This window comes from Nothoprocta perdicaria, unplaced genomic scaffold (genome assembly GCF_003342845.1).
Source record: "Nothoprocta perdicaria isolate Ctin4 unplaced genomic scaffold, notPer1 scaffold_87, whole genome shotgun sequence".
Taxonomy (NCBI): Eukaryota; Metazoa; Chordata; class Aves; order Tinamiformes; family Tinamidae; genus Nothoprocta; species Nothoprocta perdicaria.
The window spans coordinates 1470560-1542648 of NW_020456165.1; the positions used below are offsets into that span (position 1 = coordinate 1470560).

General features: G+C 39.2%; 1 protein-coding gene and 1 long non-coding RNA gene across 2 annotated transcripts; both read left to right on the forward strand.

The window, feature by feature from the left end:
* Positions 1–4547: 4547 nt before the first annotated feature.
* Positions 4548–5076, forward strand: LOC112958492. Its single transcript, XR_003251431.1, has 2 exons — positions 4548–4604; positions 4704–5076. It is a non-coding gene; the product is annotated as an uncharacterized LOC112958492 (long non-coding RNA).
* An 18485-nt stretch (positions 5077–23561) lies between these two features.
* On the forward strand, positions 23562–60199 carry ITPRID1 (ITPR interacting domain containing 1). The gene is made up of 12 exons (XM_026052334.1): positions 23562–23775; positions 26441–26492; positions 27184–27270; positions 27864–28066; positions 33744–34324; positions 36451–36505; positions 51632–51714; positions 52010–53488; positions 56403–56530; positions 57357–57468; positions 58299–58649; positions 59591–60199. The coding sequence occupies exons 2-12, from the start codon at positions 26461–26463 to the stop codon at positions 59645–59647; spliced, it is 3168 nt and encodes a 1055-aa protein (XP_025908119.1). The 5' UTR covers positions 23562–23775; positions 26441–26460; the 3' UTR covers positions 59648–60199.
* Positions 60200–72089: the final 11890 nt, after the last annotated feature.

Consider the following 72089-nt stretch of genomic DNA (forward strand, 5'->3'; position numbering starts at 1 on the left):
TATTTGCCACAGTTCCTCTGTTTCTTCTTGTAAGAGTCAGCAAATACTTCATTTTCTTTCATTTTATTTCCTTTCAAGTCATGGTCAGAGTAGAGGATTCATTTGTTACCTCCCTCCTTTAAAATCTGTGAAAGCAGGGCTGGGCTGCTTCACTTTTTAAAGACTGTTTATTTACATTAATGACTTTTAATTAATAAGTTTTCAGCAGTGCTGAGGACTCTACCTGAAGCTGGGAAGGGGTGCAAATCTGTGGCAGAACCTGAGCCCATTATGCAAAACTCTTCATGCAAATATTAATATTTGGGATGGTCAGCTCTGGTGAATTTGCTTTTATATAGGTTTTGTTTCTGAGCATAATCTCTGTCCATCAAAAAGGAAGGAAAATGATGTGCAGTGAACAATGCCTGGGAAGACTGATGTGCAATGCTTTGTCCTGCTCCGGACTTCCCAAGTGGCCTGACACAAGCTGCTTAGCTTTGTGTTTTTATTATCCAGGCACATAGGGAAATTATATAAAATAAAAAGACTGGAGGACCCTAGAAGTTATTATAATGGAGATCATGTGTATAAAAATACCACAGAAATAAGTGCAACTGGCAAAGAATTAAACATGTTTTCATACCTTGCAAAAAAACCCTAATTTATCTTTGCAAAGGGATTTATTGTCCTTTGCTGAAGCTAATAGATGTCAGTAGATCTGTCTGTACTTGGAGGCTTTCAGACTTTACTACCTCTAGAGGCTTTTTTAGTTAAATCATAGAATCTTAGGTATTTAAGACTAGGCAGTATCCTATCTGTGAGTGAAGCACACAGCAGACATGAAGCTGGTTTTCAATCATTTAAAATACTGGTCTATAGCAATTTGGAAAATCCCATACGTAATTTCCTCTGTGAGACAAATGAAGTATCATTCTGCTGAGAGACAAAAATTTCTGTGCATGTGGTTATTACCCTAGCTAAACAGGGAAGCTGTAGGAAAACCAAGAAATCAACTCGGCAGATCTAGGGAAGCATCTTCCCAACAAACATTTGTGGGTAGTTACCAAATTTATTAAATATACTTCCACATTCATGGTCCCAGCTGAAGCTATTTTGCAAGAGATAAAGTGGGCACAGGTGACTTATTAGCAATTTATTGCTGTAACAGAGAAGTGGCAAGAAAGAAATGCTCAAAATCACTTCTGAGCCCTGTGGGTTCATCAAGGAGGTAACCCCAGAGCCTTTTCAGCTGCCTCTTGCATTTCCCCAACTACAAAACTTATTTGGGGCTGCTAACACAGCCAGCTTTTGAAAAGCAAGGAAGGAAAAGTGGAGATGTTTAATCCTATAATGCCTCTTTTGCCCTTTTTCCCTGCTTCCGACTCACTGAGGTTACAGTCACCTCATCACCCTTTCCAACCTGCCATTCTTGTTGGCTGTGTGCAGGACATCTGCAGCTTCCCTGTAACTGAAACCTTCTAAGCAATTTCTTTCTCTTCCTTTATCTCACCTGGGAAACAAGAGACCGCATTGCAAGCACAGTAATGAGTTTAAGGATGTAATTTGCAATAGCTTTATGTATTTAATAGAAGTATTTCATAATGATTTTGATACTTTACCTGTCAGAGTCACAACCCTTTTAATAATATTTTGTTCCTTTGTACTTCAGTGCTGGCCTGCCCACTCTCCCTCACAAGAAAATAAGGGTGAGAAAAGGAAAGAAAGCAACTGAGTAAGATCTTTTATGCTCACAAGAAGATGTGTCATCAGATTAGTTTCAAGCTCTAATGAAAGTTTAAGTCATTTCTTACTTAGTAGCATTGCTCTACTTTCCCTGAACTAATTCATTCTAGAGGCGAAGTTTTCTTTAAATCTTTCTTGGCTATGTTTTAACCTACTCACAGAAAATACAATATTCTAGTGATTTTGAAAGACCTGTGGTTTAGAGGTCTATGGAGTTTAACCTCTTTGGTCTCGGAAATTAATTAGTATTAACGCTTTGCCTGGTCTCTGTGTATCCAGGATTGAACTAGACAATAAGACAATTGAACTTGACAATACCTCTGATTTGTAAACACATTTACTTGGGCTTTTAAATCCTATGGCTAACCATGTAGTAAACTGCTGAGCTGACATGGAGTGCCAATGAAACTAATCAAACTGTGAGAACTGCTTTTCATTATAACCATGGATGTGGCATTTTTCTGGACAGAAATATTGTATATGGACTGCCCAATAAGCCTGTGGGAACCCCATGAGATACATTGCAGGTGTGCAGACAGTCTTTGCAGTAAACACTGCTCCATTCTATGCACTTAAGAGTATATCATTTCAGCTTTAAAAGTTACCATGTTTTTAATTCAGATAGAACAAATGTTAAGTGTTATTCTTACTGAGATCTGAGGATGTAGCAGCCGAAGAGAGTTTTTGCAGAACCTTTCCATAAACAGTGGCACTGCTATTGCTGGCATTGCCATATGGATTATGGAGGGGGTCACTGGTGAGGGGTAGATGTGTTTTGACTTCACTACAGACATTTCCAGTATTTGGAAATACTCTGTTAAAATTTATATAGCTTTCTTATTCTGTAGAAGATATAGATGTGGTATTATACACACAGTATTACCAAGCGTTTTATGTAGCTGAATCCACAAATGGAGTAGATTAAGACACCTCCAAACCTTGTCTCACAGCTGTGTCAATCACCATTTTCATTGCTGTCTTCATCCAATTAAATCTATGTCCTCTTTATGGATATTGGATGAGACTGTGTAAGTTCAGGTAAGTTCAGAACAGCATCACTCAATGATACAGCTCCCTGTTTCGGTCAGATAGAAAGACCTTAAAAAAGCAGGAAGAACATTTCTAGAGTTTTCTTCCATCTATTAAAAATGCAGAGAAACAAATTAAAGGTATTTTCTCAATGAATAGGAGAATATTTGGAGTAATGATTCAAATCATGCTCTTGCTGATGTACTCCAGTCCTTCAAATGAAAATATCTCCAGTGATATTGCCAGTTCCCCGAAGTGTTATTCCCTTAAAACAAGGTTTACTCTCTTCATTTACATGAATAAATATGCTGTTAGAACTTAATGTTTGGGTTTGTTACATTGAAGAAGTATTGGGCTGCTGTGTTCACTTCCCAAAATTTTTGTTTAAAAACAGGAGTTTCTTGTATCAGGGTACTAAAACTGGGATGTGTCCCATCGTACTTCAAACATTTACAGTGCAAACTGCTGTGTATGAGCTACTGAGTCGGGGTCCCTTAGTAGTCAGTTATGAGAAATGAGTGCTTTAAGGCTTTGATGTACCTGGCCTAGCTTAGAAATTCAATCTGTGTCCTAGAAGTGCCTTTTCTTCTCTGCCAACATTCTATCCACACTGTGAATAATATGTTTGCACAAGTGAATCCCATTCTAGGTGTCTGCATGCAGTCTCAGAGCCTGATAGGTGTAATGATGCTTCTGCTTGCATGTAAACAAGAGTACATTTTACTTTTTGATTTGCATGCCCTTTTTCCCTCCCTGCCTCCCTCCCTTTCTCTCTTACTGAGCTCCATCAACAGGTAAGCTGCACCTCAAACTTGGTACTTTAATATGTCATTATTCAAAAGGAAAAGTTTTTACTGATTTACTTTATAAATATGCTAACAGTATTTTATATGTACTACCTAACTATATACACCATATTTCTCATTCTTAGAGATAAGATACTTCTTTGTATTAACAGACAGATAGACATGCAGATAAAAATACAGATAAACCAGATAAATTGTAGATATTTTAGATTTTCCTCTAATTCCCTCCATTTTGCAGGGGAAAAGGAAAAAAAATACATTTCTTTAAGATTATGAAAGGTTTACACTTCTGCTTTTAGTGCAACCCATAGCATAGACATTTTCAATTCCTTTGTCGGTTTTGGAGCAAAGGCAGTTTTCAAGGAGAGATTTACTGGAACAAAGTGAGGTAGCTGTGTGAATGTCGTTAAACCTTAGGAATTACATGGGGGACATTTTAATAGGGCTTTTTCAAAAATATGCCATCAATTTGGAGGAAGATGACTTCTTCATTTGAGGTAGCATCACTTTTTCCATTCCTTGGTCTTGCTCTGTTTGGGTCTTGCTCTGTTTGGATGCCCTTAGCATCCAGGTGCTATGAATCAAGCCTCAGAAGAACAGTAGGAAGTGGCTTTGAAAATAACTGGCTTTGTATGCTTTTAATTTGACCTTCTACAGTTGCTTTTGCAAGTCTTTTTTTTTTTTCTTTTTTCTTTTTTTTTTTTTTTCTTCTCATACTTAGAAGGATTACCAACATACTTTCTGGTCTTAGTGGAAGGTCTTAGTGGAAGTGAGATTCTTAAAAGGATTCGTGAGACTTCAGCAGTTGGAACTTTAGGAAGAATGTTACGATATAGTTGTGATTTAGCTGTTATAATCACAATATATTCACGGGAGCTAGCAGCTGTAAGACTGAGGTGAAGTTGAAAGTGTGCAGGAGAACCTCTACTTTCTCAAGCTACCTTGACCTAATAGAGCTTTGACCTTCTTCCTTTGGTGTTTCCTCAGGGGACCTTCTCCAGACCAGTAACACAGCACAGTCTCCTTGCTGACTGCAGCTGGATCCAGGTTTGGCTCTGGCAAAGCTTTAATTTTTCCTGCGAACTGATTTTCCTTCTGGATTTTTCCTGCAAAGCACTCTTGTTTTTCTCCATCCTCTGGTTTTAGAGGACCTCCTTCTCAGTTGTGCGATCCAAAGCTGCTTCTGAATGTTTCATCTGGAAGAAGAGCAGCCTTCCCGAGGCTAGTTTGTTGATGCCAGTCTGGACGTGCATGTCTTGCCTCTGAGCAAGCTGGGGTGCTCCACGTGCAAGTCTGGACCTATCTCTGACTGGAGCTCAAGCAAATCAGACTGGAGAGTAGTATCTCTTCCATTTTGACATGTGGGTCTTGTAATCATAATTTCTTGTGTGCCACAGTGACCATTTACATTTTGCAAAATGTCTCCCTACAGAATTAATTTTCAGCATTGGGGAAATATGGGCAGCTTTTTATAGTTTGATAATAATTTATCAGTCTCTCTCCTGCAGTCCTTTGCTGGCTGGCTGCTCTAAACGCACACAATCAACAAGAGAGCAGTGAACAGAAATATTTTCAAGAGCAGATGGGATGTACCTTCAAAAACCAGGATTGTCCCAGTGAAACTGGGACATCTGGCAACCCTAAAAAAACCCAAACTAGATGAAATAAAAATTATGAGATGGAGGAGCAGAAAAATATGTCTTTGCATTGATTAGCAGGCAAAGTAATTAATCTCCTTCAACTCCCCTTTCGGTACTTGGTGTAAAACAAGGAGAAATAGGGATATTATTGCTTTGCCAAGCATTAATTCTTGTATAGTGATTCCCGAGCTGTGTTCTCAAACTTAGATGGCATTTTTCATGTCCTCCTACTTTCCTGATGCCCCAAGCATCCGCAATAACACACCCCATGGCATTTTTAAATAAAGCAAGTCCTGCTGTCTTTGCTGCTGGGCCTCATTCAAAGCTTTCTTGTGTTAGAGTTTGATTCAAAGCACCTTAAAGACATCCTTGCTGAGAGTGTTCAAGACATCAGCCTGTCCCTGGCTAGGCTTGGAGCTGACTTTCCATCCTGGGATTGCTTTTTGACAAGCCTATATCTTCCTTCTCAAAACACCAGGCAAACTCTCTAGCCCCATCTCGCCCCACCTCTGCGGTTTCACGTGCATCATCTAGTCCCACAAGAGATTTTTTGGGGGAAAAAGTCACTAAAATACTAACTATGAAAGACAATATCAGTTGAAGTGTCAGTTCAAGTAATTAGCAATATATCTCGTTACAATGAATAAATAAATAAACCCCACAAAACAGAAGGCCAAATTAATTCAAAAATAATTTGCTTTGCATGGTAAGAATTCAGAAATGTTGTCTACACTTCTAGAATATAATAAATACTTACAGCATTTATACAGTCTCTAATAGAGTGGGTTCCTTTCCCTGGTTGGAGTGAAGAAAAAGACTGTGTTATGTTACAGCTGATAAACCCTTTGTGTCTATCATCTGTCACCAGCTCACCCAATATGCTGAAACTCCTGGTTCCAGTAAGGAATTATATACAAAAGAGGTGCTGGCCAGAACCTGCAGCTATTTTAATAAAAGTGTGATAAGGTGGAGGGAAATGTCTTTCTAAACCTCTTGTTTATGTGTAAGCACTGCAAGGTTTCACAACAACCCTATCAATCAAAACAATCTGTAACCTGTATAGATGTGTTTTTCTCTATCATTGTATGAAGTCTCCCTCACTTAACTTATCTGAATCATTGTGTTACAATATTAAATATGCAATTGTCCAAACTAAATCAGATTTCCTTAATTTCTGGGTTTTTTTTTTCAGTTTGGCCATCATGTTTTCTCAGTTTCATCTCATAACTGTCCTCCTAGTTTTATTTTGCTTTTTTTAAAATTTTTGTTTCCCTTTCTAAATATAAGTTCTTATCTTTACTAAAGCTATAAATCTAAAATCCTGAAATATAAAGGTCTTAAAATCTAAAAAACTAAAATCTTTCCTGAAGATTTATATTCCGTTAGTATATATTAATATATGTTTTGATCCTCGAATGAATGGAATATGTTTTTGGATAGAAAGTTTGTGTGTGTCAGTGTGTACGCAGTCTATTTGTCAGACAAAAGAGCCATGGCATTTAGGTAGTATATCTGAGGGTATCATTTGGCCTTCTGTGAAAGCAGTCACAGATGATGCTTGCAGGCACATGGAATAAGAGGGAGAAAACAGATGGCTCCCATTTACTAACTACATTTTTACTGAGACTTGTAAGAAGTTTTATTGTAGCATAGGCAAGTTTTTCCCAGAAAAAAATACAATTTCTCAGCAAAAATATTTGGCATATCAGATTTGCTTAAACTGACCAAATCCATATGCATTAATAATGTGAAATGTGAATTTTGTTAATATTTCACAGTGCAGACTGAATTTGTTTGTCCAAATTGAGTACAGATTATTAAGCCTTTTAACATTCTTTATATCCAGGTCCAGATTGATGAAGAATACCCAGGTCACTGGGGCTGTTTTTTAAAGTACTCCCATAGATAAAAAGACAGGGCTTTTTATGAGATACTTTAACTCATTCTTGGGTGAAAATAACCTCTACTGGTGGAAATTTGCACGTTAGTCAAGAAATGCCTAATTCTTTTCATACATAACTGTGTCCAAATGCTGTTGCCCTGTTTTCTCAGTTGAATCAATTTTCTTGCAGCCCTATTCTGAAGGGTTTTGGACACCTCAACACTAGAGTGTTTTGTTGATGTCATAAGCTATAAGATTGCCGGTTTTCCTCAGTGACAAGAAGATATAGACCAGGAGAATATTAAGGATGATGCTGCAAATGCTGAGTTATTGAAGGATAACAGAATGACTCCCAAATATTCAGTTTTATATCAATTGTTTCAACTATGGCCCTCACTCCAGTAGTATCCCCTCCTTACTTCTCCTTAGAAGTAATTAATAGGAAAGATCAAGTTAGATCAAACTAGTGATAGTAGAATCAGTTTCATCTTTTACGCACAGAAGATGTATTTGCTTATGAAAGAAAATAATCATCATTCTGATTTAGTAATAGATTCTGCCTTTCAATGTAAAAATTATGATCTGATTCGTGCTTATAAAACGAATTCGTGCTTTAGGAATCTACGGGGGACTTAGAGGATGAACACCCAGCTTTGTATGGATGGTGATATTAATCCATATTCAGACAACGAGAAACAAAATACGGTGGCCACAAAGATCCTGTAGATCATGCTAGTTTTGAAAATGTTACAGTACGATTTTTTAGTTGTCAGTCACTGTTTTGGATGCCATTGTCTACTCAGCTTTGTTATTGACACAGATTTGAAAGTAATCAAGAAGAAAAGGCTTTTTAATTGCTGAACAATGTTTCTCAATTGAAACACAGTAAGAGAATGGGAAAGTGGGATGTGGAAAAAAATAGAATGCCTTATAAATGTCCTAATTTAAAACAAACAAAAAAATTTAAAAGAATCCCAGCTTGTGAAAGCTGCATTCTCATAAGAATTTCAGTTCCAACAGAGCTCTATTTTTCACTAGGGAAAGAAAGTTCTTCAGAAATTTCCAACTGGACGTCTCAGGGGAGAGTGTAGTCACAGGGTCTGTAATTTATATACTGTTTTCCAAGTTCCCTGTAGCACTCTGATTTGGAATCTTCTGTGCAATAGAAAGGGGGGGAAAAAGAAAAATAGAGCCCAGAAGGAGCTTTTTGGGCTGTGGGTGGCAAAAGAGCAAGTATTATCCATTCCTCCTTCCAAATGATGTTTTTCATATTTCTGGTTAACTTCACACAGAATATTGGAAAAAAAATACTTTCAACACTTCCCTATAACTCCATACTCCCACATGTGCCCATAGATACGAACTCATGCATGTATGCAAGTCATCATTATTAATGACTCTCTTGTAGAAAAATGTTGTTATTTATTTATTTTTATCCAGAAATAGGTCTGAGAATAGCTCTGCTTCAGTGTCACAGGTCATCAACTTCACTTCTTGCTTGTACAGAAGGCATGCATGGCTTGAAAAAGCCATGAAAAAGCTGAGCTATCTGATTTTTTTTTTTTTCTTTTAAATGGGAGATGAGTAAGGAAATACAAAAATATCATTGAAGGAGAGCTAACAGGCTGCTGCCAAAAGATTGAGGTACTGGATCATGCCTGTACTTCAGGCTATGCATAATTTCCAGAGTAAGTGTGCCTTATCAGCGGAAGAGTTAAAGCCAGGCCGAATACTAAGCACGTGCTTTTCAGCCATGAGAGCATTTGCAAAGTGACTCCAGCTACTGAAAATACAACCTCAGATTTGTTAGCAGAATTCCATGTCCTTTACACTGGGCAAGATGTTATCCCTATAGTTATGGAAGAGTTTTAGCAACTGGCCTTTGGAATAGCTCTTTGCTGACTTGTACGGGGAATGTGGCAGGTCTGTGGGCTCCCATCATGACATTTATTGTACCCAGAATGTAAGGGCAAATCTGTCTACCCTAAAGTCTCATATGAAATGAAAGAATACCTTGAAGGATGTGATTTTTTTCCCCTATGGATTTTTCCCTTCATTGAAAGTAGAAAGCATCCCTATAAAACTAAGGACCTAAACCTAAGTTATACTAAGGCAGTGCAATGTCACAGATGTGTTGATATTTAGTGTGTTTATTAGAAACATTTGATGTTTGTTCCTCAAAAAAAGACAAGTCTCTTGCAAGGCATAACTTTTTTTCAAAATAATCTAAGGTTAACAGAAAAAAAGAGGGAGCAATTAGACATAGGGCTGGTTAAAGCATTTTCTGTTATTTTGCTCATTAAAAGTGTTGATCTGCTAAAAGCAGAGAATTTGGTAGGAATATTTCATTTTGTCTACTTCTTGAACTCTTTAGGATACACTTTCTTGTGAACTTGTTCAAAATGTTGAATTATAGCAACTTTAATTTTTTTTTTTCTGGTCCAGAAAGTCTTTCCACATATACATGTAAACAATTAATATTTTTCAAATGTGAATGGTGGCAAAAAAAATCATTTTGGTTTTATTGAAATATAAAAGTTTAAGGCATGAATGAGTTTTTAAAAATCCAGTTACTACTTTAGGATAAAAGTGTAAAATTTGAAAATAAAAATGTGTAGAAAGATCTAAAATCTAATAGAATATTCAAATGATTATGTATATGGGGAAAATGATGTTTTGAGAGGAAATAGAATACCATTTGACACAACTGGATGCATACTGGAGGTACCTAGGGTCTTCTAAGCTCTGCTGACAATCATCATGGAAAGCTTTTCTTTTTATGTGTATGCACTAAGTTATGGTCATAGTAGTGATAAATTGCATTATATTGCTGGCTACCTTTGAGCTGGATAGAAATGTATGTAAAATGATGCTGTCGATCTCTTAATTTGTCTTTTCTCATTTTGGCTCTTTAGCACAATGGTTCACTCTATCCTGAAAATAAGAGAGAGACAATTTGCAGATAATTTGCTAACCCAAGTTCTATTTTTTTTCCACTTTTAAAGAGACTGGCTTTGTACCTAAGGTAAAATTGTAGATGAGATGTTTGAGTTGCTTATATAATAGCCTCCAAGCTGCAAGGATATATTTGTTATGTGAACATTGTGCAACACAAGTCTGCATTAGGAGATATCCCAAATCTCAACAAACAAAATGCTCCAAAAGCTTGTTAGTCTTTGGAGTATGGCAAAATGCCATGCAATAGGACCAAATAGTTAGTCTTGCACCTTAGGAGTTTGATGGAGCTTTGTGCAGGTCTACTGAGCTTCAAGTTCTGCACATCTATCCTCAGTGTAAGCAAGGAGCGAGAGCAAATTGTTGGAAATTACTCGTACATATAAAACCTCATACATATAAAACCTCATACATATAAAGTGTTTGGATGATAGGGAAACCCAATAAGTGTTCAAGATTTGGAGGAAGAAATGGGAAAGGATAAACTATACTTAGTGAATGCATGTGTTATTTATGTGTATTCATGCATGTTAACTAGCTACTTTTATAGAGGGTCAGATGGATTTCTAGTCTTTTCCTCCCTCTTGTCATTCTAGCCTTTTCTAGCCTGGTTTAATTAACCCATTAGATTCTGATTTCATGAGCAGGCTATTTTATGAAGTGTGAGATTTGAGCTTTCAATACATATTGAGGGAGAAATTATAAAGACTTTTCTGGTTAGGATTTCTGATCAAAGAGTTGCTCTGAGACATCTTTTCATGCAGGAGTGTTGCTTTTTGAGATTATGCATAGCCTACATTTGTGAAGAAGTTTCCTACCTGATGAGGATTGACTTTGAGGGTTACAAGGAATACAAAGTGGCACACCACTTTAAAGTGGAATGTATATCTTCACACACTGGGATATATGAGACAAAGTACTAACATCCTAATTTTAAATGGGTTGCAGCACAGAGTCAAAGAAGTCAAATTACCTGACAAGGTTATTTAGTGAGTGAGCCTGGCAGAGTCCATATTAGTTGGAGTGAACAACTGTAGTATACGCTGGGGCTGTTGAAATGGCCTTGGCCACAACTTTCAGATGTGCTACCCCCTGATGTGGCACATCTTGTAGCTAATATGCATTTGGTAATATCATGTTGCTGAGGGTAGCTTTGCAAGGTTGGATTTTTTGTTTGTCAGGCTGTTTATTTGCTTTTTTCAAGTTCGATGAGAGCAGCTTTGTAGGCTTTGGCCGTGTAGCTGTTTCCATTAGTTTATAAGTGTTGAGTTTGTTTTTGCCTATTTGTTTTAAACATCTTGTTTGTTCTTGGAATTGATGTTCAAGCATGCTCTGTGCCATTTCCATGTGTTATGAACCCCCTTGGAATTTCTATCACTCTGTACTATGAACTCAGTAGCCATCATCCTCCTCTGGCACTTGACTAACTGTCCCTGGGCAGATTAGCTTCTTAGGAGATCTGGATCTTCACACCTTTAGGAGATAGGCAGTCCAACTTCAGATGCTATTAGAATTTCTTCCCAGTCAGTGTCATCCTCACCCCCAAAAGATTATATCCCCCCTGGAAGGAGCAATCAGGAAGCCAAACCCTGTTGCCTTCATGAGACAGGCACACAGAGCAAGACTATTGCTTTTTTCTTGTGGGAACAACAGTGCTTGGATGCTCAAGGAGGGACAGTGGCAGATTCGTGGCCCTAGGTTATTTGAACAGCACCACTGTATGAAGGGCTATTCTCTGTCTCCACTAGACAAAAAGTCAATGGGCAAGAGAGAGGAAGAAGAAACCCCAGGACAGAACCAACTTGCAGATGGGTGCCTCTTGCCCCTTCAGTCTGAGGCAGTCATCCAAGTCACCCAGACTTGCAAGGGCACAGTTTTATGACTGCCTTAGATTTTGCTGGAAGTTTGGTTATAGAAAATTATGCATGGGCAGGTCAGATAATTTTAACTCATGAGAAAAATGCACTCAGCTCCCTCCCTTACATCTTTAATAGCAGTTTTGGTTCCTTTGAGGCAGTATGCCATAAAATGCCTTGGTAATGTTGTTATTGCACTGCGTCAATTCAGGGCAGAGTGTAATCTCTCCCCAACATGTAGGACTTCTTTAATTTTAAGCTTCCTAGATTTCTATTTCTGGAATCTAGTTGAAATATCCTGTTTATTTTGCTTAATTCAAAATTCTGGTACATCCTCTCATTCAACACACGCTCACGCAATTCTGTCTGCATTATAGAAGGTGACCCACCACTTCTTCTTCAGTTTAGTGGACTTACTAACTAATCCTAACCTCACTGAAACTGGGAGGGTATGGAAAGGTTTCCAAAACCTGTCCCTGTAACAAGTTTAGGTTTGCTTGGGGATGTATATAACAATTGACGCTGGCTATGTTTAGTCCTTGGAGAGGATAAAATCTGTGCTCCTTGACAACAGTTTTGGTCAGGTACACCTCCTCCCTGAGCAGTGATTCCACTGTCCTCCCTCTCAGTTCTCATCCATAGCCTTGGTATTGTACCAAACTTCTTAGCCTCCATCCTCACCCTGGAAATCCCCTTGAAAATACTGTCTACTCCTTCCCCTCCTTAGAAACGCTCCATAACTGTGTCTTTGTGCTGTCTTTTGGTGGTCAGCATGTGATGAGGGCTGCTCATCATCTTTGAGCTAGGTCTGGTCCTTGGCATAGGGATCGTCATCCAGAATAGCAAAACACTCGGTTAGGATCTCCCCTGATTTTGAGACCTTTCCCTGAGCTTGTGGCTGAGGGACATTTATATTCACATACAATCCAATGCATAGGTTTAGTGCTTTGGTATTGGTAGGGCAGTAGCTCCAGGAGCAGAAGTTTCTGGCCTCTAAAATCTGGGTCTCATCAACTTCCCTCACTACTTTAAGAAACTCAGCAATGCAAAACATCCTGAACACGTCTGCTCTTGAAAACAGTTAAGCAGCACAGAGTGTATTTGAAAAACAGGTTTGTCTTCAGCATGAATGGGTGGGGATTATGAAAATATCAGCCGAGGTTAGGCAAATGTTTGTTCTCTCCCCTTTAGGAACTGGAAATGTTGGAACAGATTTTCAGAGCTGTTGAGTGAAGATGAGAAAGCTGACTGGAGAGTTTCACTTAGTCCCGTTCTGGCTTCTGAGTGCATGTTAGAGAGTGCTTTGCAGCACCCATAGTGGCACAGGTAAGTCTTGTTTACTTTCCCTTATTCTTCATTAAAGCCGTATTTGCCCTGTAAGCCTACCCCTGATAAGCACTGCTAGTAGAAGAAGGATGCCAAGGAAAGTATCTTTGGAGGACAAAAATCTTTTTCTGCTATTCCTGTGTGAAAACGAGTCAGATTTAATGGGATGAGTCTCCAGTGCAGCAGGATACAAGAATCTTACAAACGGATTAGGCCGTGCACATGGGGCAGTGACATTTTATCAATGCAGTTTACAAAGCTTATATCACTGAATGATTAAATATACAATGTCTAAAGACACTGAGCAATATATTTTTCATGGTCATGTATATTTGTATATATGATTAAATTACTAATTTATCCACTGTTCTTTTTCTTTGGTCACACACAGACATATGACTAGCAATTGTTTAAATGCCATATTTGTTTAACTAAGGGACATGAAATCTCATCTACAACATAAACACCTATACATACATATAACCTTCCCGACCCCTCAATCACACACACATTATGCAGTTTCTCTTATCAGTGCAGAAAGTAAAATATTTGCCATCTGGCATTTGTATTGCCATTTGCAAATGGGGGAAATAAATGTAGGTGCTTCCTAGAAGATTCTGGTGGCGTCATCAGTGTGAACAAAGCTTGAACCACATAATGCATAATTTTCTGACTTTCATAGGCTCTGAACTAGACCTAGTTCAGTTAAACTAGAAGTAATTTAGGGCAAAATCTGTCTATCTGTATAAAAGTAAGATTGAAGTTGAAACTTTGATGAAGCTGAAACTTTGTCCTGAAGGCAGGAGGAGAAGGCCCCTCTATCAGTAAAACTCTATCCTTAATATTCTATCTTTAATACTCCTCTATCATTAATACTCTGTCATTAAAACTCTTAGCAGTTCTGTCAAGCATGTGGTGTCTCCCATCTGAAATGTCCTGCTTTTATCTCTAACAGGGAGTCAGTCTCATTTGATTTCTTTCTGCAGCTAGGTCTCTTGTGAACTAAACCAAAGGTATCAGAATCTGTTCTAAAATTTAGAGTAGGAAAATCAGGTGTGAGTGGATGCAAGCAAAAAAAATCAGTCTGTTTCTTCATGTTGGGACATCACTGAGATATGAATGAAATAGTATATCAGTCAGTATTGGCTTTTTGATTTGTCCCAGTTTTATCAAGAAGAAAAAGAACGTTTTTTGGTGTGTTTATTACCAAGAAAACGAACAGCATTGAGTTCTAAAAATTTTGCATGGCCTGCAGGAATCAGTTTTCTATTAATCTAATTAATCTATTTCTAGTTCTGACAATGCTGGAAATAAAAATAGAAGGGCATTTATTTCTGGGATATCTGTCTGTAATTCCCTTGAAAGCAGTGAAAATAACCGGATAACAACCATTTATGGAGTCAGCATAAGGGCTGCTGAAGATGCCCAAAATAATTCTCAGGGTACATAAAGCTCTCGGTCCTGTAGTTATGCTTTGCATCCCTTTGGTGCTGTCCTCAGGGTCCCATAGTACTGTGCTGCTTAAGGGTCTAACTTGGTATGTTGGAGTGTGCCAAAAAGGGCCCAGCTAAAGCAGAAGATTTCTTTAGAATCCTCTTTAGTAAAATCATTTTGCAGCTTCCTGTTCTCTTCTCACAGTGTTTGCTTGTAGATGGCAGTGGATGTGAGCTGTCTGCGAGCATGGTTTTAGAAAGTATATTCAAGAAAGATAAATACATCTGAGGCCGATTTTAAAATAATAATAATAATAATTATTATTATTATAATTATAATAATATTATAATTATTATAATTATAATAATATATAATATATATAATTATATATATATATAATATAATATATATATATTATATATATATAATATATAATATTATAATTATATAATTATTATTATTATTATTATTATTTCTGTCATGCAGATATACCAACAGGAAACTATTCCATTGAAGTAAGTGTGATAATATTGAGGTAAAACTGTTATTTTGTGGGCCTTTTTGACCACAAAATAGTGGGTTGGGTAGTGACCACAAACCCAATTTGTGGGTTTTTTTGACCATAAGGTCAGCTGAAGGGTTGGTGGTCCTGTGACCATCAGGAGATATAAGGAGAGGGAGAGGCACGATTGTATCTCACCAAGAGGAAAGCCTCCAAGTGGAAAGCTTCTTAGGTGGTATGGACCATCTGGTCCATATCTAGAAGAGCATCCTGCCCTGACCCAGTCAGAAGATACTTCCATCCAGGGTGGACGAATCCATCCAAGCCTGGATGCTTCCTTCCATCCAGGGCTAAGAGATGAAATAGTAATTTTGCCAAATGTTTGATCTAGCATTCTAGCTAGTTTGTGCCTAAGATCCTTTGGATAGAAAATGCTCATTTCATTGATGCGGACTATTTGGGATTTAGCTCCTTTTTTAAAAAAGAAAAAAGTCAAACCAATGGCAATTTGGCCATTTCTGTCCACAGAAATAAGGTCATATTGCTTGTGTTCAATGTCAATTGAAACACAAAGTCAACTGAAATAAAAATGATGTCTGACTATATTTGGAAGTACTTAAAGCAATAAAAAAGAATTACTGACAGTCTAGCAATCTAATAGACAATCATCTGTAATTAATTTTGGGAAAACAAGACAATTTCCCTCTTTACTATTAACTGTACTGTACTGGTTCCCACCAGGTCTGTTTGGGGAACAGTTCATCTTGGTCATTTAACTGGATTTTGTATGAAATAAAGGTACATCATATAGTGTTTCTACAGAATGAAAAGGACACTCAGTGAGGTAAAACCTGTTGTATAAAAGCCCAGCAACTGTATAATTTAGCCACTTTTTATTCCAGTCCAGTATTTGTGGAAATTGCATAATCCAGATTACCAACATACTGATCCAGTTCTTGTGCCACCTGGGAAGAAGCTGGAAGCTGAAACAATGTCTGTACTGTCTGTTAACTATTCATCCCTAGGTAGAACAAGGAATGTCATTTGTTCTATGGATGCTTGTGTTTCTGGCTCTTCCTTGTCAATCTGAACTACAGCATCTCTTACCCTCGTTTTCTTAGTACTAAGGGCAGGCCAAAAGCTGTGGATATTTTGCCTGTGAGCAAAAGAATGTGGAAGATCCAGGGACACTCTGTGGCCAGAATATCAAGTTCAGTGTCCTTCACTACTCGTGGTTGTTTGCAATGCAAATGGGAGGTTTTGTCTCACATAGTACCATATCCATGGTAACCAAAGGAAGACAAGTTTGCATTACTTCCTTAGTAAAGAGTAATCCTTCCCCTGGTGCTTGTGCCAAAGAGGCACACAGAGTTAAAGGGACAGCAATATATTTCTTGGAAATGAAAGCAAAGAAAGAGATTTCCATATTTTTTTTTTTCTTGTCTCGGCTATTGCTGCCCTTACTCTTTCACCATCTCTTTCTCATCCTGAGATTTTGCTAAAGTTCCTGTTGTCGAAATTGAAGCTAGTTGTTATTTTTACTTAGTTTTGCATAGAGGTCTATCAAACAATCTTTCCACCGAACTGCCAACTTAAACACCAATTCTTGGCAAACAGCCTTTCCTTGCCCTTCCTGGTATGTTTAAAAAAAAAAAAAATCTAAAAAAAAAAAAAAAAAGAGGGAGGAGTGGAAAGCCATCTTAGGCACACCAATTCTTGTCCTTCAATTTTTCAGACTTTGTTTTGGGTCTGTGGCACAGCAGAGACACTGAAGCATTAGCCTGCAACCATTATATTATAGTAACAACTGGATCGACCCATACAGGTTGGAGTTTATCAGTTGTTTTCATTGTATGGGTTAAAATCTAAGAAAGCTTTATTTTTCCTCTTCTCAACTGTGAAATAAATGTGTGCGAAGGTTTTTATTATTATTATTATTATTATTATTATTATTATTATTATTATTTTCTTATTTAAATTCCAGTTAAGAGAACTTTGATTTAAAGAACTTTGTTTTTTCTTGGTATCCTCATAGACTGTCTCTTTTGACCACCAAAGATTTTTTTCTTCTTTTTTTTTTTTTCAAAAAAAAGAAAGGGGGCAGACTCAAACTGAATTTATTGCAAAATTATTGTCATTGTTACTATTATCACTGTAGATATTTCAAGCTTTTTGTTATGTATCTAGGAGTTTTAAAATGCAACTATTTCTCTCTTCTGCATATTTTTATGCTGTCTTTCAAGTAGAAATGTTTTTGGCTGTGGTTAGTTACCATTATGTGTTACATTTCTTATCCATTAATAGGGAAAGCACACTGTGATTTAAAACATAGCACAGTGGTATAAGCAGCGATGCAGTTATTTGCAAAGAGCAGCTCTGTCTCAACTTATGCTAGGATTTCTGCACTGAGAAGAGCAGAGCTAGCTGAAATTATGGCCTCTGAGCAGGAGTTTTACCAAAAGCTTGGCATAGACAGAAATGTGCCCAAGTTTATGCCTACTAAAGTGAGAGAAAACTTGAAGTGTTATTCCAGTTCTCTACCTGATGCATTTCCAAAAATGTATCATTCCCTGGCATCACAGCACTGGAAGGATCTTACTTGTAATTTTGTATATGAAAGTCCTAGAGGTGCCTTGAATATCAGGTTGAGTGTCCTTCATTCCTTTCGATGCAAAAAGGAGGCATTTTAAAGAAATCAAATCCTATATAGCAGTTGGGATTTCAGTGGACTTGACTACTTACAAGTTGATGGACAGGAAAGGGGGACTTCAACTTCATTCAGTTGCCTACAGTAGGATGCTAAACACTGAAAAGATTTATTTGATTAATTTGCTTCTGAGGGAGACACAGAAAATGGGAATCCTCTTGGACTTTTAGACCTCACTCGGAAATGAAGGGGGTTGAACCCTGCAATCTTATTTCTGCTGAATTTGACGGAGAGACTTTTCTAGCTTAACCAGTTAATTTTAGGACTGTATTTTGCACTAGACAATGAGTAGCCTACCACAATGGTAACTGAGCAGAGTGATAGAGACCAGAAATCATAACTGTTTCTGCCTAAAGGCACTGCACTAACTTTATCTTTCTTCTTGCTAACTGGACAAGAGGCGGGCAGATAAATGATAGATCCTAGGTGAAGTTGAGTACTGATGCATAAAACACAGCTGACCTAGAATTCCAGACATGACTGTATCACATTAATAACTTTGCTGTAATAGAAAGGTTATTCTTTGTAGTTTTCCTGCTGTTTTTGATCTTTTTTTAATGCTTATCTATAAGTAGTGATTGATTTAAAAGCTATATATATAGTAATTTGTAGTCAGTGATAGATAGACTTTTTATCCAAGTATGCATGTCTGAGCATTAGCTTTTTTTCTATTCGACTTACAAGAGTATACTTAGTGGTTTTTACACCATGTCTAAGCAGTCCAGATACTAAATATGTTCACATACTTTCCAGAATGGAAGTAGAATCTGCTAGGCTTTTAAAGGTTTTCTTAGTTCAAATTATATAATATTTGCTACTACCTTCTAATGCATATCTTCATACTACCAGTTCAGTTGCATATTACTCAATATTGAAGTTCACCATAGGATGTCAAATTAAGCATTAGTGTGCGTGAGTATGGAGATGTTTCCATTGATAAATGTTTAAAGAAACTGGATAAATATTAACTAAGTGTGATTAAGAAATCACTTGACAAATGGAAAGAGAAGAGTAATTATTAATAGCACTATCTGGTAGGTATCATACAGTGTGCGAAATACGGTGTGAAGCTGATGAAGTTCAAGATCCTGTTTCAGTGAAACAATAACACTTTACTGTAGTTGGTGGCAAAAATGGTTCTGTTAAATGTTGGCAAGCAAAGTGAGACGAATCTGTCTGGGAACCTGCCATAAACTGTTTATATGTTTTTCATTTTTAGAAAATTTTTATTTCTTGCATTTTTTCCTTAAGAACCGCTATCAATTGTTTGCTGATGCAGATTCCTCAATTTCTACTGTGAAACTTCTTGAGAGGGGAGGGAGGAAAAAAAAAAAAAGAGATTTCCAAGATGTTCTCAGTGTGTTATCAAATGAACAAAACACACAGAACATGGAAACCAGCCAGTCATTCATTCCATCGACAGATTTGCAGAGCTAAATTTGCTTCTGGAGAGCAGTTAGAAATTAAAACACACAGATGATGAGTGGTGCTGGCACCCAAACTGTGATCAAGAGGACACTCTTGTCTGAAAAGATGTACCCTATCAGATTAATCATTATGTGTTAATTAATTTGAAATCAAAAGGATGTCTTCTGCTGTCTACGCACAGGAAATTAATGGTGATAGCACTAATTAAATATAATGGAAGTTACCTCTGTACTTCCCACATCTGGGACCAAACTCTTGATTGCCCTTCATGTTGTATCATTTACAGTTCAATCCTGTGGCAGCATCTTACCCTCATTGTGCCCTCTGTAAATAGCTTTGCAGCCATCAGACAGCAGAGAATCAGGCCAATGGATACTCAGAAGGGAAATGAGCTAATTTCAGCTAAACTAGCTCTTAACTTTGACCCCTAACCCTCAGATGTCATTGCATCTCCCGTGCCGTATGTCATGCTAAAATGAAACAATAGTCCTTATGCCTTGCTCTTCCTTCTTGCTCCTCTAAAGCATTTTTTGTTTGACCTGTTTCTGCTTTCCCTGCCTTTCTTCTAACAACTTCTCTGAGATATATAACGCTCCATTTCCTTGTAGGGAGCTCAGTTAAGAAAAACTCTGTGGTATCCAATGGATGGTTATGGAATTTCAGTTTTCCTACCTTCAAGCAATGTACTGCTGGAACTGAGATGTGTAGGGGATATTATGAGAACTTACATCTGGACTTGTTTTTTCGTTTGTTTTTGTTACGACTTTTTTCAGTTACCTTGACCACAAGGCTACTACAGTAGCACTGTGGAGATAGAAGGGATACCTCTTATTGCACTGATAAGGGCAAACAAGTTCCTACTCCCCAGGAAGATTCCATGGTATGCTTCATAGTACAGATGGAGAGAGCCTTTATTCCTATACTTGTATTCCACACAGGAAACTGAGGTGCAGATGGAACAGGAGACTTGCCCGTCGAAGAAAGAAACCATGTCTCAATCATAGCAGCCCCATGGCTTAGTAAGAAAAAACAGACCCTCCCATATGATCCACAACAGAACTCCCTATTGCCTGATAAACAGTAAAGCTTATGGTATTTGTTTGCAGTATGTAAGAGGGCAAAGTATTTTGTTTGGTTTTCAGGCTTGCTTTGTGAGGTGGCACCAGATTGCCAATAGCTTTGAGAAGGCCAAGAGAGGGATTGTGTTGTCTAGTAGAGCGTCATGAATTTGCCCAGATGAAGACTCTCTACTGCCCAATGGGCTAGACCACCTCTTTCCTACACCGCAACTTGCTAAGACTAGAAAAAAACATTCTGGGAATATTCCACTGCCTGTAATATTTGAAGGCAATGCCGATTTGTATTGTACTGTATTGTATTTTAATTGTACTAGCACACCTGTACTGGTGACTGATTTGTAATTCATGCCTCATTCTTTTTAGCCGTTAATTCTTTTTCACTTTTATTTTCAACCTTTTGCTCTTGTCCACAGAGGTTTCAATGGATCTGTGCACCTGTTAGTATTTGTTATGCAAATGTTAAATATACACAAATCCATTTTTCCCCCAGCATACTTAATCACTGTCAGGTACTTAAACTGATATTCAACATTATCCTTGCCTATCCTATCTTCTTCATTAAATAGGTGGGAGAAAAATCACCAAATATTGTGCAAAAATTGATTTTGTTAACACCAATAATTCATTTGTGTCCAAATCTTCCTGCTTCTATCTGGGTAAAGATGTTACCTATCAGAGGATGCCAGCTGACACTCAGAACCCATCTCACTGGCCATCTCAAAATTATGTGTTTGGTCCAAGCCACCTGCCAGGCTGCTGCTTTGAGTAGTTAAGAAAAGCAGCTCCAAGCAACTCTTTGTCTCTTCCTGCTAACATAGTTGAACTACCTTGGATATGCCTTCGTGACTCTTTGTATTGACCATAAACTTAAAGACTGGTTTAGAGAATAGATAGATGAGTTAGATAGATGAGAAATATAATGAGTTATACATATCCAAGGAATATCCTTCAGGGAACTCTTAATCCTAACCTTCAGTATACCAGTAATTACCTTTCAGGGTTACAGCTAGTCAGCTAGATTTACAGGCTTGAAATGACTTTGTTGCTTTGTAGTATTACAAAAAGCAGACTAATCTTTTCAAATCTATATATACCATATTCTAAATGTCACAATTAGACTTCTTGAGGGTAAACACTTCAGATTGCTGCAAACTTTCTAGGTCTTTTCACTGTGTTCATGAGACTTGCACCATTGAATCCAGAAAATAATAATAAAATAATATGACAGAAATGTCCATGTCCTACAGAGCCATATTACAGACTTGCACTTGCCTACACTGTTACAGACAGTGAAGCAGTACCTTAAACTGATGAGTTGAGTGGCTCCAGTTGAACCTGAAGGAAAATGCTTGTAGTATTTTTCTTCAATGAACTGAATACTTCTTAGCCTTCTTTGCTTGCCCTCTGGTTGAAGAACTAAATTGGGAAGCAGGAGATCTGGGAAAACTTCCTGGCTCTGCTGCAGCCTGCCTGTGTGGCTAATGCAAATGAGGTTAATCTCCCCTTCCCTGTAAAAGGGAGGCAATAATCAATCCTTCTTCTGTGCAACAGCAGTTTGTATTCCCTTTTTACAATATTCCAGGAACTATTGCTCAGGATGTATTTATACAGGATCTGAATACATAGTTTTCCATTTTCATTGGGATTAATAGACACTATCAAAATCTGGACAATTGACAGATAATAGAGACAAAAATTCATCTGTCAGTTCATATTGACAGATAATAGAAACAAAAATTCATTATTTTGTTTGCTTTCTAAATTAGGTTAGAAAAAGATACCAAGCTACTAAATAAAATCACTAGGCATCCCATGCATTCCAGGATTCACAAAAAATGCAGTGATCCAATGAGGTGGGTTATTGTTATAAACTGATCTGACAATACTTTAGCTAATGGTTTTATTTTTATTTTCAGAAGACACTAAAGAAGAAAACACTTTCCTCTAGCTGAATGCCTGTGTTTTGTAAGTTTTGGTCACATTATTCCATACTTATTTTGTTGCCTGACAACAAAATACTTACTTACTTACTTTTACTATTCCTAACAAGAGAAAACCTAATTTGGAATTTTCTCTTAGAATATATTTTCAATAGAAAATAAAATGAAATACTGAAATTTCCTGTAGGAAAATTGTGACCCCTTAAAAATCAGAAGAAAATATGTTGCTTTAGATGGCTTTGGGCAAAGCATGAACATTTTATTTTCTTAATCTACATCAAAACACTCTGTTTCACAACCATTCGCCATTAACTGACGTGTCTTGCTTATGATCCAGTGTCTCATGAGAAATGTATTTCAGTACTCTGTTCAGTTCCAGTGGGTATTTTGAAGGATAACATTTCCCATCATGTGTCTGAATAGCTTGATCAAGTTGTGTGCCACATCCAGAGAATTTCACAGTGCTAGATGCCTCGAGGGAGATGGAACCCGTCCCGATGCATGATTTATAGTGGAAACTGTTGTTACATATACCTACAGCTCCACGAGGCAGTGTGCTACCATGGGGAAATATAGTTTAACTATGAAATTGCTCTCAAATGTGTTTTGGCCACCAAAATTTTGATATTTCAAATGTTCATCCATCTTTGGGATGAAAGGCAATGTTCCAAAAAATGGAATTTTCCCTGTTCTGTTCAGTATGAGTTCATGGGTTCACTGTTTTAACAAATTCAACCAAAATGTTCTTGCTTAGAGGTGGGGTTGTGCCAGAGAAGCAAATAAAAAAGTTCAGCCTCAGGAATGATGTTTTGGAGGTGTGGTAATGTGTACAATAACAGTGGTAACCTTATGTAATGGTTAGCAGTATTTTCCAGCATCAGGGCAAGGCCAAATCTGCCAAACTTATGCATCACAGGGCTAGTTATTATAACCGGTATCACTGACAATTACCACATCACCATGTAGATACAGATCAGCTGGGAGCTATAATACAGCTGCCACTTATGTGAAGCCTTGAAAAGGCTTTTGCTTCCATGCCTCTCACTCCTGCCCCTGGAAAAGCTGGTTTAATTAGATTCAAAGTGAAATTGAAGGTCACAAGTGACAGACGTTACTCATGTGGAATGCTAAAAAAATTGTTTTCTTTGCCTTAAGCACAAACACAAGATTTGAGTCTCAACATTTAGCTGACACCAATGGGTGTTAAGGAGAAAGTAAATGGTGTCCATAGGCAGAAAAGATGATGTGCCTACAGCTCTGTGTCTTCTGCAAGCAATCCTCACCACCGCTCATCATCTCTGCAATGAGTGCTCTGCACTCTGCTTACTCGGGTTGCCTTTGCAGCCCTGTCTCTTCACGGGAGAGAAGAGCCATGCGTTTTGGAGGGTTTAGTTTCTTTGTTTTTATTTATTTATTATTTTATTGTCTGTCCACCAGTGGAGATAAGTGCCAAAGTTAAGAACAGGAAGGTAAGACACAAAGTTGTTTGTGCTTTCCAATACAGACTGTTTAATTACAAAATGCCAGACTTCACATACGTCTGAGGAAACCCATTGGGAAAAGTTGATGTTTGTGAATAAGCTCTGTATTTTTCTTTTCTGTTTGGAGGAGTAGAAAAATCCTCAAGCAAGGTCTTCAGCAGATAAGTCTTAGGCTCATCTTCTTTACTGGCATGATTAAATTTTCATCTGTAGAGCATTGGAGTTTTCTAGTCTGGGTTTGAACATTGGCCTAGAAATTATAGCACAAGAGTTTCAGTAATGGCTTAGTTCAGTGAAGAACTGCTTGCTTGTCCTTACCTACTTTCTTGGTCTGCTGATGGCAGTGAATTCAGAGATTTTTTTTTAAGAATCATCCAAATCATCTTTCAGCCCTTTATATATTCCTCAAAGTTTCCACATTCTCAGTGTTTTTGGAAGCCCCAAATATTTAACAGTGCTTTCACTTTCCTCAGTTTGTGTTTGAGTTTTTGTTCATAAGTGATGCATTTCAAAAATATGAAATTTAATCTTTTCTCTTTTTAATAGGAGTTTACTGAAGCTAAAATACTTTATCTTCCCTCAAGTATCAGAGGCAAGACTTTGCCTTGCCAAATATATTATTCATAAACAAAGATGTACTTATATGTGTAGTAAACAGAGCACCAATTAGCACCACAGTTGGTTTACAAAGTATTTTTTGTTTGTTTGTTTGTTTTTGTAAGGTTTTCTGACAGATTTCTAAAGGGCATTATTTCCCCCAAAGTATCTTCAAGTTTAGTAATGAGATGCAGTGTTTCTTGAGTTGGGAACAAAATACTTGCACAGATCACGAAATGTAAATACCCTCCCCTCCCCTTTACTATTTCTATGACCTCTTAAATATGGAGAAAAAAGAATCTAATATTTCAAAATGTCAAGTTCTCTAGTGAGGAACTTCCCATGAGTGTTATTAAAAATGGAAGAAGTGGAGACTCTAACCATAAATCAAATGTTCCATCTTGCAGTACCTGCAAATGCCAAGTTTGTACAAACCACGAGGTGGCACAGATTAATAGGCATTTTAAAACTTGGTCATCTTAACTGCATGTTCTTGATCCATAAAAAATACAGGATAATTCAACTTACAATAGCCTACAATAAAATGGACTTAAGGTGTCCTATCCTGTGTTTGCCTAGACATATTATATAAAGGCAAACAAGTATGTCTTCTACCTGGCATATGGTAGAATATGTAATCCTGCCAATATGTCCATAAGTCTAACCTCTTAGATTTTTGATGAACAGTTACTTTCTATGCTTCCTGCAAGCATGAAGTTCCTCATCTTTAAATTATTTACTCAACATCCCAACTCATGTTTCATAGTTCTCGACAGCATTTGTGTCCCTTCAGTCCTGATAAGGCAAGACACCAAGGAAATCACATCAGTAACTTTGTGGTTGTGGTATCATGGGGGTATCACAGGAAAGAGTATTTAAATGCTGCTAGGGAAAAAATCTAATAACTCACTTTTAGATCTTATTTTTGACATTCTCAAGCATTTTTTATAGTGTATTTCCAGCTTTTACTGGCACATTAGTAGAAAGTGATGTACAAAAGTAGCTGATTCTTATTCAAATTATACTTAGTTTTCCATTCAAAACTCTGATTTATGTTGCCACAAAAAAGTACAGAATATCAGTAACCTTTATGTTTTCAATTTGGCTGGATATCCTTGTACTGAGTAAGCCAAAATGAATTTATGTTAGAATTCTCAATCAGAAAAATGATCCTATAGAGAACATGAAAGGTGTTTTCCCCTTCCATATTGGTTTTGTTAAATGGTTTTGTTAAATGGAAAAGAAAACTTTTTTAAAAGTCTGAATTATGCTCTTGTGGTATACAGAAAAAATATTTGCTATTGTTTCTAGGCAAATGTTGCCTCCATCTTTCAAATGATCAAAAAGTGTGTTATATAAGTGATGGGAGGGGAAGGGATAACTAGAAGTTATCCTTGTATCTTGTTTATTCTCAGTGTAAGCAAGTTTAAGAAATGCTGAAAATGGGCACCTCATGGGTTGTAACTATAGCACACAGATTCCAGTCAAGTGTTAGCAATTCTTAGACAAATATTTTCTCCTCCAGAAAGTCTCGCAGCTGGCCTGCAACTGTTTCACTAATTTCAAACACATTAATCAACAAGAAAATATTCACCAATTTCAGTGGATTACCTCTGAAAAACTGTTATACACAGGAAGGTTCTACATTTTTTACTGGAGCAAGAATTTAAAATAGTATATTTTAACTGTATGAAAACTGTTACTGAAAAAATAGGGATGAAAAGGTATTTTCATCTTGGTGGCATGTGCATATTTGGCTTTGCAATAAACAGTGGAACCCAATATAGTGTCTACTCCTAAATAAAAAGGTCTTAGTCCCGCTCCTGTTTTATGGAATGTATTTTTTTTTCTTGTTGATATATGTTGAGCTTACAGAATATATTAGTCATAGGTAAGCTGAGCTTCCTGGAAAAGTATTATTCTGCAATTGTGCCACTTCTGCTTTTATACAATGCAATCGCTGTTTTGTTTTTTTCTCTCTAATTTGACATATTTCTGTTTTAATGGATGAAAAGAAGTAAGAGAATGAAAGATTTTTATTTCTTTTTGTTTGCAGTTTTCTTGTCAGTACAAGAAATGGTACAGATGACTGTGCAAAGCTATAGGAGGTAGGTCTCAGACACAATAAAGCCCTGTTACAGATTCTTTCTGACAAAAGGAGGAATTTTAGCTTTTTTTTTTTTTTCTTTTCACTATTTTTTCTGTAACAGGTGAGTGTTCTTATGTTTGTTAAATGTAGATAAAATTAAGCCTGGAGTGTGGTTTTTACTATGAACAGAGACCTCCGAGTTATAGAATGTTCCTTTTACAGTGAGCAAACTCTGAAAACAAAATGTTATTTCTATGCAGATTACCAGATACAACTACAACGAGAATCTAAGTAAAGAATTGTTTCTCAGATGCTACTCCTGCAACTACTGCTGCAACTCATGTGCCTTATCTCTTTGAAACTTTGAGAGCAATTATATCTTTGAAAAGTAGGTGGCTAAAGGAACCGTGCTCCCTAAAGGTTCCCCAAAGATTCACCATCTGTCAAAAGTGAGCCGTTCTGCCACCTTTATAATTAGCATTTACTGGTACCTAACACCTACATTCTAACACCTACTGTAACATACTGTTCTTGAGAATAAGTGTATTGCCACACTCTCATGACAACTCTTCTTCTAAGGCATTGCTATTATGTATCATTATAAATGAAGGCAAAATGCAAATGTTTACTCTAAGAAAAATCATAATGACATCTCAGAGGAGCACACAGGTAAACACATTTCATTGTTGCTTTTTTTCTTTTTCAAATAGATCCCTGCAAGAGTTTTCAGAAAGTCCTGTTATGTCAAGATGCAGCAGCCTCAACTCTTCCCATTCTCTTATCAGTGTACCCCAGAGGTTAGTTATTTCCATGAATTTCCAGGTGAGAATACTAGAGACTAGTCCCATTTAGGAATCAGCAAATACAGATAGACTTTTTTGAATATGAGGTTCCAAGTGTTAGCTCGCAAAGTGCATTTCCTCATTTATCCCAAGAAGATCAAAATGACCTTCTATTCATAACAGGTGTCTAGTCTGAAATGTGTTTATTCTGATAAAAAAATACTCCAAACTTCAGTGGGCTTTGAAGCAATTAGGAAGTAAAAAACTGTGAGATCTTATGGCAGCTGTACTGTTTCTTCTCTGATTTGTGTCTGGAGAGAATTGAGCCTACAGAACTGTGAACCTACACCTTTTATTAATATTCCTCTTGTTAAGCTCTTTAGATCCCAAGCCACCAATCTCTCTGGAGGGAGAAACCTGTGTGCTACCAATACTAATGTTAAAAGCACTAGCTCTGAGCAATATGATGGAAAATGACAATCTTTATTTATTTCATTATGAGAAGAGAGGAAAAGGAAAACAAATATTTTAATAATAGTAACACTTCTCTGAAAGAGAAAAGCAATACCATTATAGTAGTGTAAATGATCTTGATATTTTCATCACAGTGTAAGTGAATGGCTGGCCATCGGGGAAAAGGATCCAGTTGAGATTCTTCTTGATTTGGGGTTTGGTACAGAAGAACCTGACGTCTGCACTAAAATTCCACCTCGGTTCCTTCATGGTGCTTCTGTAGCAAAAGGGATAAACATCCGAGTTTTTCTGGAGGCTCAGAAGCAGCGGATGGACATTGAAAGCCCAAATCTATATGGTAAGCAGAGGTGTTTTTTTTTTTTTTTTTAAAAAAAGGAAGAATTTTAGCTAACAGATGACCATATATATAAAACTATGGCAACTGAGAGGTTAAGGAAGAAGAGACTTACTAGACAAAACTCATGAAAAGGGCAGTCCATTCAGGGGACATCTAGGATACTTGCATACATACTTGCAGCTATGTTATTTCCTAGTGAAATTCAAACACAGTCTGCTCAGCTATGGACTCCTATTTATGAGCTTGAAGTACTAGCAGTGACATTTTACAACATGATAACCCATCCTCTGTTAGACTTATCCCACCACCTGAGATTAACATTTTGGTAGCATAAGCTGCAAAAGCGAACCTAGGTCCATTGCCTCAGCTGTTTCATTGGCAGCACGTTAGAAAATGCTCACTGTTGCTGATGTTTTAAAACAATACAAAAGGTTTTGGACTCAGAAAAACCAAGCATTGCATCATGATCATACGTTCCCTTTTCCCCTCTGCAGCAACAGAGCAGCTTGGGGAGATGCACAGAGCAGCTGAGAAGATCCCCTAGCTGGAACTGCATGAGCTTTTGCATCAAAGCCACAAATTTCTAGCTAGAACATAACAATTCTGTGGTTCAGATATATGCTGAGATGTACTTGAGCATCATATCATCTAAGAATGGTGGAACTGCATTATTTAAGACATGTAATTTTGTTTTGCTTTTTTATTTATTTAAATGTTATTAGTTCTCATTTTATGTGGTATCAAGTACCAACTGCATTTGGCAGATGAGAAATGAAGACAAGGTCCTTACCCTAAGGATATGTCTGCATAAGAAGCGCATTGCTATTTCTCTGATATACCTTCCTTCTAGAAAGACAAATCTGGATATCTCCCCCCCATATTTGCTGCACAGAATAGCCAGATGGCTCTTGAAATCTTGTTTACTTAAGATGCTTAGTGAAGCAGGATCTCTCACATAGTCCCATTTAGAATTGCATCAAGAAAGCAATATATATGGAATAAGAATTGAAACAGAAATGTCAGGGCATTATGGAGAAATTTTTTTTCTTTTTTTTTTTTATAGCAAGCCTTGTGCATACATTTCAATATTTACAGCAAACTGACACATCAAGCAGGTTGCTCTGCTGTCACTCTCTCTGTCTGTAACTCCTCAGAGAAAAAGGGCAAGAGGGAACAGAGATAATCAATATGAGTACATGGTGGATGGAGACCTTAGGGAAGAAGGTGAAGAATTAGGAGTGAATGAAAGGAGAGAAGAAGAATTAAAGGCAAGGAGAGAGGTGGTTTGCATAGTGAAGGCAGGCAGTGGTAAGCCAAGGTGTGAATTTAATAACTAGTCTTGCAATAGTTCTCAATGGGGACACTCTTTGTACATGTTAACAGCTAATCTATATGGGGGAGTTACTGCAAAGTAAGTTAAGGTTTGCATTTCTATTTTGGAAGGTGTGATGTCCATCAAAACATATTATTTTTCTTTTGAGAGTTTGGGAGGGAGTTTTCACACCATCTGCTTAGGCCTTCAAAGTATGTGCCAGGACTGGAAGCTGAGGCTACACATTTAATGCACAGAGGTGGAGTTGATCCTTCACAGAGATACCTACTTCTGCTGTCTCCATTCTACGTGCTGTTTTATACACGGTGCTTAACCTCAGCCTGGATCACTGCACCAAATTACAGACATTAAACTCAAATGCCATCTTAGAGAGCTTTATATCTGTCTCCTGGAGTCTGTCTCCAGAGTGAGTGGAGAGAGTGAGGCACCTTCACAGGGGCATCATCCATGCCAGTCTCTCTCTCAGTTTGGGCACAAGTAAGTTTCTGCTGCCAGTGCTCCAGGAGAAGGCATGTAGCTAAAAGGGATGTACCATGTCTTAGAATGCAAACTGCACAGGAACATCCTCAAACGGGCTCTTTGGGAACTTGCTTGCAAACTCTTTATTTCCAATATCGAAAACCTTATATCGCCTAATTTTGTAGTATGGTGTAGAGAGAAGCAGGAGTGGTAAATTGATGTTTATTACATTTAAAAATGGATTGCATTTCTTGGGTGGGATCCAGTCTATCTGCCTTCAGCGCTAAGGCTGTACCTCAGTCTTCAGGCAACCTACTGGAACAGTTCTAAAGCAGAAACTAAAATTTCCTGTAATGGCAATAATGAAGATAGATGCTTTTGAGGGCCTCCAGAAGTTACTTCTCTGCAAATTAAGCAGAAAGGTTCTGCTTCAGGGATATTCCATTGCATTTACCTCTCTGATAACCATTTAAAGCTTTTAGATCCCCCACTTCTAAACAAATTCTTTGACAGAGCACTGAAATGGAAATTACAGAGACCACATCAACTACAGAGATTTTAAGACTGTTTTACAATTTTTTCCTAGAGACGTCCTGGATGAAATCACCTATTATCTATCAGGATTGTTTATGAACACTGAAACATTTCAATATTTATAAAATGTGAATAGCTCTTACTTGAATTTAGCCATGGGAAAGGAAGAAGGTATTTAGTGTGAGTTTGTGAAAGACTGAGAAGTTACCTCATTGTCAGTTTACTTTCTGCAGAATTCGCAGAGAAAGCTAATTGATTTAGTGTGATTTTGTGGAAGTCACAGAAGGTGAGAGATAAGCAAGATATAGATGCAATTTGGGAAATGCCAAAGGTGGAGAAAAAAAGGAGGGAGGTGATAGAGACCAAATGACTTTTCAAAGCAGTGTGATTCCTCTCCAGTTTTCATATTCATTTATTTTCTAGTGCAGTCTTGTTCTGTTTGGCTTGTCTCTGACTGCAAGGAATAGTTTTCTAGAAGTGCTTCATTGATGATCTGACCTTTTAAAATGTGTGTGGCTTATTATGGTGTTATTTGTTAATTATCTCCTTGCTTGGTGACAATTGATTCTTCAGCACAGTCATTAAGTTTTCAAATGGTTCGGTACACAAAATAAGCTGCACTCTCAAAAATCTCACCCACCCTTTAGGCGTCTCAACCAGAACCTAAAGAAAAGCTTAGCCTCGTCATTCCCTAGAGGTGAAAAATTTACTGATCTAAATAGAAGTGACATTTCACTTAGTAACTGATAGAATGAAGTCACTTGATAGTGAGCAAGTATATTAATTGAAAAGTAATATTTTCAAATATGTAGATCCCTTTTGAATGCTATAGTTTCATACTTAAAACAAAATACCCACATTTCATACCACAATTCACTACTTGCATATATATATATATATGTGTGTGTGTAAAATATCTACCTATTTTTTGAGGAGGATTCTATTTCTGTTTGTTTTTATACTCATCTGTGTGTCTGTCAGCTGCTTCAAGCCCCTCACTGGAGCAGTTGTCCGAGCCTTATTCTCCTTTTTTAGATGAGTATATTTGACAGGTACCACTTCCCATGACACTTGGTTATCCTGTGACCACCACAGGTCAGCAAGGATAGAGCTGCATGTATCATGGACAATATTGTATCAGTCAGTAAACCCAGTTTTATATTGAATTACTAAATATATCTTCTCTGAGGTACAGCTTCAGTTCTGGAAGCTCAAGTACTACCAGGACCCAAGACCTAAAAAAAGGAAAATATTTTAATACATGACAGAGTATACCATACTGAGATCCATTTTGATTTTTCTTGACAAAAACTGAAGAATTTGGTATAAATCTGCATTTTCCCACTGAAAAAAAAAAAGGGTTTGTTTGTTTGTTTATTTCTTTTTCCTAATTCTGTTTGTCTTGAAAGAAAAAGATGCTGATTGGAAATTTCTCATTGGCTCTGGAAACTCTTAATTCCACTGAGCATCTATTGAAGCATTTCCAGATATTTTACACAGACTACTGTAGTACAGACTTAGGGTAGGAGGCACAAAACTCTGAGAATTTCTTAATGAATTGTAAACATCTCCTGATCATAAAGTTTTGTTGCTTACACTTTGGCCGTTTGCTGAGTTGGTTAAAGTTTCTAGTGAAAATGCATCCACTATTACGTCCTTTAGCATCTACTCTGTGTTACAGATTTTGCAGCATGTTCTAGAGATAAAGGAGTTCTGCTCAGCATGTCCCATTTTCCTGTCACCTATTTGAGGATGCTCCTTGGGAAGCATTCACTGACAGCAAAGGGACTGCTGGCCTGGAGATAAATTGTCCATGAAGCAGGGCAGTCCCTGATACCATTCTTTCATGACCTGTGTATTTATTACACTTAATGTGAGTGAGGGGGTTGCTTGTTTGTTTATAATTTCCCTCTTGGTTTGATTTGTTCATCAGGTGTCACAAGCTTTAGGACATAATCTACGGGGAAAAAAATAGTGTGCCAAAACTATTTCAAGCAGTAGCAAGTTTGGTTCTGGTTCAAATGACAAGTACTGTACTTCTCTGCCACTGTCAGTCAAAGCAGATTAGCACTTGGCATTTTTATAGCATGACATAGTGAGAGCCAGATAAAACACTGAGGCTGAAATGTGCTGTCCATGAGGAGCATGTGATAATACGTTGGAAGCACAAAACCCTAAGTGATTTACTCCAGCTTTCCAAACTAACACAAATTCAAACTTTATCCAAACATGTGTAATCCGTGTGCTGATAGATCAGATAACTTCTATAGACACTATCTAGAGAAGCCTTTGACCATTTTTTTTAAAAAGTGATGTGAATGGCAACAATTTCCTCCAGTGTTAAAAATTAGGCAATGTTTGTGAAGGAAACGGGGAAAGAAGTATCCCTGAGATACAGTAATTAGCAGGAATTATATGGCATGGTAGAGGTCCCTGATGCAAAGGACCAACTCCGAGCCATGTTAAATACCCCCCTGTTATCTAATCATCAGTGAAGCAATATTACCAACAGCCTGTGTGCACACTGCATGCAGTAAAGTTTGGCTGCTCTCTAGGAGAAATGGCAGCCAAGAATGTTAGCATTTTGCCATCTACTCTCCTCAACAAATCTCTTAAGGAAAGAGAAGTCCTGCTGACATATTCATAGCCTCAGGACAGATGTAGATGCCGTAGTCAAGCAAATGTGTTGCATTTCCTTGTATAAATAACAGCATAGTGTTGTAGTGATTGAAATCTCCGGAATCCCTTACAGAAAATATCATCCACTTCTTTACCTGCTACACCATGGAAAAAAATGACCCAGAAATAACACAATTTTGTTTCAAAGAAAAAACACCGAGCAACTGTATAAAAATAAGTGTATATATACTTTGCTATGATTTTCTGGGGAAAGAATTTTTTGATTTGCAGTACTCTGAAAATGAGGGTATAGCCTCTGGGGCCAATTGCTATCAAGTAATAGGAATATGCATTTTGCAGTTACCCTGGACAGTAGCCAGCTGTAGATATCTGAGATCAGACTCTAACGGCTTTAATCTCACAGAATTTAACAAGTATTCAAAAATAGCATCCAAATCTATACCAACTAACTGAAGAATTTAAGTCTGGATTCTGTAGCATTTATTTACACTAAGTGGTAGTCAGCTGTACATGACCTGCTGAATTCAATATTATGTAAGATCCTCTGGAAGCAAAAGAAAATAATAGACTTTTTAAAATCAGATTCTTAATATGTTATTTTTGGTGAAGGCAAGTTTAATAATAATAATAGTCATCATCATTATGCCTCGCTATTTATTTTGAATTGTATTTCTGGTGACCACATTTGCCTTCCATTCTATGAAACTCAAGGGCGTTTCCGACAACTGCAAGTGCTTGATCGCGTGACGAGTGCCTTCTCCTTGCTGCTCACTGATGTGAACACCCACCAGAGCAAAGCCCAGGGCGCCAGCAAAGGTGACACCGGCCACTTGGACACTGAGCAGGGCAAACCTGTGGTTACACGAGCAAAGAAGAGAATAAGTCAGCTGTTGAAAAGGGCTTCTAGGCAGACACTGCTGAAACAGAGCTCGCTGGCATCCGGTGAAGCCAAATTATCTGGATGGAAAGGACAGCCCTATTCTTGTGGTGACGCTGCTGAGAGTGGAACAGTCCAAGTGGGGTTTTCTGAAGATGTTACGATGGGTTGTCTCACCCCAGAGCAAAACTCCAGAGGCAAAGATGCTCTCACAATACCCCAGTGTCCACAGACTCCATCGGAAGGAACTTGGAGTTCATCTCACTTACTTCCAGAACAGTCTCACCTTTCTTCTGCATGTGAGGTGCCTGCCAAAGACAGGCCAAGGAAAGAGCTGAGTTTGCTTGTGGCCCCCACACTCAAAAAAATGGCCAGCCAAAGCTACAAGCTGCCTGACTCCTTTGAATTGGAAGAGGTAAGGTGGATTTCTGCATATTACTTATCAGCAATGTATATTTACGCATATTTATTTTATAGATTTGGATTCTCTTTTTGGAGATTCAAGATAGAAGGAATTACATAAAATGCCATGTTGTGACATTGTGGGGAAAAGCAGTGGGATTGACACTACTCCTTGGGGTTTTAATTATTTTAAATTGCCTTTGCGTTAGAATGCTGCTAAAGAAGTTGGCACTGAGGTTACTGAGACAGGATTCATTCAACCTGTGTGATAGCACAGCATGTCAATATGTTTTATACAGTGCTAGCTTTTTTCTAGAAGTAAGTTGCAGGAACACTAATACATATGGTCAAGGATATTTTTACAGACCTCGCTATTAACCTTTTTTTCCTTCTTTTTTATTTTTTTTTCTCCTCTATGCTCATGTTCTGGTGTGCTCTCTGCAAATGTTTCATCACAAAATTATCCTTGGTTTTATAGCAGCATTCAAAATACTTTATTGCTCTGTAAGCTGAGCATCCTAAAACCTAAATAACTCAGAGCAGCAGCTTGTTCTCAAATCCACAGTTTTCAAAGTCCATGATACTCAGCTATCTATACGTTCAGCAACAGTGGGTTGGCAGTGAGGTTCAGCATGAAGTAACAGAGACCAGGATACTTGCCAGTCCTTGTCTTACATTCTTGAGTTCTTGTGTGAGCAAGATTTTTTTTTCTGGGTGTATTAGTGCAGAAAGAGGGCTCCATTGTGAGAACAAAGAGAGGAGGAAAAGCAGGATAGCTGGCAGCTCCCTAAAAACATTTGTAGTATGAAAAGAAGAGCTTGGAAAAGGTGGGAGGCCTAAGAAAAGACTTCCAGTTTTGAAAGAAGTTGGAAGAGATTGGGTTAAGTTGGTGAAAAGCTTTCTGAATAAAATATATTTCTGAATAAAAGATTTTTCCATGTCCTTCTAGAGTTATTTTTCTGTGAAAGCTTTGATTCAGCCTAAGTTTTCCTTTGTGTCCTGCAGTTGTGGAACTGACTCAAAGAATATAAGTTTGGGTCTGACTATCAGCCTTGATGGGGAAGAAAGGGTCTTTCAGAGATCTCCAGCATGGCAAATCTTTGCAACCTGTATGTCTGCACAGACTTGTCCACTGGACTTCCAGCTTTTTGATCACAGTAGCTCTGTGATCCCTGTAAGTTATCATGGGCTCAGAAATGAGGATGCTGACAGAGCAGTAGTTGCAGATGATGATAAACTCCCCAGACTGATGTCCAGGACAGTCTGACGAACGCTTTATGCTCAGATTAGAACTGTGTATACACTGCTAAACATTCAAGTATTTATTAAACTAAGGTTTTAAGAACTGTGTACAGGCTCAAACTAGCAAGCCACCTAACATATTCTTCTGACAACAGCCAGTAGCAGGTGCCTAGGAAGAGAATAAGAAATAATCTCTTCCTATAAGATTCCTCTTATATTCTTCATATTTCTGTAAGAAATATAGAGTGTTCTCTCTCATATATTCTTCTAGACTTTGACAATAGGTGGTTTAGAGATTTCTTGAGCTACAGCTGCACCTGGGACACACTGAATAGTTTTGCGTGTAATCTGCTTTTCTATAATGACTCTTGTTGCAATTTCTGCAACATCACAACGTTCTCCGTGATACCATGAGAATCACAAATGGAACCTTCATTCCTGGAGGAAAAAAATTCTGACCTTACATACACTCTTTGGCAAGAATTTGTCTCCATATAGTTCCCATGCCTGACGTTTCTACTGCTAAGTCATATTTTTCTTCTAGGGACATTTCTTTGAGACTATTCGGACAAAACTGTTAAGACATATATGAGTGGGGAAAACGTTATGCATTAACTACTCTGGAAATACTTGAAGAGCCTTTGTGATTAGAGCCTGGATTGTGACATAACGCATTTTTTTCTTTTTTTTTTTTTATTCCCCTTTTTGAGAAGGACACCACCAAAAAGGAACCATTTGAAAGATTTCATGTTTTCATGTTTTCACTCTGAAATTTCTAGAGTTTTCTTTTTACTCTTACCCCTTCTCTATTAATAGGGAATACACTCATAAGAATCAACACTATCAGTGAGATGTTTTCCTCTTCTCTCACACTTCCTCTTCTTTTTTCTTTTTCAGATTCAGAGTTTGGAGGAAGAAACTCCATGTAGATATGCTCCGGACAGCATATCAGGTGAACGCTAAAAACAGATATTTTGCCAGATTTGTTTCTAAAACTGTGTTCCAAAGGAGACCCTTCTAAAGGTTATACTAAGAACATATTCTCTCTTTGTTCTTACCAACTCTATTTGAATGGACTATTCTGCCCATGGCAATCTAGATTATATGACTTCATGAATCATAGGGCTATAAAATGCTGTCCACTTGTTGGGAGGATGCAGTGAGCGCAGGCAAAGTGGGTTCCCGTTTTCAGTGTTTGGAGGACTTATCTGATCCTCTAGGCACCTTCATGTAGGTCATGCATGTAAGTCCCCTCAGGACCTGCAGACAAAGCCAAAGCCTCTCTCCTGCTCATCCACCAGACACAGGTGACCTATTATCTGCTCACCTGAAGATCCTGGGAGGACTTTCTGGTTGAAGAACGGCCTCCACCACAACATCTGAATCTCTCATAATACAGAGACTATCAACACATGGGCTGATATGGCACTGGATCATGTGTCAGGAAATAAGTTGAGAAGTCTATGAAAGGATTAAATGCAAAGCTGTTAGACCAGATGTTATGCTGTCATTTGGGGCAATGTGAGTTTGGATCCTGAGAACTGTTTGCTGGCAGGGGAGGCTGTATTGGAGGAGACAACTGTTTTGCCTCTAGAAAAGAGAGCACTCATCCTTGCTCTCTAGTGACCCTTGCTAACCAGTGCTTAGAGCAGGACTGGCAGGTTTTTGAAACGAGACAGAAATTTGAGGTAGAAGAACGGATGGGTAGCAAGAAGCAGATAGAAAGGAATGAAGATAAAAGTCTAGTGAGCCCTCACCTTGCAAATATTGCATTACTCCACTTCTGGGGACCAAGCACAAGTAGTTACACAGTTTAAGTTCACACGCAGGTATGGGAATAAAGATCAGATATCAATGGGTGACAGTCATTCACAGATGCCATTGGCTGCAGTGACAGCTGGATTTGCGAGAGTGAAATTGTGAGCCTGTTGAAGACAGTGGTATAAGACCCATAGAGTTCAATGAAGCTAAAGGTATTTTAATCAAAATAAGCAGTTTTCTTAATAAATGCCAGAGTTGAGCAAATGTGATGGAGTATATAATGAATCTGTTGGCCCTGGAGGTTGCATTTTTTTGTTTTCAAGTGAGCTGTAAGTAGCTGTTCTCTTGCTTTGTTAGTTTTTCTTCTGTTTTGCTTTGTTTTTTAGCTGTGGAATAGATTGCGTACCTGTGTCAGCTGGTTGTTCTCACCACAGCCTGGTGGTTCCAGCCATTCTTAGGGCTTAAAGTTGGGTTCTTACTGCTATTCAGTATGATTTGTGACCTGACTTACACAAAGTTGCTTTAATTTTGCTTCCTGAATGATGACTCGGTCATTATGAACAAGCTCCCATACTTGTAGTCTTGCTTGTAGTAGTATCTATACAAAATATAGCAGGTTTCCACGATTTGTGCAAATAAAACCAGCACTTAGTGAAGAGAAATGAGTAATGAACAGCAGAGAAAGTGGACATATTCTAGTGGGATTAAATAACTAAAACATTTCCTCAAACACATTTTTCCTTTCAGCTCTAAAAATTACTGTGCTACTTAATGATAAAAGTATTTGTGAAATGATTTTGCAGATTATATAGATATATTAATCTCAATATAAAGGAGGAAAAAAAAATAGGACCTGAAAATTATTTTAAAATGCAGGAAAAAGAATGTATTCATGGTGACTCGGGGATAAAAATCACAGAATGTGATCATTTGTTTTTAATTCTAATAAGACTGTCATACAGTTAATTGAACAATTAATATCACAGAACTGAAATGTCCTTATTTAATATTTGTGCTTTAACAGCACCATAATATTATTTTAGAGTTTAAAAACTGGACAATCTCTCTTTTCAGTCTCCTGTTACAGTATTGCTTATGCTAATTCTAAATTGAAAGAAGAGATTTTGATCATCTTTTTTATCGGCTTTTTTTTTTTTCATGTTCTTCTCCTTTTCCCAATTATTTTAAATGGTGTACCTCTCTATACTCAAGGTGCATCATGGAACAATCTAAAAAGAGCTGATATCAACTCAGCATTGTTAGGACAGATAATATCTAGCTTCCCACCAAACGGAACAGAGTCTGTCTCAGACTTACAATTTGAAACAGGAGCTTTTGGGGAAACAGAGCCCACATTCCAGTAGGAGCCTAGCAAGGGAAATTCAGCTCCTGGGAGAATAGCCTGGAATTAGATTTGGACTGCAGGCTCCTTGGGGTAGAGGCTGCCTGTTTTTTTAAGGCTTATATCATGACTACTAGAGTGCAGGCCCATCCTCATTTAGTTGGAAGCTCTGTTGGAAAGGGAACGGGAACGATGATGAAGATGTGAACACCTGACATGACCGTGCTGGAGTGGAAGCTCACCTGAGGAGGGAAACGCAAGGAGCCCAATATGAGCAGAAATAGTTAGGAACAGACTGCTTTGCTTAGCTGGGGCGTATTAGAGACAGGTGACTTATGGAAGTACTTGTCCCAGTGGTATTGTCCCTTGGCTCTCTAACCTGGCCTCAATTTTAGTCCAATTGCTTAATTTCCTACACTCCCCATGAAAGCCAATTCCCTAGCTGCTGTGTGTCTTCTTTATATTTCTCCATAATGTAGATTCTGGCTGTTTAACTGCAGTAGGCTTTATGATAAGGCTTTTTTTCTCTCTCTTTTGGCAGAATGCTGAGACTTAATTTTAAAAGATGCTCAAAGCCCCCAAACATCCCTGAATGACTTACAGCGAAAGCAGAGTGTTTTCTAGCTCTGTTTTAAAAAATATTACAATCTTTTTTATTAGGCAATTTTATCATTGTTATAAATAAGTAATTGTACTGGGGAGAAGGGATAATCCTTATTTAATTAAATTCATCTATACTCCCAGGTTGGCAGCAACCAGACATATGTGAGACTAATACCCACAGCCTGCCTGTATGCATGTGCAATTAAAAATTCACTCTACAGTAGCACTGGCAGTTTAGTGTTGCTTTTGGCATTTACAAATTCTTTTATTTTGTGACTTTTTTTTTACCATACACATATGCTGGAGCAGATGTTGCTTATTTGTTGTTTATTCAAATCTGTAGGCTCTGGCAGCTAACTCCATTGTTCTGTAATGAAGCTTTATTCACTGTCCTGTATTAGGACCCAGCAAATGCATGACAGGCAGAGTTAGCTCTCAGCAGGAACTACAGTTATTGTCCTTACTTATTGGCTGTTTATATTCTAAAGCTCACAGTTGAGGAAGCTGGCTGGGCAGGGTAAGGGGCTGGGGATGCTGTGTGCAGAGGAAAATTACTTGACTCCACTCACTGTATCTTTGCCCTGATGAGGTGCAGGCTTGCATGTAAACTCATCTGTTGAAGGGATTTCATATTCAGCACTTGAAAAATAGAGCTGTTCTCCCCCTCCACCCCTCTTCCTTCTCGTTCCCCCTCCCACCCCTGCTGCTCCTTCCTTTTTCAATTAGCCTCTGTAAAGCACTGGGTTTAACTAAAGGGTGTTTCAATGTTGTTCACCCCCGTTAACTCAGCACGTGTCTGAAAATTCATTAGCAGCAACATCTATTAGGGAGGCACTGGAAGTCGGTGTTATTTTTGTACACATGGCAGCCATCCACTCCCTCTTGCTTCTTATTTACTTTTTCTGTGCCGCTCCATCACTGGGGCAGCCACGCTTTAGAGAGGCAACAATTTCCATGTAGGGCTGACCAGAGAGGACATGCTGCTCCCAGGCGCTCAAGTGCCAACAGAAAGGCATTAGCCTGCTGGAAAAGCCCTTGGTAGCCCAAGAGGCAATCAATCAGAGGAGTAACCACCTCCATCTGGCTCACTGTGACATGGTAGCTCTCTGTCGAAGCATTTGTGATTCATCTTGTCCCAACGAGTGGTGCCAGGGATTGAATACACCCAGTTTTGCAGCAGCTGGGAACGTTCTAGCTTCCCCACATGCTGAGCTAACACATTAGCTCCTGTGACTTATCAAGTAGCAATTCTTTCAATTATCACACCTTCACTCCTCCTACTCACCGGCTCCTCTCATAGTTGGCACCATGGGAATATTCACAGAAGGCAATTGGTATTTCTTTTAACTGACTGAGTGCCAAGAATGTGAATCCTGTTTATTATCCATTGTAATGTCCGCCTGCAATGGAAGGATCAACATCTTCACAAGTGCAAGAAAACACACATATATTTCCTGTGCTTCAGGCAGAACTCAGATTTCCCTGGTACCTTCCTCTATTTTCAGTAAAAAGAAGGAAACAGTTATTTACTCTAATGCCTACATCTTGTCTTTCCCCCCACACACTTATAATGCTTTTTAGTTTTGAGCACAACAGAAAGAAAAGGCAAAAGCAATGAGAATGCTTACTTTCTAAATTTGTAATCTAAATCAGGATCTCTACCTACAATATCCTACACCTGCTCTTGTTTTGAGATGTTCTGACCCTTACTTTATTCTTTGCCATTGCTTAACGATCACCTGCAGCTTCCGAATGAGTTTTCTCTTTATAAAATAATACACTCCTAGATGTTCTTAAAGCAGTCATAGTGCAGCTCATTTGGGTTAGCACTACACAGTGGCCTTCACAGTAAAAAAAAAAAAAAAAAAGAAAAAAAAAAATCCACTTCAAGAGAAAATATCCATAAAGACCAGTCACTAGTGAGAACGTTTGGAGTTCCATTGGGATTTCGTATTTTCTGTAAAAGGGAAAATTCAGGTGTGTTTTTAATGTAAGTTATTCCCATGTTTTCTCCATACAGTGAGGTTTCTTGTCTGGACTGCATCGCTCATTGCATAGCTCTGCCATCCCCCTCAAAGAGGAAATAGCATACTGCTTCAGCTCATTTATACTTCAGACAAAGAATCTGGGCTAGAAAAGGAAAAAAAAAATTCCAAGAAACAAATATGTCTCTAGAAGCCTGAGGAGAGAAGCTACCTTCACAACAGTTTTATCTTCTATTGGGGCCCTGTGGAAGGAGACATATGCCACTTTCATCTGTTTTATATTCCCTCCATGCTTTCATGATGCTGTAGTCCACAGCTGTTGCCATCTTCTGCCCATGAACCACATAAAGATCTTCTTGTCCTTCCCTTTTCTGTACTTAAAGTACTTGCAATTAAGAGTATGAGAAAGCTCCATCACTTCTACCCATGTTGCAATCTGAAGAAATCTAACATGTCCAGCCTGTGGGTGGGATGAAGGCCTGTGGTCCCATAAATTAGCAGAAACTGTCAGGAAGCAGTGACTGAGGGGAAAGAAGAGCAAGTGGTGAAATGAAGAATCTTAAAACGTTCCGGCAACTTCTGCCTGTTCAAAAACATCCTGAGTTGTCTGGTCCCCTGTCAGAAAGGAAATGCATGTCAGCAGCTCTTGAGAATGCCCTGTCTGCTTCCCATCTTTGTCACAGTCCTCCAGGACACATCTCACATACAGGCATATATTGAAATTCAGCAATGGAGGTGAAGATGAAGACCCAGGAAGTGGGACAGCCATGTCCACTAGTACAGAAATAGGACTGGCTGCACACAAAGGGCAACCGAGACATTTAGAAAATCACTGTGCAAAGGCCTCTAGAAAGTTGCACCACCTGCTACCACTGCCTGGAAGCACTGCCCACAGTTCTGGGGTCTGGGCCACTCTGGAGAACTTTGGGGGTTGTATGACTTTCAGGGACTACATTCTTAAAAGTCATTGAACATTTATAACATTTCATTGCACATATGTATCACATTTTAGGTCCTGTTGCAGCAGGCTGATTCATCCTAGTGGGAAAGGATATACACATACCACATACTTCAGGCAGATGGCCTGGCTTAACTCTTAGGAGAAAAAAAAAAAAAAACATGAAATACTTAAAATATCCAGGGGGACAACCAAATTCTTGGACAACCAAATAGTTTGAGAAATGGATTTAGATTAACAACCATGGGCTTTAAAACCAGAAAGATTCTGAAATGAAATATAGTTGTCCTAAAGTCTCTGAGGCCCTTGAAAGAAGGCCTTTTCTAATATTTATTCCTTTGCTTTTTCTTCCCACACCTCAGCAGTGCATAGCAGGATCAGTCTTGTCTGTGCACGGTCACTGATCTGCATGGTGCTTTACTAACTGTGCCATTTGACAGCCTGACCCTTTGAACTTGAAATCTTGCTACACAATTCATAGTCCCAATCCCACATCCATCACATACTTCAGTGCTTCTTTGTAAGAACATATTTACTCCTTTTGATGGTTCTATATTTCTTTGCTTTTATGAGCAAAGAGTGCCTTTTATGCAGCCCTGTGCCACATGCTCTAGGTGACCCTGTGTGTGCAGGGAGGTTGGACTAGATGACATTTGAGGTCCCTTCCAACCTTAATCGTTCTATGATTCTATGATTCTATGAGAGGAATGATTCCCTCTGTTCTCAGAGACATCTGCAAGAAAGGTGCTATCTTGGACACCTTTTATGTTCTACAGAGCTGTCTTAATAAGAAATTTAATTCCTGGTCCACAGATTTTACACATACTTGCCGACTTTTGACTGATACTTTGATTTTGATCACTGACAGAGAGAGGTGGGCTTACTCAGCCTGAAGTTGTTAGAATCTTTAAATACACTTTAAGGGATATTATCATGAAAATAGAGCTTTTTAACTAAGTGGCTATTGATGTCCAAAGCACGACCAAAAAGCCAGATACCCATTCTGGCCTCCCAAATGCATTGGACACTACTAATCAGGCAGAAGCTGCAGGACCTAGCAAGTACTGAGGAGTTCTTTACTCACTGTTCTCAGAGCTGCTTTATTGGAGTAGCTGGAAACCTCCTTCTCTTTCATAAGGTACTGAGTTGCAGAGAGCCCTACAAGGCTCACTGCAATCACTTGTTTTTTATTCATTATCTCTGTGCAGCTGCTACTGGGTGAAGCCGTGATGCAACATGATCTACAGTGTAGGCTGATGACATTCAGCTCTACCTCTCATTTTCCTCAGAAGCAGACACAACCATCACCCGTCTCTCCCGACATTTGGCAGCGGCACGAATCTGAATTAATGATAGTTGGCTGAAGCTCAGTTCAAATAAGACGGAAGTGCTATTGACTCTCAAGGAAAAGTAGGAGGAGGACCTGGCAAAGTTTGAAGCTGTTTCATCAACTGAAGGAAGATAAAAGACCATTGTCAAAGTGATTGCAGTTTTGGGTTTTGACTAGATTCATCACTTCTCCTAACCTCCCAGTCTGCAGAAACATCATTTATCATAGATAACTGCCTACAGTGTTCTCTCTTTTCCTGTCAAATTCAGCTCTTAGATTACTCACACTTTTATCATTTCTAGGGCAGTGTGTTCTTGTGCAGGACAAGCAGGAAACTATCAGAAGCTCCAACTAGCAGCTGCCTGATTCCCAAGAGCACCTTTTTGCAGGAGTGTGCTCATTGTTCTTAGTGATAAGTGTGTAGTATTCATGATGGTGACCTGTATTGTCAAGCCTGACATGACCTTCATCCCCAGCTATTTTAGATACTTTCTGTAGCTCCAGCCAACCTACTAGAGGGACTTCCAGAGGAGTATCTGGAGCTATGGACCAAATTGTCCTGGAGGTATTCTTGATAAGGACAAAGATGGAGTCTTCTGAACGGTGTACTTCTGCCACTGAAGTCCACAAAGTAAATTCTGGGCTCTCTCAAGAGGCACAGGATGGTTCACTAATGCCAGTCAAGAAATTAAACCCTTTTCTATAATGTAAAAAGGGACTACTTCTCTTGCCTATTTTCATCTATTATTGGTGGGAGGAGAGAATGACAATTTAAAAACATTAGAATTTTTTTTGATTCATTAATAAGTATTTCAATAGAATATTTTTTGCTAATTCATTTCATTTCCTTTCTTTTTTTTTCTATATATGAGCTATGGACAATCTGTAATGAGCGAGAGAGTGAGCCAGCCAACATACCCGCCAGCCCTAGGCAGTTCACAATGGAGTATATTTATACCTGCTGTCACAGTGCTGACTGTAGCGTACAGCAGATGTACTACAGCTAGTTTTAAATCAATAAATATGTGCCCTAGCTTTAAAGCACACTAGTACATAGAGTTTGTATCAGGAGCTGTCTAGCCACAGCACAGGGAGCCCAGCGTGGCCCACCTCACCCTACTTTGCAGACAGGTTTTGCAGCCCGGGCAGTGCTCCAGGCTGTTGTGCTCAGCCTGCTGGCTCTACTGTGCTACTAGAGTGCTAGACAGAACCATACTATACACTGGATTTTAAGCCAAATGCTTGGCTGAGACTTGGTATAAATCTCCTTCTTCTTCAGGAGCTTTGAAGGAGAGTAATTGAGGCTGAATAGCCCTGGTGATAGGTGTAGAAGTGCTCTGGAGCTATTTGTGTTATGCTCCTGGCCAGTGCAGTTTTTGTGTTTAATGCTCTATGCTGTGGTTACCTCGAGAATTTGTGGCTGATATTTGGAAAGCACATAGGCTTGTGTCTTTGCAAGGAGATTTGGGCATCTAAGGGGAGCGTGTGGCTGTGCAGAAGGCTGTAAAGTGCAGTACGTGCACTCCCTTGGGCTGCACACGTGTCTCCTGACATCCGCTGAGACAGCAGGACCCCATAAGTAATAGTGTAAAAAAATGCAGACTAAATATGGAGATGAAGCAAAATGTAGGTAGCTACATCATATGACATGTGTGCTACTCATCTTTCATTTCTTCTGGCCCTGCCATAACCTATCAGGGTCCAGTAAATGTAGTCACAGCCACCAGGTGGAGGGTTTTTCCCTTAATCTGGAATAAAACTGAGTTTTCTCCCCCCATTCCCCTAAAAAAAAACTATATCTAAAGTCTTACGTTTGTTATCTAGGCTAACTGCAAAATACTCCAAATTGAGTGAGTGGGTGAGGGTTGGGGTAACTGGGTTTTGCTAGGCATAAAGAAATATTTTAAGGAGTATTTCTTATACTCTTTGGTATACTCTTTGGTACCCTCAAGATTTCTTCTTATTTTGTAAGCTCCTTCGGGCACAGACTGTTCTTTTTTTTTTTTTTTTCATTCATATGGCACCTGTCGACTTGGTATGGCACAATTAATAATAGAATCTGGTTTATATCCATACTTTAAAAATATTTTTACTCCTCATACTATGGGAGATGTTTGTCAGAAAACTGCAGTTCAAAGATAGCGTGAAATATACACATTTCTTAGCTAAACTCAGTTTTGAATAAGAATAGGAACCTTTGCTGTAGCTGCAGTATCTTGGAGTTTCATTATTTGCTTTAATAATAACATGACTATCTAATAGGGTGATTTATCTTATTTTGCTCTAATGTCATTGAAAAATATAATCTGCAGGACACCAGTTAAAACTGTAGTTTATGCAGGCCTTTGGAAACAAAATCTGTGGTTTATGTGCTGCTGCCATCTGGTGATCTTTCTCCTGAAATGCTATATATGACTGAGACCTAGTATAGAGAGTATGCTCCTACAGCATTACTCCAGTGAGATATAAGTATTTTTAGACTGATACCTCTTACAAGACAAGCTGTAGAATTGTACATTGTGTCTGATTAGAAAACAAACACAACCAAGATATTCCTTTCTTCAGTTAGTTTGTTCATCATCATTTCTGCAATGTGAAAACTGCATCAGTGCTATAGAAAGCTGAGCTGTGAACTATGAACTACCAACTATATTAAGGGAAGACAACACAGCTGGTCAGGAGTGCTGAATATGAAGCAGATTTTTTAGAACATTAAAGCAGGATCAAGTTTTGCCTCATATATGGGCACAGAGTGTTCCCATGCTGCCAAATATATGATTTTTTAAATTTTTTTTCTGATTCACTAAAGTTCAGAGGGCTTCACAAAGTCCCCTGTTGTGAGTAACATCACCTACCGGGGTTCTTTGTTATTAGCATTGAGTATACATACAGTGGATAGGTACCCAAGACAAACCCATTTCTGCTCTGTTCTATGACAGAAAATATTTTTTTTCTTTTGTAGTGTTGCTAGGTTTTAGAGGAGCAGTGTCTGCACAGCTTCCACTCTCTTCTACTAGAGCTGAGCAGTTTTGGTGCATGAAACATATTTATTTTGTGATGCCTGTCTTCGAGAAGTAAATCACAAGGCATCCAGGATATAATATTCTATTCACTTCTGGCACTTCTACAAATATGGTAGGATTTTCCCCTCATCCCCTTTCTTACTGCTGTGAAATTTCCATTCAACAATTAGACTTGTGGGTTTTTTTTAAGTCAAATTCAGTGAAGTGCTTATGTGTGTATTTAACTCAGGGCATGGGAATAGTTTTGTATGCATAGACCTCAGCCCGGACCTAATTTCTTTGCTGAATTTAGTATGACTATTTAAGCTGTAATGACGCTAGTGCCTTGAGAGTTTTGTGTGAGGGATTGCAAAATGCCTTTGTTTATACAGCTAAGTGTAACCTTACAACATACCTGACTACACTGTAACTCTTTTGCATTGTTTAGTCCCATCTATATTTTGGAAATACAGAATATCCAGAATATCAATATTCAGGAACATTTAAATAGCTACAGAAATATTTAAACATTTGACAGCATTGCTAGGTTGCAGTTGGCCATTCTCTCCCTCCTATAATAGCATGGACAGTCTAAATTTAAAATTCAGATTTCCACCAGTGTTCCTACATTTGAAATTTTTGTGTCTAAGCTTCACATACTCAAGAGATATAGAAATCAACACCAACAGAATGAACAGTTCAACAGCAGTGTATCAAAAGACATGCCTGTGTTGTAATTTATAAGCAATGTAGTAGTCCTCAAGGCATCTTTAGTGGACTGCAAGTATTCTCTAGGCTAGAAACCATAAAGAGGTTGTGCTGTGTGCAGCCAAGTCAACAGAAAACCAGCTCCAGAGTTTTCAGAGGAATCCAAAACTGCACTCCAACACTTCAGGTTTTTTTTCTTTTTTTCTTTTTTTTTTTTTTTTAATTAATTAGGGAATATCTCTTATTTAGTGATAAATCTAGGAGCCCAATAGTTTGTGAAAGTCCCTGCACTGAAAGCTGCTGAAAACTGAAGCAACATGCAAATATGTGTAGAAAGAGAATCTCTTAATGAAATTGGACTGATTACCTACAGGATGGCAGAACTTTATGGGACTTGGAAGGCATATGCTTTCTTATATGATACAAAATGGAGCAGAAATCTGATTATTAAGTGCTTCTGACTTATTTTGATTTAAAATTCAGACAGAACAGAAATGGGATGCAGCAGTTACACTATCCCAGTTCAATTAGCACGGAAAGGCGAAGAGCCAAGGTTTTCCTCACCAAGGTCTTCAGGGGCAATTCTCAGGTTTCCTTTTTCCAGCATAGCCAGATGTACTCTCCGCACAGGGCCCAGAGTTGTAATTTTTAGCTCATAGTTGAATACCGGTCTGTGTCTCTACTTCTTCTCCAAACATACTTTATCTTTCCTTTGTGCAATGCTCTGCATGCATTTGCAGAATCTCTACAGGTTCGTGTGTCTCCACACACTAGGAGAACTGAGTAGAGCTATATGAATAATGGATATTTTGGTTCAGTGGCTGAACCAAATGATAAGGGAAAAATGTGATTTGAGTAGACTAGAAATTAAAGCATTTTTGCTTAATGTTCAGATGATTTAACCCATTTTTGTACCTTTCTCCTTCAAATGAAAAAATGCACTTACTTTCAGAAAGAAAAAAACATTTGAAAGCAAATGGCAGGAGCATATAAAAAATGCCAAAGTGAAGTATGTACATTTCTTACCTCCCCCTCTCCTAGTCTTTTTGGTCAACTTGAATCCCACCCAAAACCAGACTTCCAGTTTCTAGATTTTAGTGCATCAAAAAATGAGTGATTATCACCATGAATAAGCAGTGTCTCTGCTCACACAGACGTAGGTGATCCAAGCAGCTACTGGGAGTGCTTTAGATGTTAATCCTTATGTGTCAAACTGCCACCAGCACCCAGTTCGGGCATTTTAAGAAACCTGGTACTTAAGGGAATTTCTGCCAGGAGGTGTAGAATAAGGCTGCTTTGGACCCCTTCAAAGAGCTGATCTCCTTGATAGAAACTCGAGCTACAGTTATCCTCACTGGGTATCACAGCTGCCAAGACAAACTATTCTATTACCACTGGCAAACAATTAACATTATTGAAAAATTCACGAAGGAAGAAACTCTATTCCTCATCAGGACAGCATCAGGTATGTTCTAATTTTAAAACAGCCTGATCTTCCTTTCCAGCACAGCAGTTTGCATATCTCCCAGGCATTTCCTGTTTAACTTGAAGTCCTTTGGGGAGCACTTTGATAATCTCTTCACAGGATTTTATCTCACCTTGAGATGGAGGGCCATTATGACTTTTACTAAGTCTTTTTCTTTTTTTATGCAGACTTCCACTGAAATCAAGGGATTCTGACTGACTTTGAATGAAATGAGTGTTTCAGAATCAGAGGAATAGAAGGGATAAAATTTCATCTTTTAAAATCCACTTATCCTCATGTGTGTAACTTCTACAGTGCTTGGCATATTGGGTAGGATCTGGCACATCAATGTGGGATCTAATGATTTAATTAGGCATCTGAATGTAGCTGGAAAAGATCCATAACATGGGCCCACAGAGACATTGCTTTGCACTGACCATATGGGGAATTTAAGCCTTTACTCTGAGAGGACTAGTTCATTAGACACCTAGTATGTAGGTACATGCAATTTGGATGCCTAACTCAGATGAAGCTGATTTCACCATCAGTGATTTGATTGAACTCTGCTTGACATAGTTTTCCTACTAAACCTTTCTCCTCTTTTACAAATTTCTATTTTGATTACTGTAAAACTGTAGAAGTTGGATTCATAGTCAGAATGGTCATTAAATCCTCTTCATATACTGTTTTTAAATAAACACACAGCCAGCCTTTCAGAGTGGTTTGAAGCATAATTTATGTACATATTTTGCATGGTTAATTGCTGAGAGTCGTGATGGCCACATGTCGCATTTACTTCTGGGAAAGTCCAAGGAGACACATGGATGTCTTGCTATAGTCTGGTTATAATTATTAACTTAGACGGCAGACTTTTAGTTCAGTCTTTTATGTTTCTCATTTTGTCTATTGATCATTCCAAACTTCACTTCCCCATATATTTTGGGCAGCGCTCTAGCTAGTGCATGAATTGACATTGACAAAAAGGCTGTTAGTTGCAATAAACAAAGCATATTGACTGTGTAGTGGGAATGGATTTATTGATTTTGACCAGGTCAGAAGGTGAATTCTAACAGTGAATTCTAACAGCACTATTCTTCCATTAAAAGTTAAGATTTTTTTTTTCCTACCTGTAATTTCCAGCAGCATCCCAGCTACTTTGGGATATGCATGTATAATCAGGCATGTTAAAACCCCAAGTGAACAACTTGTGAACAACAGTCTTCTGCCAACTTCAAAGTGTAAAGGTCAACTGTTATGACTATTGTGTCCTATAATGGAGGGCCTTTCTCTTAAAGGGTATGATTTTGAGGCAGTAAGTGATTGGAACTACAGCAACTGAAACATTTCTACTTTTCAAAATTTTTCTAAGCCTTTAACTGTTTCTTCATTTTTATTTACAAAAAAATATAGGCCAGACATACTGGAAGCAACAGCTGGCTAAGATGCAAAGGGTAATTGAAACAGCTTTAAAAAAAGTTTAGAGACTCCGCAGAGCAATCTCCCTGGGGGAGAAAATGAACCATGATGTTGTTTATGGGAAACTGCAAGGATGAGATTAAGACCACCCACAAAACAAGCATTTTTCAACAACCTCGCTGCAAATGATGTGATGTATGACATGGGAAGGGTTTCTCATCTGAAATAGGACAGTAAGTCAGCCATGTACTGATGGCAACACAAGGGCTAACAATGCAAAAAATACATTTCAAATACATAACATGAGACCAGATTTTAATTTTACAATTGCTACCTATAAATAGATAGGACACAATGTGGTTTTCATTAACAATTGTCCAAGGTAGTTTTAATAAAGTCAATAGTCTTTTTTGTAGATACTTTTTGGAAAAGATATTTTTTGTATCTCCTAATCCTACAAGTAAGATAGAGTAATTCAGGTCTCAGAACTGTGTGGTGAATTGTCATATTTTCATGGATATAACCATCACAGAAAAATCTTAGGGTTCAATAACAGTTCCAAATGCAAGCAACAGGAGAAGAATTGTACCTAGCATATTGCAGTCTCCGTCTCTTTCCTTCCTTCCCCCCAACAACCTCCTCCTTTCTGCTTCCCACAACTCTGCTTTTGTGCCAGTTATCTGATAATGAGGGCCTTAATGAAGACTGTCTGAAAATGCAAGATTTCCAAGGGCTGGCCATTACAGTGGTTTGTAGTATAATTGATCATTTACTATCATGCACTTAACGCTTTTAAACAGGGTTGGATTATATATATTTGTGTGATTAGATAGCTGATGAAATTTGTTTTAGTCCCAAAGGTTAGAGTAGGAGGTGACTGAACTAGAGAGGAAGATGATGTGGTTGCTGGTATTGAAACCTCTGGAGTAGATGCAATGTATTCCCCTTGCCTTTATGTCTTGGCATGCAACCCTGTATTACCTGTGTTTGTTACTGTGATTTCCTATTGCACTCCAAGGTAAAAACTCTGTAAAAATGATACCAGGTGCCTCAGCGTAGAAACAAACTGATCTAGGGCAAAAACAAGGGCTGCTCTCCTTCCCTGCAGGAATCACCTGGTTGAATGAAACCATTGAAACTGTGCAGGTGAGCAGCATGACCGAGGTTTGGTGAGCGCCAGTTCCAACAATCCGTTGTCAGAAGTCAACATTTTTAGCACAATAGTTGGCTGCTTTACAGGTTATTTATGTTCTGCCTGTCAAGAACTTCAAAAAATGAAATATAAAGTTGTTGATGATACTGCAGGATAACTCAGTGCCCAGAGTCATATCAGTAGCTGCCCTGAGCACATTTTGTTATGTGTTCTGGTTGCAGCAAAATTGCTGGTTCCTGGGGAATAAGACCAAGAATAATTCTAGAAGTGGAAAGCAAACTGAAAGTGCACCTGTTTTGGTCTAGTATTGCTTTCTATCTTTCTAATTTTTTCCCCCTTTTGTTTTTCTCAGGAGAGGTGATGGTCACAAGAACAAATAGCTGCCAATCAGACAGCAGTGGATTTATGGAGGAGCTGCCAGAACCTTCGGTTTTGCAAGTAAGAGCAGAACAAAGGTCTTCAGTAGGTTTGTGAAAACTCTGTAACTCTGGAAAAAATAACATTAAAAAAAAAAAGGATCATGGATGCATTAAAGCTTCACAAAAGCCACTGCAGTCATGCAGGATTTTGCAAGGTTGCAAGCTACACGTTAAAAATATTATCATTAAAATAATTTTAAAAATGATTATTTGCTTCCTTTGATATTAATACTTACAGCATGATATATATGATATTTACTAGCATGATAGAAGAAGCCTAGTATTTGTGTGCCTACCTCTTCCTTTTCTTCCAGAATGCATCTTTGTCAGCAAAGATAAATCTTAGCTCTGATACCCACAACCACAAAATGACTCTGTCATATAGCACAGCGCTCCCTATGTCAAATCAAGATTTTCAAGAAAAAACAGAAGATTGTATTGCGAAAGCCTTCATAACAGATTGCAGGAAGTTTTTGACAGTATCTAGACCAATGAGAACATGCAGTGACCAGGGAGAAGAAACCTGTCCTCTACTAACTGCAGAAGACTGCCAGCATCAGACCTGTGGCACTGGGCCCCTGAATTTTGTCCAAAAAATGTTATGTGATGTGGTCAATAGAGAAGAGAAAAATGGAACTGAGCAACCAAAAAAAGAGGAGTACATAAGACCGCATACACCTTGTTTTCCACCTGATAACCAGGATGAAGGAGATGCTGTCTCCTCAAAATTTGATTATCAGTTATATTGCAGTCCAGGACATAAAAATATGAATGTGGCCTTCACTGAACAAAGTGACACTAACCCTGAGACTGCTAGTGAAAGCAAGGTCAAAACTGAAGAAGAAAGTGAGAGGTATTTGACAGATAAGGATTTTGGAGCTACACGTCATGAAAATGTCCAGGGACATCCTACAGAACTTGTGGAAGGAGAGTGGTGGAGAATGGAAGTGGTCGGTGAGAATGGTCCCCTTCTCTCAGGGAGTGAAGTGACAAATGGGCAGAGGTTCTGTACAAGAGATGGCGATTCAAGAAATATGAGCTCCTCTTTTGAAAGAGGGCTCCCTGAAACTCTGTGGCAGGGCCCATCCGTGCCCAGAGAAAGCAGTGCTGTTTCAAGCAGTTCTCCTCAAAGACCTCAGATCCCCCTCTCCTGTCCAACAGAAGGGCCTCGGTTAAGTTCTTCTGAAGATAAGCAGACATGCAGCATAGGGGAGGTACCATGTATTAACAAATCAGCAAAGCAAAACAGTGTCCAAAGCACTGAAACAAATGCTGGTCCTCTGAAATCTGTTACTGTGCAAATGTCTTCAAGGCTGGATTTTACTTCAAAGATGAAGTATACTGGGCAAAATGCTCCTTGCTGTGAGAGCGCTGCTAGGGACCACGCTGTGGACTTCTCTGAGGTGTCAGCACACCGCTGTGAGGGTGGCCTGAAGCAAACCACTGAGGCCTCCAGTCAAACCAACATCCCTGCCAGGAAAACTAGGCAGGTCCACCTACCTCCTCCACCCTGTCACCACCTCGTGAAATCAGTTTCTCTTGACACCGTGTTTTGTGGCAAATATGGACGGTGCTACAAGGGTGAAGCATCTGGAGCTCAGGGCACCCAGGGTTATCACTGCCGTGGCTGCTGCCACCACTGCTGCTGCTGCTGCTTCTGCCTGAGGAACCTCCCACCAGCCATTTCCCCCCAGTGCCCTGTGGGCTGCTGTTCAAACCACGCTGCCACGGAGCTGCAGCTTTGGAAAACACTGGTGTTCCTACAGGAAACTGCAGCGAGAAGCTCCTCACCAGTAAGTATATTTCTTCATGTAGGAGTGAGAGGAAGGCTGGCACACATTTGGGCTAAATGCCTTTCCCTCTCCACTCCTGTTGTGTGTGTTGCTTTAGTGCGATATATCTTGGTGAAAGAATTGGGAAATTGGCATTCCCTTCTGGACAGAGATGGCAAACACATCTTTATTCATTCAGGTTTGTTAGGATCCTTATTTTAATGACATATGTACATCAGGTCAGCTCAGTCTTAAAGTGGTTAATATCAATTGAGTAATAAGTCTTGCTGGTCAAATGAAGAGCTAAGAGTCAATTCACAGCATGAGATTCAATAGGTTACTGTAAATCAGCTGAGTTACATTAACCAAATAACTTCTAGGACTGCAGGAAATGTAAGGCTATACAACTTACTGAAATACTCTTTTACTCTGAAGTTGAATTATTTTATGTTTGTCAAAGACCAACTGTGCACATCCAAATACATACCACAACCCATACTGCTCTAAATTCAGTGAATTGTGTCTTCTTAGAATCTAAAGTGAATTTATCATAACAGAATAAGAAACTTTTATTAAAGTCATGCATAGATGTATATTTGCAATAAAAGCACGGGTAGCAAAATGTCACCAGGTTTTTGAAGTTCTGAAAGAATAGATTTTGTGAGGAAGAGAATGAGAAAGGAGTCAGGAATGGCTTTTGTGTCCTGAGAAATAAATTTGGATTTGAGCTGCATCTATCCTGCTGATTTACAGAAGTTTCCAATTTTATTCCTCCCTTTGTTGTTTCATAGTAGGATGAAATTAAAAATATTTACATACAGAGAAAGAACTACATGCAGGTTCCAGAAAGTGAGGGTGGTTTGCTGCTACATTATTGAATACAGAAATCTGCAGTGCCTTTTATTTGAATGGTACATGGCGAGACAGGTATTTTTCTGGATCTTTTACTGTTGCCACAAGATGGCAGTGAGTCAGTACCTTATGGCAGACTTAGAAGCCTTTTCTCATTGATTGACTATTACTTTATCACTCCTCTGACAGGGGCTAATGGTGATTTTTCTTCTCTAGTCTGTGGACCGGGAGTGTGGGAGGAACAGACTGTAATGCACTGTAATGTTATCCAAGATCTGTTCCATAAGATATGTCTGCACATCCAAACTACTATGCAGCAGAGGAGGTTGTGAATTTACTGATTATTAGTCATTCTTCAGAGATTGCTTCCATGCCTACTTAGCATTTTGCTTATACAAACTTCTGCTGAGAGCAGCTCTCAGATTACTTCCCATATGCCAAGACCATGCAAGAGGATGCTACCATTGTGGAGCAACTGTTGAAGAGTAAACCTACCTTATTTTTATTTATCTTATCTTAGGTGAGGTCTTGCCTGAAAGTAGTCCTGGAATATTTAGCCCCTGCTGAACCTAAACTTTGAGTCCTCTTTCTGTTCAGGTTTGGCAGCCGTGAGAAGAAATCATAAATCCTGTGTGGATGTGCTGCTTACTAGCAACCCAAGCACTCTCACTTAGGAGTAACCACTTTCAGAGTATCAAAATGAAAGACTGTGGAGTGTGTGTATGTTGGGGTGAGAGGGAGGAGGGTGAAAATAAGCAATCAGCCACCACTTTGTTTGGTGGTCATATGAAGACATAACCAATCTGACTACCTCAAAGGGATCTGCAATTGCTGACCTGACCTGCAGTGTTAAAAAAAAATTAGCTGTGATCGATGTAGAGTGGAGACTGACTGCAGCCTCTGCAGTAACAGGACTGGCCCTGTGACCCTGTGATGAAGCATATTACTAGCAGGACCCAGTTAAAACATACTAAAAAACATGCTGTCTCCTCTGTCTGGAAATTATCCCATCAAAACAATTATCAGGCCCTGATTGGTCAGTTCTGGTGCTATGCCATGGCAGTCAGAGCTAGATTTTTCATTTACTGTTAAGAGACTGTTAATCTCTGGGTCAGCAGGGTGCTTGACATAGCTGCATTGAAATGGGGATTGAAAATGGGGTTTCTCAAATGCACTGAGGACATATTTTGCCCTCTTGTTGAAACTAGTCTTAATATCTTTATCCCGATAGGGATTCCTTGTGTTTCAGGCTTTGGTGGAAATGAGAGGCAAATTCTGCACACAAGCATGGTGAAACCATCAGAGCATGTAATTTCATGGTTTTAAAGAGACTGGGCATTTTCATGCTTTGCACATGTAGTTTTTATTCACTATCAATTACAGTGGTCAGCAGTGGAGTGCAGGTTTCCACATTGCCTTCCTGTGGGTTATGAAACCAAAGTCTTACAACATAAGAACATCCCAAACATCTACCTGCGCTATAGATGTTTACTTTTGGTTGACAAAAATTGCTTTCTTGCAGTACTTGGAGGTACATCTGCAGTGGTAAGTATGAGCACTGGGTTAGATGAATCCAAATCCAGCTTTCCAAATGGTATCAGCTGAGAATGGATCAGTGTAATATTTAGCAGAACCCACCATGGAAAGTACTTTTTCTCTTACAGTACTTGCATATCATCTTCTTTTCCAACAGGGTTTCTTACTTCCATTGGAGGGTTATTTAACCTATCATTAATCAAGAGTAACTTCAAATTATATCAGAATATGGTCCGTTATATTAGGTCTTTGATCAAAGCACTTTTCCGCTTCAGTGTCAAAATGAAAATCTCCCTGACTTCAGTAGGGCCAGAACTTCATCCAGAATGATTAAAAAAAAAAAAAAAAAAAAAAAAAGACTGCAATATAATGCGCCTAGAATAAACTCTTAGGACATGCCATCTGGACTTCATGGCAGCTGCTCACAGAGTCCCAGCTGCCCAGTTAATAGAAGAACCCCCTGCCATTTGGACCATCAGCTTCAAACATATCCGAACATTGAAGTGCTCAAAGAGTAGTAGTAAAGTGGTTTCTCATTTCTATGTAGTGTACCATCCATGAAATAGAAATGATGAAGAGCTCCTGTCAGCAGTTCCGGGAGAAGCTGAATGAGATTGAACAGTACCTGACTGAACAGCAGGTTCTGCTTTCCGGTGCACTGTCAGATGAAGAAAGGTAATGAAAGCATGACACACTTACCTAAATCCAAAGTTAGTAACAGCAGTATGAGCATGTGCAATGTATCTAGTCACTTGTATTACCACAATGTTCCTGGTCAGTAAGATACCACTGTGGGTACCTTGCAGGTGGAAGAGAAATTTATTTTGGTGTGCTTTGTTTTTTGCCCTAAAGTAAGTATAGTTTCTTTCTATGCTTTTCATTTTGAAGGGTAAGATTGTTCTGCAGATGTAGGCTAGATTTTCAGTATGGAATAGTTGTGTTTTGATAGCAGAAGGAATGCAGAAACAGGTCTCATATGGCGGGAGCTTGGTATCACAGATGAATACAAGATTGGCGAGGAAGACAGGCTGATCTTTGATCAGAATCTGTGCCAAATCGGTCACTTTAAACCATGTTCTTAGTGCTCATTATTAATGAGGCAATGATGCATGATAATTTGAACTAGCTCTTCATGGACTCTGCCCAAGTCCACAGTGATTATTAAGAAACCTCATATATATGAAAGTTACTAAAGAGCTTCCAGTCTCTAATTGGTTTTAAAGTAGGACATTTATGCAGTCTTTGTGCATAAAAAGTAATAAATTAGAACTAATAAATCCATCCTGACTCAACTTCATTCAGCAACTACAACATGCTAAATCTTGCAGTCAAGGGACTGGGAGTTGAATGGGCATGGGGCATTATTCATTATTTTGCAAGGTATTTTGTGATCACAGGAAAAAACAAGACACCAGCAGTGAGAGAGATATGAGTGTTAAGCTGAGGCTGAGGATGATGTCTGCTGCTCATGTAAGTGTGTGTTTTGCTGCTGTCTCTGCAGAGAGGAAAGAAGGCACCTGCAACTTTTAAGGCAAGCTGTTCGTCAGGAGGTTGCAGAGCTGGAATTTCGGCTGAATGATCGAGCTTGCCAGCTCAGGGAAGGCATTCTCATGGTACGTTGCTGAAGTCAATACTCTGGGGTCATGAGAGTAGAGTTTGAAGTCTGTCCTACTATTCAGTACTTGAAGTTTTAAGACTGAAATATATATGAATAAACCTTTTGGTTTCAAAAAGAAGAGGTTTCTTGTCATCAGATTTATAATTTACGTCTTTGACCTTCTTTCTCCTTGACTATATTGCTTGGACTTACTCCTTACTCCAAGGAAAAGTAATGGTGCTTATAAAATTGACTGTATTCTTGTCTGCTCTAAAAAAGGTCGCTTCGTTTCCACAATAAAATGTCAGGCAGCTAGCCTGCATTAATACCTGATAAGTGGTTACTGGTGTTGGCCCTTTTCTGCACAGCTTTCCACTTGTGAGGGAGAGCTAAGGAACTGATCATCAGGAGACTAGTTATGTGTGTTTGATTTTTCCTGAGAAGCTTGGGTTAGAGCTGCAGAGCACAAGTGTTCTCAAGGATCCTAGCTGTACTGCTGTTGTTCCTCAATGGGAATCTCCTCGAGAAAGAATCCATTTCACATCACAGTAGCTGAATAATTCAAAGTGCTGGTCATACACTAGTGAATAAGGATGAAAACTGCAGCAACTGTTGAAAGAAGTCCGTTTGCAGATTCCCTGTAGGCAGTTACTATCTGTTGGAATAAAGTGTTCTTTGAACTTTTCTCCTCTTTTTTATGGCAACGTCTCATTTGACAAATATTGTGTCTTCTTTGGACCACGAATGAGAAGCAGGCATGTTTCATATACTCTTGTGTATTCTGCTTGATTCTTTTTATTATATTTTTATTACTGCAATATGCTTTTCCTTCTATTTTCTCTGCAGCAGCTGGACCAATTACTAGTAGAACAATCCCATCTGTTTTCAGAGCTTGGACTCTCTGACTGGAAGGAAGAAAGAAATGCCCAGAATAAACAAGCGCTTCCAGATGCTGTTGATACTGTGCATCCTAGAAGTGGGTTCTCAGAAATGGTACTCCAAAGAGTTCCTAGCAGAAGCACAACAGCAGGCTCCCTCCCCACTTTGCAGCCAGGAACACCTATAATGCAATTTCCTACCAGGACAACACTTGAGCCAAATTCTGCTGAGTCTGACCCACAGGAGCTCTCCACCACTAAAAAGGAAATAAATGGACCGCTGAAGCCAAAAATGGACTTTAAAGCCTTTGTGCACAATGTAAGAACCAGTTTTATTCTCACTCCCAAAATTTTAAGTGGAAGATATCACTGACTGCAGTGCAATTATACTACTCTGTATGTCACTGCTACAACCAATATCAGGAGCTTTGCCTGCTATGCAGTATGTTCATCCTAAGGGACAGAGCCGGGGTACCAGTGAGCTTTCAGTCTGCATATATAAAGCAGGAGGAGGCTGGGGCTGGACCTGCTTTGATATATCTCATTAAGTTGGTGGCAATGGCTCAGAGTCTCCAGAGAGAAAGGCATATAAATACATGGATGGTATCTGCATGGCTTGCTTGAACTTTGAACACAACCGTTTGGATAATTGATGTATTCACCCCTCTTTCCTAGTAGAAATTAGTAATTTATGTTTCCAATTTGCAAAAACAATTAGCTGGTTCTACAAGGGTAGTAAAAGCAGTGAAATGGAAGGTTTGTTGTTTTTTCTGAGAAAGTTTTAAGTTATCATTTTGGACTGATCTGATCCAACAATGTGGTCATAAAAAAAAAAAAAAAAAAAAAAAAAAAAAGCTGCCTCTCTGTATATAAAATCTGTCAGAAAGACAGATTATTAGTCTATTCCATCTAAGTATGGCCCATCCTTTAAATGATTGGCCCATCCTTTAAATGATTGGACATTCTGTTAAGTTAGGTCAAATTCTGCATGAACTTCATGAAAACACCTCTGGAGGGATTGCTCTTTATTGTGCCACTTTCCTGATTTATGTTGGTATTATCATTGATGCTACCAAGCAGAATCATGTTCACATTCCAAAGAATGAGAACAATTGCTAGTTAGGAAGAAGGAATTAAAGTTTTTCAGTTCTTGTTTTGTGATCTTCTGCATTCATTTTTTTTCCCCCAAAACTAATCTTGGTCATTCTCTCTACAGTCATAAAAATAATACTTTTTCTTTTTTTCCTTTTTCTTTTCCAGTTGAAGAAATCATTCCGAAATTCTTTAGGTAATGGCTCAGCGGAAGGAAAAGACTGATGGTAGAGAGACTGATGGATTTTGTTTTTAAGAGATATAGCTTTTTCCTGCAATGTGTGAAGAAATGAAAAAAACATTGCATCATAGAATGTTCTGGTCACAGTAATACAATTTGCAATGAGATGACTGTCCAGAAAGTGGGCATTTTTGAAAGATGTTCTAAAGAGAAGAGCTATATATTTTGCTAGTGAGAGATTACAGAACTATTATGCTCCTCTTAAGCCATCATACTGGTCCTTCACAATGTCAAAGAAAAGGGGAGAGGGCATATTTTTACGAAGAAATTTATGAACTTGCACTAAGCCTGGGAAATATCTCTAGAAGATATTATCCTTATAGACACTTATTTTAGCACAGATCTTCAAACAACAGTAATTGTCAACCCAAACTGGCTTGTGCAGTTCAGGAATCTTTAGTTTTTATCTGACTACTTAATGCTGATCTGCCTCTGATTAATTTTATAATGACTGTATCTGCTGTATCAAATCTGAAATTGTCTGACAGTTATGAAATGTCAAACACATTATGTTTAATTAAACACTAAACTATTACTGTAGTTGGTCTCCTTATTGGCCTCTTCATTTTCATGTTTACTTCATGTAAATCTAATGAAAAAAATCACAAAACAAAACAAAAAAACAGAGAGACTAGAATTGAAAGATTTTTTACATTAAAAACTTTGAACATGAATCCCGTCTCACTTTCCTGGGAAGTTCACAGACTCTGGATTCATGCAGCAAGAGAGTCAAGAAAATAGCTCTCTGATTTGGGTTACAGCAAAAAAATGAGACTAGTTAATTTTCCAAGCAGTGCTCTTTGTACTACTGCTTTTAGCATTGCCTAGATTGTGAGATGTCCTACTGGCTTGTTTGCCTGATGATCTGGAGGGAACTTAGGTGTCATTTCGGCTTTGTTGCTGCAAGTCACAGCTGTGCGAAGGTGCAAATAGAAGCAGCATTTGCACATGCGAGGAGAAAATGGAGTCAAACACGCAGAGCAGCCCTGAGGCTCCCTGCGCCTCCATGTTTCCACAGATGTTCAGGATAATAAAATGAGTGGGAAGAGAAGGGAAAAACAGGAACCTGATAAGAACCTCAACACCCTGTTGGGCCATGAATTTTACTAGGTGAAGTTTGCCCCTTCCTTGAGAGCCCTCGTGGGATTTGTACACCACTTCAACACTACTGAGTGTTTGAGAGTTTATACTTCAAGATTTGTAGTTGACTCCTTTGAAGCTACTGGGATTAATTCTGACAATGTCTCTAGGCAGAACAGAAACAGGACTTAAACATCCCTTTGTAACTTTTTGGTGGAACCAACAATAAATTTGCCTTGGTATTTTCTCTTTCTTCACTGGCTTATAAGCAAATAAAAGCATCACTACAGAGCAAATAAAGGTGCACTTGCAGATGTCATACCTCAGTTTATAGAGGAAGGCAGATAAAGACAATGATGAAGGATGTAGAGTATTGCAAGACCTGCATGAAAGGAATATTAAGATGGTTCCCTATCTCACCTGCACTAAGGCTGTCATTTGTCCCATTAAAATATAAATACATGTTTTAACTGTCACTGCAACAAGCTACAAGTCTGTATACAAGCTCTCTATGTATATGGTGATAAAAACCACTGTGTGCCTATATATACACATGTATATAGATGACTGTAGTGGCAGATGGCAGTTAGTGATTAGAAAGACCATGTGAGTCCTGTGGCAGCATTTGAATTCTAGCACATACATTCTCAACCACAATTGAATTTCACTCTTACTAATAAAACTTTCCCATTTGAATAGTCTTTAGATAATTGGTTTACACAGTCCAGTTCCTCGTTTCACTTTAATTATAAAATAATCTCATGCAAATTGTGCAGGGCTTCCCCATATGTGACACTCAGACTTCCATAAAAATATTATTATTTTGAACTTGTTTGCATTTATGGTTAGATAACCTTTGAAGCAGTGCATAATCTTGTATCAATAAGAACGTACTAACTAATGGCAAAGGGAAAAATCTTTCAACTACTTCTCAGCACAAGTGATAGTTTGCTTTATAACTCCTTCAAGTATGTAACAAGAATGGCTGGATTGAGCCTATAGTGCTGCTATTGAAGATGGGAGAGAAAAGAAAACACATGCCAATTTTGTGACCAAGGAAGTTTGGGTAAGAATAAGCATTTGACCATGTACCCACTTTTCCTTCCACTTGCAGTATTACCAGCCTTTTAAACACTAGCATTTCCTTTGCTTTAGTGCACTAATAAACAAATATGCTGGGGATCTTAGCGATAACCTCAGAGAACTGATGAAATAATAATATGTGCCTGATTGCGTGTTCTGTGTCATCATTGCTCTAGTTTAGCTAGAACCGTAAGAATTACCTTGTAGGCTCACAAGGTTGCAAACATATTGGGAGGGGAGGGTCAGGGAAAGGGGCTCTATTGCTTAGCATGAGGCACTTTGCATATTTGAAATCAGAGGAAAACTGATCTTATGACACTGTACAAAAAAAAGAAAGTAGGTGGAGAAATTGCAGTATATTAGCTGGAAATTGTAGAAATTGTTCACCAGCTCTGTAGCAATTTGTGTCACTTGGATTTTACTTCTTTTGTCATTGTCTTTTGCCTTCATTGTCTTTCCCTGATGCCCAATAAATCTTTAAACCCTGAAGCTAAAAGAGACTACATTGTGCAGCAGCTTTAATATTGATTTTGCTAGAGAGTATAAAATCCAGAGAGATAATAAGGAAATCCATCTAAGGTACCCTGCCAAGGGCTCCCATTAGTTGCTTTACCAGGCATCAATTCAATAAACCCTCGAGAGCAGCACATGAATAAACATCAGAGCCTCTCTGGCATGTTAATGCATCAATCGCCTAATTGTCAATGCTGCCAACAGACTCCAAGAAAAGTAGTATCTTGGGATTTCAGCCCCTTCCAACTTCAAGTCCAAAGCAGATTTGACTTAGAAGAAGACATCCTGGCAGACGGCATCAGTGTGCCCTTGGTCAGTCCCAGGACTTTGCCCATGCAGGACTGGAAACTGTCTTTGGGGAAAAATAATAATAGTAATAAAAAAAAACCTCTCAAATTTCAAGCAATGAAAATAAGTTGATTAGGAGCTGATAGACAGGAAGGACTTTCTTTCAGCCCTCTTGTGAGGCAGCCACCCTGGGTTTAATTCCTGGGACTAACATGTGCTTTCCATGTGGCCAAGGCTTTATTTATTTATTTATTTATTTTTTTAACCACATGGGGACCCTTATTCATGGCACAGCTTCTTTCTTTTGTTATCTAATGAGATTTTAAATTCCTTGTAGGGAAGTTATTCTCTCATAAAGTGTTCATACCATGCCTGGCACAATAGCGGCCCAATATCAGTTGGGACCTCTACTTGCTACTGTAATAATAATTTTATAAGCAGCCTTTCATTAAGATCCATTGCTACTTATGAAACAGCTGCAGTGTCAGTTAATAAGACTGTTCATTGTTTTAACTCCCTCTACTTCAAAGAAGAGGCTTTGATCTTCCCCATAGAAGTGGATATGAGTAAAAGAGGCTGAAGCATGAACAAAAATATATATTTTTTTCCTATCAAATGGGAAATCTCAGAAATAGAACATTTGAGACTTCCAGGAGCTAAAGAGAACATGAAACTATGCTACCCTTTCATCACTGGATAGACACAGTAGAATTCATCCATCTTCATTTCTTTCTTTTCCATTGTCTTTCAATGGGCACATCACTCACTCAATTAGCACAGATCAAAGCTAGGAAGAGAGACACAGGTGTGTCCCATTGTGACTATTCAACCCGAATAGAGGAAACATTTATTATCATGACAAATAATGCAGAACCTGACAGCATTTTCCTGAAATTAGGTTTTTTTTTCCCCTATCATCAAGAAGCGTGTTAGTACATTAGTCCTTATTGCTAATGGCAGTCATAGGCAAAAAGAGGAGGCAAGCCCAAAGGACTTAAGGTCTATGAGCTAAGGAAGGTGTTTTCCATCTTTTATCCTAGGGAAGCCTGAAGACTCCCCAAGACCCAACCTGAAGATGTTGCCAGAAAATGTGTGTCTTGCCTGCTGCACGTTTACATTGCTGGGAATGTCTGACCATCACCTGCAAAAAGACTTCTGCAAATACACAGACAGAGAAGATACTCCCCCTGCCACAACACACGAAATACCACTGTTTGTACTCTCTTGTCTAGCTAGCTGCCTCCAGGAATGGTTATAATAAGTATTTAGCAGAGCAACTTTAGGCAAAGCAAGCAGGTGCCTAGGGTGGCAGACTGTCAGGGGGCCCAAAACAGGGCAGGACAAGGAGCCTATATTCCAAAAGGATGGCAAAGATGATGACTGCTTCCTCCACCCTCAAATCCCCTATAGCATTACATTGTACACATTTTGGAGAAATTGCTTTGCATCAGTTCCTCATTGGTGATATATATCTTTCTTAATAAAAAGAGCTTCCATCCTCTCATAGCCAGCTGAAGCAAGGTGTAAAAACAAGGTCAGCAGTTAGGCGTTATCTTGATGATGATTTAGTTTTCTTAAAGATTGCCTGGAATTTACTTTCTAAATACCAGAGGGAAATTATAGGGAGAAGATATAGTTAGACATGCTTAAAAAAGAAAAAAAAATCTAATTACTTGAAAATTGGAATATGCTGTATTAGTGACATTTCTGCAAATCCATAATGGCCTGCATAGGAGCTCCAGTGTCCTTGATTTCTGATCTACAAGGAACAGCAATTACTTACGGCATCAGGAGAGCTGCTCCAAATCTAACATTTCTCTAATCAAAGTAGAGCACAGTAATTTCTGTTGGTGCATTTGTCCCATTTAACAAAGAGAAATGGAAGCAAGGACACTTGAGTCACCCCCAAACCGGGCCAAGCTCACGTTCCTATTCCAGAAAAGCCTTTCCTTCCTCGGGCCTGTGTTTCCATCTGAACTAGCCCATTACAGATGAGGGTGCAGCAGCTTAATGCCATCAGCTGATGCCAGGCCAGCTCATCACATTCTGTCCTTGGAGATGTGCACAATGAAGTGGCTGGTGTCCCTGCAGGTGGCAACCATGTTGACTGCCAGAAGACAATAAGTGAGTGAGGTGGCTTATGAGGAACACTGGGGAAAAGGTGTAGATGTGAACCACCAGCAGCATCAAAGCACCACCAGACCAGGTATAATGAAAATGAGAGGTCTGAATCTAGAGAAAGAAGGGATAATGCAGAAGTTAATGTGTGCAACTCATCTAGATCATGTGCCCTTATCATAGATGAGGGCAGAGCAGTTGATGTCATCTATCTGGACTTCAGCAAGGCTTTTGACATCGTCCCTCATAGCATCCTCCTGGGCAAGCTCCAAAGGTGTGGGATAGATGAGTGGACGAGGAGGTGGATTAGGAATTGGCTCAGTGGCAGGGTGCAGAGAGTGGTTGTCCATGGTGCGGAGTCCAGTTGGAGACCTGTAGTGAGCGGTGTCCCGCAGGGGTCGGTCCTCGGTCCGATCCTGTTCAACTTATTCATTAACGACCTGGATGAAGGGCTGGAGTGCTCCCTCAGCAAGTTTGCTGATGATACCAAACTGGGAGGAGTAGCTGATAGCCCTGAGGACTGTGCTGCCATCCAGAGGGACCTGGACAGACTGGGTGGTGAGAAACCTCATGAGGTTCAACAAGGGCAAGTGCAGGGTCCTGCACTTGGGGAGGAATAACCCCGGACACCAGTACAGATTAGGGGTGGACCTGCTGGAGAGCAGCCCCACAGAGAGGGACCTGGGCATGGTGGTGGACGACAAGATGACCATGAGGCAGCAGTGTGCCTTGGTGGCCAAGAAGGCCAACGGGATCCTGGAGTGCGTTAAGAAGAGCGTTTCCAGCAGGTCAAGGGAGGTGATCGTCCCCCTATACACAGCCCCGGTGAGGCCACATCTGGAGTACTGTGTCCAGTTCTGGGCTCCCCAGTACAAGAGGGATGTGGAGCTGCTGGAGAGAGTCCAGCCCAGGGCTACAAGGATGATCAGGGCCCTGGAACATCTGCCCTATGAGCAAAGGCTGAGAGAGCTGGGTCTGTTCAGCCTGGAGAAGAGGAGGCTGAGGGGGGACCTGATCGATGTCTATAAATACCTCAAGGGAGGCAGTGAGGAGGAGGGGGCGGCCTCTTTTCAGTGGTGGCCAGCGATAGGACTAGAGGAAACGGACACAAGCTGAGGCACCAAAAGTTCCACAGGAACTTAAGGAAAGATTTCTTGACGGTGAGGGTGACAGAGCCCTGGAACAGGCTGCCCGGAGAGGTTGTGGAGTCTCCTTCTTTGGAGGTCTTTAAAACCCGCTTGGATGCAGCCCTGTGCCACGTGCTCTAGGTGAGGGGCGTGAGCAGAGGGGTTGGACTAGATGACCTCTGAGGTCCTTTCCAACCTTAAGCATTCTATGGTTCTATGATTCTATGATCTATTTAATGTCAACCAAAAGGTTTGGGTCCAACACATGAGGCTCCTTTGGTGAAATAACTAAGCTGCCTTAGCCTTCTGCCAGAAATCTGAGGAAATAAATTCAATTTGTGCTCTTTTCCTCGCTTGAGGACCACACAGAAGCAATGAGCATAAAGACCACAGTCAAATTAAGACACAGGATGGAAGAGTAGTCAGTACAAGGCTATCTGGGCCCTTGCTATGGCGCCCAGTGGTTAAGAATATAAGAACTGTTCTACAGGGTCAGACCACCATGAGAGAAACCATTCTGCCTTCTTGTCCATTCATATGTCTCACCCTTTCTGTGTCCTCTGGACATGTATTTCCACTATGTACTATGGCAACAAATGGAAGAAAATCACTGCTTTTTGTATACAAGTATTTTCTTTTATTGGTTTTAAACTAGTCTCCTACTTTCAATGAATAGCCCCTAAGTCTAGAACTGCAGGATTTGGAGTATGAGAGTTCTGCATTCACCTTACTCACTGCTTTTCTGATTCTATAAGCCCTGAGGAACTCAAACTCTCATATCCAGCCCTTTTGGTCCCTTCTCTCCAGCCAGCTCCTCCATCCTCTCAATCTTTTCTACACAGATGTAGAAGGTTTCCAGCAACAAGGTTTTTGTATTTTAATTTGGTACATTTTTTTTTATGAAGTTGTAACAGATTCTAGCAAGTATCACCACTGGTCCGGTTTACAGAGTCAGCTTCATTAGGCCTGCTCATTTCTGTTGTCATTCTCACAGGCAAGAGCTGAGTCTGTTCTTCTTCCATCCGAAATTCCTGAGGAGAAGAGAAGAATTATTGAAAATTTTGAGCAGAATTGTCATAACTTGTGAGCATGTGACAGATATGCTCCTTTCCCAGCTCAACCTGGCCTGTACCTTACATGCAGCCCTGTTCAGTTGCTAACCACCAGCGATTTATCTAATCCTGGTAGGCGTCACCATCCTGATTTCTTCTGCCACTTAGACTCAACATAACATTCCTGAAGGCTGCATCCCAAAGRGRMGGTAAGGCTAATACACTAGCCAATGGGCCTCTGAAATGAAAGAATGACTATAAGTCAATCATCTTATCCTATAAATACGCGGACAGCCCGAGAGCCCTTTGAGCTCTCCTGACAYGGCTGCGGCCTGCACAGCAGGATCTCCCCTGGAGCAGGGACGCCTCTCAAGGTTACTCCTCGAGGTTGAGAGACCCCCCTTCCCACAACAGATTTGTGGTAAGTGAATATAGCGCGCTTTCTTTCTTTCTTCCTTGCTTGCTCTCTCTCTCTCTCTTTCTTTAACTTTACTTTGTAACATAAGCACCCTCAGTCATAAACCGTTGACCAGGTCTGGGACTAGGATTGGATCCAGCCGCACCCAGACTCCTCTCAGAAGGAGCCCGGAAAGCAAGGGGGTCCAATCTGAACCTCGTGACCCAACGGGAGGGTATCCCAAGATAATTGTGTATTATCTTGAGCCTCCATGCAGTGAATAATAACTGACCTTGCCATAGAATCTCGGGAAATCGTTGTCCATATTAATAAATCCTGTTATTATTTCTTTCATACGAGTGAAGTGCATTTGTCACTCACCCCCGCCACCACTCATTCCGCGACTCTACTTCAAGCTCCTTCCTCTGTCTGGAGTCCTTTCTCAAAGTTCAACACTTGGTGAGTCTTTACTCAATTATGAGTATAGGAGGGATGTGGAGCTTCTGGAGAGGGTCCAGAGAAGAGCAACTAAGATGATTAAGGGAATGGAACATCTCTCGTATGAAGAGAGACTAAGTGAGCTGGGCCTGTTTTCCCTGGAGAAGAGACGGCTCAGAGGGGATATGATTAACATGTATAAGTTCAGGAAGGGAGAATGCAGGGAGGAAGAGGACAAGCTGTTCTCACTGGTGGCCAGCGATAGGACGAGGGGTAATGGCCATAAGCTGAAGCATAAGAAGTTCCGTCTCCAGGTGAGGAGCAACTTCTTTACTGTTAGGGTGACAGAGCAGTGGAACAGGCTGCCCAGGGAGGTTGTGGAGTCTCCTTCTCTGGAGGTCTTCAAAACCCGCCTGGATGCCACCCTGTGCCACATGCTCTAGGTGTGCCTGCTTGAGCAGGAAGGTTGGACTAGATGATCTGTAGAGGTCCCTTCCAACCTTAAATATTCTGTGAATCTGTGACTAGTTCACTAGCATCTTTAGAGTTTTTATGGGGAACTTTTACATTCTCTTCTCCATACCCAAGTTAAGAAAAACTCCATGGAAGAAGGGACAGGCACAGTAGATAAAAGGTTTGAGACTAGAATGAAGGCAAGAGGAAGAGATAGGAGTGCAGTGAAATCTGAGGAGAAAAGCAGCAAGAGAAATGCTGAGTTAGAAGCAGGTTTAGCTGCAAACATGAAAAGCTGGAAAACTGAGTTCCTGTGCAAAGAGCAGAGCTTATGTGTCAGAATATCTATCAGAGGAGTGAGTCCTCTTTCCTGAGAAAGGATCTGTAAGGAAGACAGGGAAGGTCATAACACATCATTTGCCCACCTGATGCAGCTATGGGAAAGGAGGAGCTGTGGTGTCTGTCGTCAGCAAAGTGTCTGGTCAGAATAAGTTTGCAGGTCTTGGCCAGGGCTTAGAAGTGAATAGGTGAATTTTCCTGTGGTCTGAATGACATTGCAGGCACTTTTCTGTTACTGCTTTTCCCATGGTTTATTGCTTGACTCCTTCTTTATTCTTTTATACTTCTGCTGTGAGAACTCCATAGATTTTATGTTAAATCATCTCAAATTCATTCTTTTTATTTGTGCTCTCTGTGGTATCCAGGTAAAGCTTGGAGCCTACAAGGAGAACCTCAGAGAGTTTCCATGGGAATATTTAAGCAAGAGGATGTGTTGACTTTTTTGCTAAGAAGCTAACAGTGTGAGATTGTAGCAAATTCAATAAAAGAGGGATAATGTTAACACAGTTAAGCATGAATTTAGACATGTCACTGTTAATCCCTAGATTAACAAGAGGGAAGGAAATGTGTCAAAATAATAAAGTACCTATTAAAAAGGCTGTAGAGATAGACACTGATCCATAGTTAGCACTGAAAGATGACAGAAAATCGTCAGCGAAGCGTGAGCCGTCATCTGGCAACGTTCTGTCTGCAGAAACCAACCAAGTTAGGGACTCATGTCGGATTCGCCAGAGGTTTCCAGACATTCAAAAAAAAGAAATAAAGAGGGCAAATTAAAACAAACAAACAAACAAAAAACCTTCTGATTAAATTGAGGTCTCTAGGAATTTTACCTATTTGCATTAAATTATTGCTCCCTTTGTCCACAATTGGGAGTGAAGGTCCAGCTGAGGAGACACACAGAATGTATGAAATTGTTGTCCTATTCACTAAAGCCTAATGTTTTTTAAAGATGAAGTGGGACAAGTCAGAACCAGCATGGAGGTGTTACAGGCAGAGCAGTGCTACAGCCCAGCCCAGCAGAAAGTGGGTGCTGGTCAAACCTTGGCTCTGTATGGCTACTGGACGTCATATTCGGCACCAGCAAGAGTTCAGAAATCACTGAATGAGGGGAGAAAAAAAGGTGTTTTTTTTAATTGCCTTATTGTTTTTGAGTCTAGTTCAAGACCATTTTTACAAGCAGGAATTCTAACAACTTAGCTGGATATATCTTTCTATAACTTATTAGAAAAACAAGCAGCATGCAGTATGCATACCTGTTCTTAGGAATTATGAAAAAAAAAGATAAAACTAAAGAGAAGTTTATTCATCCCTATTTGGTATCCTTTATGAGATATCTGCTGAATATCCTCTGAAGCTGCCCCTTTCTATCACTCAGTAATAATGAAGTGTCCTATCAAATATCCTAGAAGCCATTTTACTTTTTTTTTCTCTGCAGCTGTGTTCAAATCTGCCTGTACTGTTTAAAGAGAGGTTTATGTGTCTTTTCATGTTTTAAGGTATAAACTTGATACCTGATTATTTTATAGCTTGCGTTCTCAATTATACCACTCCAAGAGAAGCACAACAAGGATAAAGATTAATTATTTTTAATGCTGTTTCATATTTGTTATGCTGGAGATAATGCTTATTTTAAGTAAGTGGAAACAGGTGTGTAGCAATTGATTAAATTGAATTAAACAAGCAAATAGGGAATGAAATGCACATGGCCATTTTCAAGGAGAGATATTGTAAACACTAATTAAGCAGCTGGAAATCAATAACCACACAAAACTGTTCCCTCTTCCCAATTTTATGACATGAAGGAAATAACACACAGCCCTCATGTTTTCAATCATGACATTGTTATTTATACCCTGCCAATGTATAAATAAGAGGCATCCATAACTAGGCCAGCCATGTCATCCTGGATGCACACAGTCGACTTTTATCAACCAAATCAGAAAGCTGAACTTTTTTAAAACTAGGCCCTAGTGAATCCTGCAGAGGACCAAGAAAGTTTCAGGACGATTTAGCATCCTGACTTTCACACTGGCTGTGGAGTCCCAGAAGAGCGAGTGCCTTGACTGAAGTCAATCATTTTCAAGACTAATTAGCAAAAAATAATCCTCCATTCTGTTTGACTAAAATAAAATCCTTTCACACAGAATGAGTGCCAGGTAGCTTTTTCAGTGCTATACCACCATGAAGGACTATGGTGAATTTTGTGTTTATATGAATATAAAAGAATTAACAAAAGGAGAAAATTCTCAAGAGGTTTCAGGATTTGTTGCTGTTCTTAGAAAGTCCCTGTTTGTTTTCACCTTCTCAGTTAGTAGAATGACTCCTGCAGAAGCACAGATAGGCTCTTGACTTTTTTAAAAAAAGATAGCTTTTTTACTATTACTACTATCAGGAGTCCACACACCTAAGGTAGATCAACAAGACAAATTGTATCTCTCTCATGCAATCCTGCACAGGGATGTTTATGAGTCCAAGAGTAACTTCAGATCTGTGTTCACGGAGAAGTTAAACTTTGTATATGTGGAGAAATTAAGCTCAATATCATAAAATTAGTAGATATTTTTGCCTCATGCGGCAAAATGGGATTTTCCACATTCCCATAGAGTTTAAGGAATGGCTTTCACAAATGCCACTCAATGGAGCAAAGCCTGTGAAGGCTGGGAAGGAGCAGCAAGTCTTGGCTTTTGGGAAATAGTGGTCAGCCTTGCCTGCAAGGCAGGAAATGAAGAAAAAGGCAAGGGCAAGGGCAAGGGAGAGGGAGAGGAAGAGGAAGAGCAAAAGGGAAGGGGAGAAGAAGAGGAGGAGGAAGAGGGAAAGGGAAGGATTAGTGCAGAGATGAAAGAAAAGCAGTGATCTTTTGTATTTGTTTGGGTCCTGGGAAAGGTCGATGAAACAGATTCAACCTCCCTATCCCAGTGATCCAAACCTGAGGTGGGGTGTTTCCGTACAGTGACAGGAGCATACTATGTCCCAAGGTCTAGCAAGGAAACTGTCTGGATGGAGCTGTCCCACTCCTCAGGAAAAATTAAAAAATATTTGGCACAAAAAACGGACCATTCCTGTCTTTCCTTTCCCTCAGGACTTCTCCAGCATCTCCATTCTCAATCCTATAGGTGGGGGCTCAGTGGGGCAGTGGAGGCAACAGGATCTCCTTTCTCATGGTTTTACAGGTGCTCACGTGCTCTTTTGTTCCATGTTGTGAGTGCATTGACAGGTCTGGGTTCTGGAAAACTTGAATTATGCATCAGAAACACTAGAAAAGTGGATTTACTTACCAGTGAAAACCCTCACTTTCATTTCTTTCATTTGAAACCCTCAATGCTACTTTCACAGGGTCATAGCTCAATCCACCCACCACTTCCACTGCTTATGTGGAAGCAAGTGAGCACAGAAGATGAGCATCTGCTATTGCTCTCCTGCAAAATCCTCATGAATGGATCAGAGTTCACGTAATTGAAAGAGGGTTCAATTCAATTCAATTTGCTTTCAAAACCTACTTGCTGGAAGAACTGGACACCCTTTCTATCATGTTTAG

Coding starts and splice junctions, on each gene's coding strand:
- ITPRID1 (XM_026052334.1), top strand. CDS start 26,461: ATGGTACAGATGACTGTGCAAAGCTATAGGAG. Junction 28,067..33,743: donor TGAAAGCCCAAATCTATATG/GTAAGCAGAGGT, acceptor ATGAAACTCAAG/GGCGTTTCCGACAACTGCAA. Junction 58,650..59,590: donor TTAAAGCCTTTGTGCACAAT/GTAAGAACCAGT, acceptor TTTCTTTTCCAG/TTGAAGAAATCATTCCGAAA.